The sequence below is a fragment of the Ranitomeya imitator genome, chromosome 1 (genome assembly GCF_032444005.1).
Source record: "Ranitomeya imitator isolate aRanImi1 chromosome 1, aRanImi1.pri, whole genome shotgun sequence".
Classification (NCBI taxonomy): domain Eukaryota; kingdom Metazoa; phylum Chordata; class Amphibia; order Anura; family Dendrobatidae; genus Ranitomeya; species Ranitomeya imitator.
In genome coordinates, this window is record NC_091282.1 from 1,239,156,302 (window position 1) to 1,239,228,390 (window position 72,089).

Below are 72,089 nucleotides of genomic sequence, written 5' to 3' on the forward strand. Positions count from 1 at the left end.
TGTCTTCTCCTCCCTCTTTATCTCTGGGTGGCTGAAGAGCCTTGTGCTAGCATGAGTGTTCAGGAATTAGTTTCTCATATAGACCAGCTTGCTGCTAGAGTACAGGGTATTTCTGATTACATTGTTCAGACTCCTGCTTTAGAACCGAAGATACCTACTCCTGATTTGTTTTTTGGTGACAGGCCCAAATTTTTGAGTTTTAAAAACAACTGTAAACTGTTTTTTGCATTGAAACCTCGATCCTCCGGTGATTCCATTCAACAAGTTAAAATCATCATTTCCCTGCTGCGTGGTGATCCACAGGATTGGGCATTTTCCCTGGAATCTGGGGATCCTGCTTTGCTTAATGTAGACTCCTTCTTTCAGGCGTTAGGATTACTGTATGATGAACCTAATTCGGTTGGTCAACCTGAGAAGACCTTGTTGGCCCTGTCTCAGGGTCAAGAGGCGGCAGAATTGTATTGTCAGAAATTCAGAAAATGGTCTGTATTGACTAAATGGAATAATGATGCTTTGGCGGCAATTTTCAGAAAGGGTCTTTCTGAATCCGTTAAAGATGTTATGGTTGGGTTTCCCACACCCTCCAATCTGAGTGATTCTACGTCTCTGGCCATTCAGATTGATCGGCGCTTGCGGGAGCGCAGAACTGTGCGCGCTATGGCGTTATCCTCAGAGCAAATTTCTGAGCCAATGCAGTGTGATAGGATTCTGTCTAGAACGGAACTACAAGGTTTCAGACGTCAGAATAGGTTGTGTTATTATTGTGGCGACGCTTCTCATGTCATTTCTGTCTGCCCTAAGCGGACCAAGAGGATCGCCAGTTCATTTACCATCAGTACTGTACAACCTAAATTTCTGTTATCTGTGTCCTTGATCTGTTCATTGTCATCATTTTCTGTCATGGCGTTTGTGGATTCAGGCGCCGCCTTGAACTTAATGGACTTTGAGTTTGCAGGCGTTGTGGTTTTCCTTTGCAGCCTTTGCAGAACCCTATTCTTTTAAGGGGCATTGATGCTACACCCTTGGCTAAAAATAAGCCCCAGTTTTGGACACAGGTGACCATGCGCATGGCGCCAGCCCATCAGGAAGATTGTCGATTTCTGGTGTTGCATAATTTGCATGATGCTATCGTGCTGGGTTTTCCATGGTTGCAAGTACATAATCCTGTTTTGGATTGGAAGTCCATGTCTGTGACTAGTTGGGGTTGTCAGGGGGTTCATAATGAAGTTCCTCTGATGTCTATCGCCCCTTCTCCCTCTTCTGAAATTCCGGAGTTTTTGTCTGATTTTCAGGATGTATTCGATGAGCCCAAGTCCAGTTTCCATCCACCACACAGGGACTGTGATTGTGCTATTGACTTGATTCCAGGCTGTAAGTTTCCTAAGGGCCGACTTTTCAACCTGTCTGTACCTGAACATACCGCCATGCGGAGCTATATTAAGGAGTCTTTGGAGAAAGGGCATATTCGGCCATCTTCTTCACCGTTGGGAGCGGGGTTCTTTTTTGTTGCTAAAAAAGATGGTTCCTTAAGACCCTGTATTGATTATCGCCTCTTGAATAAGATCACGGTCAAGTTTCAATATCCTTTACCTTTGCTTTCTGATTTGTTTGCTAGGATTAAGGGAGCTAGTTGGTTTACTAAGATTGACCTTCGGGGGGCTTATAATCTTGTTCGTATTAAACAGGGTGATGAATGGAAAACTGCATTTAACACGCCCGAAGGCCATCTTGAATACCTTGTGATGCCATTCGGACTCTCTAATGCTCCATCTGTTTTTCAGTCCTTCATGCATGATATCTTCCGGGATTATCTTGATAAATTCCTGATCGTATATTTGGACGATATTTTGATTTTTTCCGATGATTGGGAGTCTCATGTGCACCAGGTCAGGATGGTATGTCAGATCCTTCGTGACAATGCCTTGTTTGTGAAAGGGTCTAAGTGTCTTTTTGGGGTGCAGAAGGTTTCCTTTTTGGGCTTTATTTTTTCTCCCTCGTCTATAGAGATGGATCCTGTTAAGGTTCAGGCTATTCATGATTAGATTCAGCCCACATCCGTGAAGAGCCTTCAGAAATTTTTGGGTTTTGCTAATTTTTATCGCCGTTTCATTGCTAATTTTTCCAGCGTGGTTAAACCCTTGACTGATTTGACGAAGAAGGGCGCTGATGTGGCGAATTGGTCCTCTGCGGCTGTCTCTGCCTTTCAGGAACTTAAGCATCGTTTTACTTCTGCTCCTGTGTTGCGTCAACCGGATGTTTCTCTTCCGTTTCAGGTTGAGGTTGACGCTTCTGAGGTTGGGGCAGGGGCTGTTTTGTCTCAGAGGGATCCTGTTGGATCCTTAATGAAACCGTGTGCCTTCTTTTACCGTAAGTTTTCGCCTGCTGAACGCAATTATGATGTCGGCAATCGGGAGTTGTTGGCTATGAAGTGGGCGTTTGAGGAGTGGCGACATTGGCTTGAGGGAGCTAAGCACCGTATTGTGGTCTTGACCGATCATAAGAATCTGATTTACCTCGAGTCTGCCAAACGGTTGAATCCTAGATAGGCTCGATGGTCCTTGTTTTTTTCTCGTTTTGATTTTGTGGTCTCGTACCTTCCGGGTTCTAATAATATTAAGGCTGATTGTTATGGACCTGGTGGTTAGGAGCACTCGGAACGACCTGATGGGTAAACTCACACAGGACAAGCTCTGGGAAGTGGGAGCTCTGCTGACCGCAACCCCTAATCCTATCACACAACTAGAAATAGCCGTGGAGCGTACCTAACTCTACCTAGATGCCTCTTCACAGCCTAAGAGCTAACTAGCCCTAGAGATAGAAAATAAAGCCTACCTTGCCTCAGAGAAATTCCCCAAAGGAAAAGGCAGCCCCCCACATATATTGACTGTGAGTAAAGATGAAAGTCACAAACATAGAAATGAAACAGGTTTCAGCAAAGGGAGGCCAGGCTTACTAAACAGACCTAGGATAGGAAAGGTATCTTTGCGGTCAGCACAAAAAACTACAAAAGACCACACAGAGTATGCAAACAGACCTCCGCACCGACTCACGGTGCGGAGGTGCCACTCTGCATCCCAGAGCTTCCAGCTAGCAAGGCAAAATCATGATACCAAGCTGGACAAGGAAATAGTGAACAAATAATAACTAGCAGGGACTTAGCTTCTGCTGGAGTAGACAGGTCACCAGAAAGATCCAAGAGCGAACTGAACCAGTACAAGAACATTGTCAGCTGGCATGGAGTAACGATCAGAGTGGAGTTAAATAGAGCAGCCAGCCAAGACTAAACTAGGTCACCTGTGGAAGGAACCTCAGAACCAGCAGCTCCACTCACAGCCACCAGAGGGAGTCCATGGACAGAACTCACCGAAGTACCGTTCATGACCACAGGAGGGAGTTCGATAACAGAATTCACAACAGCTGATGCCCTCTGTAGGAGTTTTTTGCCTGATTCTCCTGAGGTCTTGGAACCAGTCGGTATTTTGAAGGAAGGGGTGGTCCCTTCTGCCGTTTCTCCTGATTTACGACGGGTTCTTCAGAAATTTCAGGCTGACAAACCTGATCGTTGTCCTGTGGGGAAGCTATTTGTTCCTGACAGATGGACTAGTAGAGTGTTTTCTGAGGTTCACTGTTCTGTGTTGGCTGGTCATCCTGGCATTTTTGGTACCAGAGACTTGGTTGGTAGGTCATTTTGGTGGCCTTCTTTATCGCGTGATGTGCGGTCTTTTGTGCAGTCCTGTGGGACTTGTGCGCGGACCAAACCTTGTTGCTCCCGTGCTAGTGGGTTGCTTTTGCCATTGCCGGTCCCTGAGAGGCACTGGATGCATATTTCTATGGATTTTATTTCCGATCTTCCTGTTTCCCAGAGGATGTCGGTTATCTGGGTTGTTTGTGACCGATTCTCTAAGATGGTTCATTTGGTGCCTTTGCCTAAATTGCCTTCTTCTTCTGATTTGGTTCCATTGTTTTTTCAGCATGTGGTCCGTTTGCATGGTATTCCTGAGAATAGTGTGTCCGACAGAGGTTCCCAGTTTGTTTCTAGGTTTTGGCGGGCCTTTTGTGCTAGGCTGGGCATTGATTTGTCTTTTTCTTCTGCATTTCATCCTCAGACAAATGGCCAGACCGAGCGTACTAATCAGACTTTGGAGACTTATTTGAGATGCTTTGTGTCTGCTGATCAGGATGATTGGGTGGCTTTTTTGCCATTGGCCGAGTTTGCCCTTAATAATTGGGCTAGTTCGGCTACTTTGGTTTCGCCTTTTTTTTGTAATTTTGGTTTTCATCCTCATTTTTCTTCTGGGCAGGTTGAGTCTTCTGACTTTCCTGGTGTGGATTCTGTGGTTGACAGGTTACATCAGATTTGGGCTCAGGTGGTGGACAATTTGGTGTTGTCTCAGGAGGAGGCTCAACGTTTTGCTAACCGACGTCGCTGTGTTGGTTCCCGACTTCGGGTTGGGGATCTGGTTTGGTTATCTTCCCGTCATGTTCCTATGAAGGTTTCTTCTCCTAAGTGTAAGCCTCGGTTTATTGGTCCTTATAGGATTTCTGAGATTATTAATTCAGTGTTTTTTCATCTGGCGCTTCCGGCCTCTTTTGCTATCCATAATGTCTTCCATAGATCTTTCTTGTGGAAATATGTGGAGCCCGTTGTTCCCTCTGTTGATCCTCCGGCCCCTGTGTTGGTCGATGGGGAGTTGGAATATGTGGTTGAGAAGATTTTGGATTCTCGTTTTTCGAGGTGGAAGCTTCAGTACCTTGTCAAATGGAAGGGTTATGGCCAGGAGGATAATTCTTGGGTTTCGGCCTCTGATGTCCATGCTGCTGACTTGGTTCGTGCCTTTCATCTTGCTCGTCCTGACCGGCCTGGGGGCTCTGGTGAGGGTTCGGTGACCCCTCCTCAAGGGGGGGGTACTGTTGTGAATTCTGCTCTTGGGCTCCCTCCGGTGGTTGTTGATGGTAATGCAGTTATTCCTGAGCTGCAGTCTTGGACAGGTGTTTCTGCTAATTGCAATTCTGACTGGGATATTTAGCTGTGCAGGACTCATTAGTCCTTGCCAATAGTCAATGTTCCTTTGGAAGTGTTGGTCCTCTGCCTGGCCTCTCCTGCTTGCTGCCAATTCAGCTAAGATAAGTGTTTGCTTCATTTTTTTAGATACACTGCTGTGTGTTTATTTTCTGTGCTTATCTTGTTTCTATTTTGTTCCTGCTAGACTGTGCCTGATGTTTTTCTCAGTCTAGTTGGACTCACTGGAGTCGCAGATATACTCTCCACATCTTTAGTTAGGTGGTGGAGTTTTTGTATTTTTCTGCTGTGGATATTTTGTAGTGTTTTATGCTGACCGCATAGTATCCTGTACTATCCTTTCCTATCTAGGTAGTAGTGGCCTCCTTTGCTTATCCCTGTTTTCTGTCTGCGTGTGTCTTTTCCTCTCCTACTCACAGTCATTATTTGTGGGGGGCTACCTATCCTTTGGGGGTCTACTCTGAGGCAAGAGAGTTTTTCCTATTTCCATCTTTAGGGATATTTAGTCCTTCGGCTGTGTCGAGGTGTCTAGGTCTGGTTAGGCACACCCCACGGCTACTTCTAGTTGCTGTGATAGGATCAGGGTTTGCGGTCAATAAAGTTACCACTGCTCCTGTGAAGGTCATTTCATGCTGCTCTAAGGCCACCTGATCATAACAATCCTGCTCCAGTGATGAAAAGTACTATGTACTATGTTGTCCTTGTAGCGAGGATTAAGCAGGGTGGCCGCACAGTAATCAGCACTGATAACAATCCAGGCAACTCAGCAGTCATTATGCAGCCAGAGCAGCATGTATTGTTTCATAAGTGCCAGGCTGCCAAGAGGCAATGACAAGCTATCCTCAGTGGGAGGTGTATCGTCTGAGTCCTCTGTATCCCCCCAGCCAGGCAATTGATGACCGTGAGCTGCTTTGAGTGCCACACTGCTGTGAATACGGTTCCTCTAAAGCTGTCCCCTGGCCAGACAGTTGTGTACCTGGCTGCCGTTAGTACAGGTACCTACCCTCTAAGCCATGTGTGGATGACTGGGCTAACAATGGTATGAATGGGCCCTATTCCTCCTCCTCTTCCTCCCATCCATCATCTCCTGAAGAGTTTTTTCAAGCAGGCATAGAAGTGGTATAGTAATGCTGATGATTGCATCATCAGCGCTGGCCATGTTGATGGAGTACTCTAAGCAGTGCGACATAGCTCACACGTCCTTAATGGAGGCCCACACATTTGTAGTGAAGTGGTGTTATTCCGCAGAGTGACCCACCCTTTTTGGAAGTGCATTTGAACAGCAAGGTTGATTGCTGTTGAGGGGAACTAGAAAAAAAAAATCTATAAATCTTCAGCATAGCGAGTGTGAGCGAGCTGAGTGTGACCAGAGCGTAAGTGTGGACGGCGGTAAGTGTGACTTGTGATTCAGTGAAGAGGTATTTGGAAAGCCTTTAACAAATACCTGTGTGAATTGGTGTGAGTTGCTGAATTGGGAGTAGCTATATTCATAAGGGGTTAACTTAGGGTGGGGGCTCATAGTTAAGGGTTTATAAGGGGCAGCTGTTTGGGGCTCAAGTCCTTTTTGGAAGTGCATTTGAACAGCAAGGTTGATTGCTGTTGAGGGGAACTAGAAAAAAAAAATCTATAAATCTTCAGCATAGCGAGTGTGAGCGAGCTGAGTGTGACCAGAGCGTAAGTGTGGACGGCGGTAAGTGTGACTTGTGATTCAGTGACTTTGGAGTCAGGGAGTTTCCAAGGGAGGAAGTACTGAATTGCTGTCTGATTTTTATTAATACTTTGTATTTATTTATTTATTTTTTTATTATTTAACTTTTCTGTCTGGTGCAATCCCCATTAGGAAATGTGCTCCACGATTGTTAATGCCATCCAGTGCACATCTTGCCACATGTATGCAGTCCTTGAGCAGCCGATCGAGGGTGCATACTGCTGTGCGAGATGTGTGCACGTTGTGCATTTGGAAACCCAGATTCTGACTCTAAATGTGCAGCTGGCAACACTGAGATCCATAGACAATATGGAGAGGAGTCTTCTGCTCACGGAGCAGACGCTCAATGGGACAGATGAGGCGGGGGATGGTGGGAAGGAGCTGCAGGATGGTGAAGTAGCAAGCTGGGTGACAGTTAGGAAGCGGGGTAGAGGGAAGAGTGCCAGGGAGGCAAGTCCTGATCTGGAACACCCCAATAAGTTTGCCAAGTTGGCAGATGAGGGGGGTGCCAGTACAGGGGTAGCACTGCTGCAGCCAGGCATGTCCTCTGAAAGCCGGAGGAGTGACTGCTCCAGTAAGGAGGGAAATAGGAGAGCAGGGCAGGCCAGACAGGTGCTGGTAGTGAGCGACTCAATTATTAGGGGAACAGATAGGGCAATCTGTCACAAAGACAGGGATCGTCGAACGGTGTGCTGCCTACCTGGCGCTCGAGTCCGACACATCGCTGCTCGGGTGGACAGATTACTGGGAGGGGCTGGTGAGGACCCGGCGGTCATGGTGCACATAGGCACAAATGACAAAGTTAGAGGTAGGTGGAAGGTCCTTAAAGATGATTTCAGGGAATTAGGCTGCAAGCTGAAAGCAAAGACCTCCAACGTGGTATTCTCCGAAATACTGCCTGTACCACGTGCCACGTCAGAGAGGCAACGGGAGATTAGGGAGGTTAATAAGTGGCTCAAGAATTGGTGTAGGAAGGAGGGGTTTGGGTTCCTGCAGAACTGGGCCGACTTCTCAGTTGGCTAAAGGCTCTACGCTAGGGATGGACTGCACCTCAATGGGGAAGGTGCAGCTGTGCTGGGGGAGAAAATGGCTAGAAGGTTGGAGGATTGTTTAAACTAGGGATTGGGGGGGAGGGTATTCAATTTATAGGAGGGGAAGATAGTGCAGACAGAGACCTGGGCACAAATAAGGAAGTTGGGGGTGGTGGTGGCATGGGGGGTGGGGTTAGAACAGTTAATAATTTAAGAAAGAGTAGAGGTACAGAGAGGAACATCAAGTGCATGTATACTAATGCCAAGAGCCTCGCCAACAAAATGGATGAATTAGAACTAATGTTGTTGGAGCATAATTATGACATGGTGGGGATATCTGAAACGTGGCTGGATGAGAGCCATGACTGGGCTGTTAACTTGCAGGGTTATAGTCTGTTCAGAAATGACCGTACAGATAAGCGAGGGGGAGGGGTGTGTCTGTATGTAAAATCGTCCTTAAAACCCATCCGACGTGATAATATAGGTGAATTTAATGAAAATGTAGAATCCCTGTGGGTGGAGATAAGGGGAGGGGGAAAAAATAATAAATTACTGATAGGGGTTTGTTATAAATCTCCAAAAATAATGGAAGCAATGGAGAATATCCTCGTAAAGCAAATAGATGAAGCTGCGACTCAAGGTGAAGTCATTATTATGGGGGACTTCAACTACCCTGAAATAGATTGGGGAACAGAAACCTGCAGTTCCAGCAAAGGTAATCGGTTTTTGACAACTATGAGAGACAATTACCTTTCACAGCTGGTTCAGGACCCAACAAGAAGGGAGGCACTGCTAGACCTAATATTAACCAACAGGCCAGACCACATAGCAAATATAAGGGTTGGGGGTTACTTGGGAAATAGCGATCACAAAATAATAAGTTTTCATGTATCCTTTAAAAAGATGTGTAATAGAGGGGTTACAAGGACACTAAACTTCAGGAGGGCAAATTTCCAACGGATGAGAGAGGATCTTGGTGCAATTAAATGGGACGATATCCTGAGACACAAAAATACACAAAGAAAATGGGAGACATTTATTAGCATCCTGGATAGGACCTGTGCACAGTACATACCGTATGGGAATAAACATACTAGAAATAGGAGGAAGCCAATATGGCTAAATAGAGCTGTAAGGGGCGCAATAAGTGACAAAAAGAAAGCATTTAGAGAATTAAAGGAAGTAGGTAGTGAGGAGGCATTAAATAAATACAAAAAATTAAATAAATTCTGTAAAAAGCAAATCAAGGCAGCAAAGATTGAGACAGAGAGACTCATTGCCAGAGAGAGTAAAAATAATCCCAAAATATTCTTTAACTACATAAATAATAAGAAACTAAAAAATGATAGTGTTGGCCCCCTTAAAAATAGTCTGGGTGAAATGGTGGATGAGGATGAGGAAAAAGCCAATATGCTAAATGACTTTTTTTCATCAGTATTTACACAAGAAAATCCCATGGCAGACAAAATGACTAGTGATAAAAATTCCCCATTAAATGTCACCTGCTTAACCCAGCAGGAAGTGCGGCGGCGTCTAAAAATCACTAAAATTGACAAATCTCCGGGCCCGGATTGAATACACACTCGAGTACTGCAGGAATTAAGTACAGTCATTGATAGACCATTATTTTTAATCTTTAAAGACTCCATAATAACAGGGTCTGTACCACAGGACTGGCGTATAGCAAATGTGGTGCCAATATTCAAAAAGGGAATAAAAACTGAACTCGGAAACTATAGGCCAGTAAGCTTAACCTCTACTGTGGGTAAAATCCTGGAGGGCATTCTAAGGGATGCTATACTGGAGTATCTGAAGAGGAATAACCTCATGACCCAGTATCAGCACGGGTTTACTAGGGACCGTTCATGTCAGACTAATTTGATCAGTTTCTATGAAGAAGTAAGTTCCGGACTGGACCAAAGGAACCCAGTGGATGTAGTGTATATGGACTTTTCAAAAGCTTTTGATACGGTGCCACACAAAAGGTTGATACATAAAATGAGAATAATGGGGATAGGGGAAAATATGTGTAAGTGGGTTGAGAGCTGGCTCAGGGATAGGAAACAAAGGGTGGTTATTAATGGAACACACTCAGACTGGGTAGCGGTTAGCAGTGGGGTACCACAGGGGTCAGTATTGGGCCCTCTTCTTTTTAACATATTTATTAATGACCTTGTAGGGGGCATTCAGAGTAGAATTTCAATATTTGCAGATGACACTAAACTCGTCAGGGTAATCAATACAGAGGAGGACAATTTTATATTACAGGATGATTTATGTAAACTAGAAGCTTGGGCTGATAAATGGCAAATGAGCTTTAATGGGGATAAATGTAAGGTCATGCACTTGGGTAGAAGTAATAAGATGTATAATTATGTGCTTAATTCTAAAACTCTGGGCAAAACCGTCAATGAAAAAGACCTGGGTGTATGGGTGGATGACAAACTCATATTTAGTGGCCAGTGTCAGGCAGCTGCTACAAAGGCAAATAAAATAATGGGATGCATTAAAAGAGGCATAGATGCTCATGAGGAGAACATAATTTTACCTCTATACAAGTCACTTGTTCGACCACACTTAGAATACTGTGCACAGTTCTGGTCTCCGGTGTATAAGAAAGACATAGCTGAACTGGAGCGGGTGCAGAGAAGAGCGACCAAGGTTATTAGAGGACTGGGGGATCTGCAATACCAAGATAGGTTATTACACTTGGGGCTATTTAGTTTGGAAAAACGAAGACTAAGGGGTGATCTTATGTTAATGTATAAATATATGAGGGGACAGTACAAAGACCTTTCTGATGATCTTTTTAATCATAGACCTGAAACAGGGACAAGGGGGCATCCTCTACGTTTGGAGGAAAAAAGGTTTAAGCATAATAACAGACGCGGATTCTTTACTGTAAGAGCAGTGAGACTATGGAACTCTCTGCCGTATGATGTTGTAATGAGTGATTCATTACTTAAATTTAAGAGGGGACTGGATGCCTTTCTGGAAAAGTATAATGGCACAGGGTATATACACTAGATTCCTTGATAGGGCGTTGATCCAGGGAACTAGTCTGATTGCCGTATGTGGAGTCGGGAAGGAATTTTTTTCCCCAAGGTGGAGCTTACTCTTTGCCACATGGGTTTTTTTTTGCCTTCCTCTGGATCAACATGTTAGGGCATGTTAGGTTAGGCTATGGGTTGAACTAGATGGACTTAAAGTCTTCCTTCAACCTTAATAACTATGTAACTATGTAACCCGTGAATGCTGCAGCTGAAACTTCACTATTTCATGATGCTGCTAGCACAGTCTATCTAGCATATGCAAGGTGGAGTTTCACTTTGTGGCTAAATCGCATTTGAGGTGATCAGTAGCAAGGCAGAAGTGACATTGCAGCTCAAAGAAGCAAGTAGCAGGGTGAAAATGCCAAAAGCGCGCACAGATTGCCCGCACTTTCAATATCAGATCTGACATATCAGGGTAAGTTTTAAGGAAGCACTGCACCACCAAATTCAGCACATGCACCAGGAAAGGGATATGGGTCAAATTGGCTATGCCCAGAGTTGCTACAAGATTTCATTTAATATCGCATACCAACAGGCTGGGCTTGAGGTTCCACGGCACCAACCACTCATTGGTTTGTTGCTTAATTGATCCCCATCCACAGCTCCTGAGCGGTGTGGGATCTTTCCCCCAAGCAGATTAGTTTTAGAACAGCCTCCTGTCATTTCCCCATGGCTATGCTGAAGTTGGTGTTGAAGGTGTTCAACTGACCGAATGACAAGGTGGTGGAAAAAGCAGAGGAGGAGGAGGAGGCAGCATGGGCCGAAAAACATCCAACAATCCTCGATGATGGTAGGACAAGCAGCACAACACCTTCCGCCTCGGGCTTATCAGTCACTACATTTACCCAGTGGGCGGTTGGGGAGATATGATATCAGTAGTGTATAATCGGGTCCTTTCGTCAAACTCAATCTGACAGGTGCCCCGCCCCTATCAAAGCGTATCAAAGTGTGTAACCCCTCCCCTCCTCCTGTCAGTCAGCTGTCCCTGAGGCTGGCTGATTTCCCCTTTTGATATCGTTTGATATACTTTAATTTGTTGCAGTTTGATATTATTCACGTATTTGTTTTATATTTTTATACGTAGCTCGAGTTTGATTCTGTTAGCTGTGTTTTATTCACAGTGTTTCCATATAGTTCAGAACTTATAACACACCAAGCTGTTTATTTGTGTCTCTACTGAACATTAACTAAATGGTGAACATTAACTAAATGTTTATTTTCACAAACAGAAGAGCCAGATTTTCTGTTTGGGTTATCTGCGGGTCAGAGGTTTATAACACCTAGGTCAATTGTTATTGTATTCACTTTCCCAATAAATGTTTATTTTCACAAACAGAAGAGACAGATTTTCTGTTTGTACATGTATTGTACCTGTAGGGTTATGTAGGGTTATCTGCGGGTCATTTGCCCAGGCATTGTGTATTATTTATGTTTTTATAACGCACCATGTTTGATATTTGCTTTCTCTTTTTTGTGTCTGTAGATGTCATCTGAGAAGTTATTTGTGTTTCTACTGAGCATTAACTAAATGCTTATTTTCAGTGGTTTATAACACCTAGGTCATTTGTTTTTTGTTCTGTAAGCTGTGTTTATTCACAGTGTACCAGATTTTCTCTTTTGTGCCTATATATATATATATATATATATAATATGCCCCAATGTTACAACACAAGCAAGTAAGAAGCGGTGTGTTTTACACAGCATCTCAAATTTTAAGTTAGCTAACAGCATGATGCTGACAAATGCATCTTTGCGGAATCTGATAACAACGTGAGTGTAATATTGCACTCAATACTGTGCAAAGGGTCTGAATACTTATGTCCGTGTGATATTTCAGTTTTTCTTTTTAATAAATTCGCAAAAAAAATCTACATTTCTGTTTTGTTCAGGCATGATGGAGTGCAGAGTGTACATTAATATATATATATCTCAGAATGCAGCTGAATAGTATTGCTAATTAGTCCATATAAAGAGATAGAGATGATAGAGATGTTAGAGATAGAGATGATAAGCCTCTATGATTGTTACTTTTGCACATGTATTACTGTTTTTCTTATTTTTTGTGTAAAATCTCGGTCAGGCAGGCACGAACACACAGATTTTCTGTTTGTAACTGTATTGTACCTGTAGGGTTATGTAGGGTTATCTGCGGGTCACGTTTATCTATTTTAGCGATGCCACATCCACATATATTATTCCAGCTTTCTTTAATTCTGCATTATTTTATCACATGATGAAAATAGCCATTTTATATTGAATTACTGCAGATCGCTGAGCGTTACCACCGGACTCGTTTCTCAATTAATTTCCCAGCTGGCTGCGCTATCTATAATTATGCTTATACCTTAGGCGTGTATTTACATGGCACTGTAGTTCGCACTTTTACAGACTATATGTGGATTACAGCCGGTATACAGTAACAGGCGGCATGACTGAGTGTAATATTGCACTCAATACTGTGCAAAGGGTCTGAATACTTATGTCCGTGTGATATTTCAGTTTTTCTTTTTAATAAATTCGCAAAAAATCTACATTTCTGTTTTGTTCAGGCATGATGGCGTGCAGAGTGTACATTAATATATATATCTCAGAATGCAGCTGAATAGTATTGCTAATTAGTCCATATAAATAGAAAATTATGTAGAAACCCAAAGTTTTGATAAGTGTATGAAAATACACCAATATTAACTATTTGTGCTATTTTAGGCGTAAATTTGGCCTATATGTATAGCAGTCAGGGGCGATGAACTATGTGTTACAAGCGTAGTGAATTGCAGATATATTCTACAGTGTATGTCATTTTGAGAAATGTGTGGCATAACCAATTACCTATCACGGCCACTAGATGGCAGAATATCATATTAATTATACATTGGGGTTTACTTTTGGAAACTTACAAATTCATTGGAAATTTTTAAGCCATTATTGCTTAGGCAAATACAGAATATAAAAAGTAAAAACATTAAATAGTACAAAAATGTTTTATTGTCAGAACTAATAGGAAATAAAGAACACATTTTAAGCTAACCGCACTCACTTTACACAATCAGAAAAAAGGAAACACACTTTAAGTTAGCTAACAGCATGATGCTGACAAATGCATCTTGCGGAATCTGATAATGCGCTGAACAAAGGGATGAGCCTGAAAATCTTGATCTTTTAAAGCTTTTTTACATTTCTATCGGTGTTACATTTCTATTGGTGTTACTTTTGCACATGTATTACTGGATTCTTTAAAAATATGACTATTATCTAGTTTACTTATGTTGCGGTATTTTATTTTCCTGGTGTTACTTTTGCACACGTATTACTGTTTTTCTTGTTTTTTGTGTAAAATCTCGGTCAGGCAGGCACGAACACACACACACACACACACACACACAACACACAGAACCCACACGCAACAAACACACATAACATACAAAACACACGTGTAAAATCTCGGTCAGGCAGGCACGAACACACACACACACAACGCAGAACCCACACACAACAAACAAACATAACATACAAAACACACACAACACATACAACACACACGACAAACATTGCACACGTATTACTGTTTTTTCTTGTTTTTTGTGTAAAATCTCGGTCAGGCAGGCACGAACACACAAACACACACACACAACGCAGAACCACACACAACAAACACATGACATACAAAACACACAACACATACAACACACACGACAAACATACACAACATACAGAACACATACATCACATGCGGCACACACACAACACACACACACAACAAGCACACACACACACACATGAAATAGACATTTAGGACTTATTTATGTTATTATGTTTTGCACTTTGTCTGTGCTGCCTATAATTTGACTCCTTTTTATTCAAAGACAGCTAACATATGCAGACTTTTAAAGCTTTTTTACATACCTATCGGTGTTACATTTCTATTGGTGTTACTTTTGCACATGTATTACTGGATTCTTTAAAAATATGAATATTATCTAGTTTACTTATGTTGCACTATTTTATTTTCCTGGTGTTACTTTTGCACATGTATTACTGTCGTCTTTAAAAAATATGAATATTATTTAGTTTACTTATGTTACCGTGTTTTATTTTCCGTGTGTTACTTATGCACATGTATTACTGGCGTCCTCAACAGTTATGATCCATATCTTTTCTATATAAATATGGGTAAATGAATACACCATTATAGAACCATTTCGAATCCATGTTTTGTTGAAAATAACTGGGCATGCATAAGAAACCGTGCAATATATCTTTATAGAAATAACACTTCTGCACCCACGGGTGCTTCTCAGCAACACCGGCAGCTGGTACTCATCAGGCACTGTGAAATAATGCAAAAATACATCTGTGTGCGGCTGTCGGGATCAACATTGTGCTATTATAAGTTTATGGTTCTGTAAAGAACACACAACACATACAGAACACACACACAACACACAACAAGCACATATTATGAAAAAATGACAATCATTGTATGTGATTTAAAAGACTTTAGTAGCTCACAAGTATCACAGAAAGATTTAGTTTAAAAACTGCTTAGTCATGGGGATTTAGATTTATCGGGGTGATTTAGTTTGAAAGAACACAGCTCCGCGATAATGGCGGGGGTTGGGCAGGCATTTAACAGTCTTTCATATGTATCACAGAAAGATTTTAGTTCCATCTGCGCGAGTTTGCTTTGAGCGTACTGCGCAGCCATGTCAGTAAACATTTTGACATGGTCACCATCCCACGAAGGACGACCTGTGTAAGGTGTATGTACAGCAACTTTCTGTTTTTTACCTACACGGCGACGGGCTACTGCGCGTTTCTTTAGAGGTAATACAGGGGCAAAAATGCTAGAAGAGCCTGCAAGAGCAGTATCTGCAGATTGCACAGTCTGACACACAGGTATATTGAGGGGGTCTATGGGTGACCACATACCCTCGGAGAGCTGTTCAATTTCTCGGTTTTCAGGAGTAACTTGTGGTATGGCGCCTGCGCGATTGGCGTCCCGAGTTATGCAGGGACTAGCGTTCTGCGATGCACGTCTCTCTCTTGAAACGTTCGTATATTTCTGATGTGGAATCTTGGGGCTTGGATTCCCGGGTTGTTTTGCTGCCGCGTAGCATTCATCACTATCCTCAACACAGATGGGCGAAAGAGATGTTGTTCTCACCGCCGTATTAGCTCTTTGTGGATGATTCTCTGCAGCTCCGTAATTACGCTGTTGCAAAACGCGTTGCTGGAGATTCGGCGTATCTAAAAGAAAAGATACAAGCGGCGGATAGCAGCGAAACGGGGCAAAATTGGAAAAGCTAAACGGCGACGCATAGCTATGATCCTGCGTAATATTTGAAAAGTTAACGGTGCCAGTTACCCATGAAATCATTGTAACAATATTTACATAAACCGTATAGAGCAGCCCAGATATATACTTACAAGTATGAAGCGGGAATTGCCCCACAACAGCTACTGGTTTAACGGTCGGCGCAATGCTCAAACGCGCCGAGATGGGAATATTCTCTTTTTCAAGCTGTATTTTCCGGGCAACTAGATTAGCGGATGTAAGTAAAAATATAACGATTAGCTAACACAGAATTGATTTTCTGCACAAAACTGCAGCGTTGAGTATATATATATATTTTTTTTTTTTTTTCAAAATGAATTTTCTGACAGCTAGTTAGCAGCTGTAAGTAAATATGAGTATAACACAAAAGTGAGAATCGACTGTATTTCAAGTGAACAGATACCTTTTCTATTCTTGAAGCACCTGCGTAACGAGCTGCCGCGTCTTTTAGGCGCATCGGGTTTCGATGAAATTGCAGGGTTCTTGACATCTATGATCTCCACGTCTGAACCCAGCGTATCGCATGGTTCGGGAACACACCAGTTTTCAGGCATATCGTCAGATGTCTCCGTGTCAGTATCTGTATGAGAAATTGCGCGTAGTTCGTGTTTACATACAAAGGATTAAAGCAACTGACATAGTATAATATAGTTTTACGGCATAAACATATTTGCGGTGTAAAATTAATATAGCAAGACTTATGCCGCTATATATTAATAATTCAGTATTATATTGGTGGCTACAGCTATTATTTGATTTATTAATCTAATCATATATTTATTATGACATAATTTGTGTAATACATTAGTTAATAGCTGCTATAGTTTTACGCAATAAACAGTATATATTAACATAGATAATATATATATATATATATATATACTGTATATATATATATATTTAGCTTTCTTACATGTGATACATGAAAGATAAATATCTTTGTACCGTGTTACAATGACATTTTTCCCTATCTAAAAGCAAAAAGGCGCGCCTAATTACCCATGATGAGGTGAAGAGCAGGTCCATTATCGGCTATCGACGCCACGGCTTCAATGCGCTCATAATTCTGCGTTATGAAATTATTGCGCCAATCGGGCGACATACACGGCTCTTAAATAAGAAAGAATGCATGAATATACAATTAATATAAATTACTTATAATATAATGACTCAATCAGAATGAGTCAATACTCTGTACATTATATGCGTATAATACTGAGTTAATACATGCATTAATTGCATGTATGCCTGTGTTCTGGGTGTTAACAGAAGGCGTGTGGTGGGGCGTAACTGGGTGTGTTTCTGGGTGTTAACAGCTGGCTTGTTTTCTGACACTCAGGATAAATACAGCTGGCTGTACCACTATAGTACAGCAGACATCCACCAGAAGCCAGACTAGACTAAAAGAAGAACTATTCTAAATGTAAGTATATAAGACAGTTGGCTTATTATTATTCGCAAATGCTTAATTATATTTAACTATGCATCTCTAAAACCATAATTAAGGATGTTATTTGTTTAATAAGTTAGTGTTATACTGCCAGCTAGAGGCATTGGCGGGGGCATAACCACCATTGCTATCTGACATGTGTTAGCAATTAGTCACGGGTGCCGTATAATGCGGATTCCCTGTAGGTGTGGTCACGGTGGGTGGTAATTTCTCTTTAAATACATGGATAGTTCCTCCAAGCTTGAGAAGCAGAATCTTAAACACCATTTTTCTGGGCCTCTGAACAGTTGCGCTACTCTCTGAAAAAGTAAGTGTTTACTGTTTTATTTGCGGCCTAATATTATCATTGCCTGTAACGCATATTTTTGTAACGTAGTTTTAAACTGTATTTATTGCCGGAGCAGTTATAGATAAAACTTTACCCCTATTTATTTAAGATGGAAGCCCAATACCCTCACGATCAATGCAGCCCTCTTCTTGCAAGCACACAATTAGGTATTATACGCGTATAATGTACAGAGTATTGACTCATTCTGATTGAGTCATTATATTATAAGTAATTTATATTAATTATATATTCATGCATTCTTTCTTATTTAAGAGCCGTGTATGTCGCCCGATTGGCGCAATAATTTCATAACGCAGAATTATGAGCGCATTGAAGCCGTGGCGCCGATAGCCGATAATGGACCTGCTCTTCACCTCATCATGGGTAATTAGGCGCGCCTTTTTGCTTTTAGATAGGGAAAAATGTCATTGTAACACGGTACAAAGATATTTATCTTTCATGTATCACATGTAAGAAAGCTAAATATATATATATATATATATATATATATTATCTATGTTAATATATACTGTTTATGGCGTAAAACTATAGCAGCTATTAACTAATGTATTACACAAATTATGTCATAATAAATATATGATTAGATTAATAAAACAAATAATAGCTGTAGCCACCAATATAATACTGAATTATTAATATATAGCGGCATAAGTCTTGCTATATTAATTTTACACCGCAAATATGTTTATGCCGTAAAACTATATTATACTATGTCAGTTGCTTTAATCCTTTGTATGTAAACACGAACTACGCGCAATTTCTCATACAGATACTGACACGAAGACATCTGACGATATGCCTGAAAACTGGTGTGTTCCCGAACCATGCGATACGCTGGGTTCAGACATGGAGATCATAGATGTCAAGAACCCTGCAATTTCATCGAAACCCGATGCGCCTAAAAGACGCGGCAGCTCGTTACGCAGGTGCTTCAAGAATAGAAAAGGTATCTGTTCACTTGAAATACAGTCGATTCTCACTTTTGTGTAATACTCATATTTACTTACAGCTGCTAACTAGCTGTCAGAAAATTCATTTTGAAAAAAAAAAAAAATATATATATATATATATATACAGTTAGGTCCATATATATTTGGACAGAGACAACATTTTTCTAATTTTGGTTATAGACATTACCACAATGAATTTTAAACACAACAATTCAGATGCTGTTGAAGTTCAGACTTTCAGCTTTCATTTGAGGGTATCCACATTAAAATTGGATGAAGGGTTTAGGAGTTTCAGCTCCTTAACATGTGCCACCCTCTTTTTAAAGGGACCAATAGTAATTGGACAGATTCAATAATTTTAAATAAAATGTTCATTTTTAGTACTTGGTTGAAAATCCTTTGTTGGCAATGACTGCCTGAAGTCTTGAACTCATGGACATCACCAGACGCTGTGTTTCCTCCTTTTTGATGCTCTGCCAGGCCTTCACTGCGGTGGTTTTCAGTTGCTGTTTGTTTGTGGGCCTTTCTGTCTGATGTTTAGTCTTTAACAAGTGAAATGCATGCTCAATTGGGTTGAGATCAGGTGACTGACTTGGCCATTCAAGAATATTCCACTTCTTTGCTTTAATAAACTCCTGGGTTGCTTTGGCTTTATGTTTTGGGTCATTGTCCATATGTAGTATGAAACGACGACCAATCAGTTTGGCTGCATTTGGCTGGATCTGAGCACACAGTATGGCTCTGAATACCTCAGAATTCATTCGGCTGCTTCTGTCCTGTGTCACATCATCAATAAACACTAGTGACCCAGTGCCACTGGCAGCCATGCATGCCCAAGCCATCACACTGCCTCCACCGTGTTTTACAGATGATGTGGTATGCTTTGGATCATGAGCTGTACCACGCCTTCGCCATATTTTTCTCTTTCCATCATTCTGGTAGAGGTTGATCTTGGTTTCATCTGTCCAAAGAATGTTCTTCCAGAACTGTGCTGGCTTTTTTAAAATTTTTTTTAGCAAAGTCCATTCTAGCCTTTTTATTCTTGATGCTTATGAGTTGCTTGCACCGTGCAGTGAATCCTCTGTAGTTACTTTCATGCAGTCTTCTCTTTATGGTAGATTTGGATATTGATACGCCTACCTCCTGGAGAGTGTTGGTCACTTGGTTGGCTGTTGTGAAGGGGTTTCTCTTCACCATGGAGATTATTCTGCGATCATCCACCACTGTTGTCTTCCGTGGGCGCCCAGGTCTTTTTGCATTGATGTGTTCACCAGTGCTTTCTTTCTTTCTCAGGATGTTCCAAACTGTAGATTTTGCCACTCCAAATATTGTAGAAATTTCTAGGATGGGTTTTTTCTGTTTTTGCAGCTTAAGGATGGCTTGTTTCACCTGCATGGAGAACTCCTTTGACCGCATGTTTACTTCACAGCAAAACCTTCCAAATGCAAGCACCACACCTCAAATCAACTCCAGGACTTTTGTCTGCTTAATTGAGAATGACATAATGAAGGGATTGCCAACACCTGTCCATGAAATAGCCTTGGAGTCAATTGTCCAATTACTTTTGGTCCCTTTAAAAACAGGGTGGCACATGTTACGGAGCTGAAACTCCTAAACCCTTCATCCAATTTTAATGTGGATACCCTTAAATGAAAGCTGAAAGTCTGAACTTCAACTGCATCTGAATTGTTTTGTTTAAAATTCATTGCGGTAATGTCTATAACCCAAATCAGAAAAATGTTGTCTCTGTCCAAATATATATGGATCTAACTGTATATATATATATATATATATATATATTCGTCTCAACGCTGCAGTTTTGTGCAGAAAATCAATTCTGTGTTAGCTAATCGTTATATTTTTGCTTACATCCGCTAATCTAGTTGCCCGGAAAATACAGCTTGAAAAAGAGAATATTCCCATCTCGGCGCGTTTGAGCATTGCGCTGACCGTTAAACCAGGAGCTGTTGTGGGGCAATTCCCGCTTCATACTTGTAAGTATATATCTGGGCTGCTCTATACAGGTTTATGTAAATATTGTTACAATGATTTCATGGGTAACTGGCACCATTAACTTTTCAAATATTACGCAGGATCATAGCTATGCGTCGCCGTTTAGCTTTTCCAATTTTGCCCCGTTTCGCTGCTATCCGCCGCTTGTATCTTTTCTTTTAGATACGCCGAATCTCCAGCAACGCGTTTTGCAATGGCGTAATTACGGAGCTGCAGAGAATCATCCACAAAGAGCTAATACGGCGGTGGGAACAACATCTCTTTCGCCATCTGTGTTGAGGATCGTGATGAATGCTACGCGTCAGCAAAACAACCCGGGAATCCAAGCCCCAAGATTCCACATCAGAAATATACGAACGTTTCAAGAGAGAGACGTGCATCGCAGAACGCTAGTCCCTGCATAACTCGGGATGCCAATAGCGCAGGCGCCATACCACAAGTTACTCCTGAAAACCGAGAAATTGAACAGCTCTCCGAGGGTATGTGGTCACCCATAGACCCCCTCAATATACCTGTGTGTCAGACTGTGCAATCTGCAGATACTGCTCTTGCAGGCTCTTCTAGCATTTTTGCCCCTGTATTACCTCTAAAGAAACGCGCAGTAGCCCGTCGCCGTGTAGGTAAAAAACAGAAAGTTGCTGTACATACACCTTACACAGGTCGTCCTTCGTGGGATGGTGACCATGTCAAAATGTTTACTGACATGGCTGCGCAGTACGCTCAAAGCAAACTCACGCAGATGGAACTAAAATCTTTCTGTGATACATATGAAAGACTGTTAAATGCCTGCCCAACCCCCGCCATTATTGCGGAGCTGTGTTCTTTCAAACTAAATCACCCCTGATAAATCTAAATCCCCATGACTAAGCAGTTTTTAAACTAAATCTTTCTGTGATACGTGTGAGCTACTAAAGTCTTTTAAATCACATACAATGATTGTAATTTTTTCATAATATGTGCTTGTTGTGTGTTGTGTGTGTGTTCTGTATGTGTTGTGTGTTCTTTACAGAACCATAAACTTATAATAGCACAATGTTGATCCCGACAGCCGCACACAGATGTATTTTTGCATTATTTCACAGTGCCTGATGAGTACCAGCTGCCGGTGTTGCTGAGAAGTGCCCGTGGATGCAGAAGTGTTATTTCTATAAAGATATATTGCACGGTTTCTTATGCATGCCCAGTTATTTTCAACAAAACATGGATTCGAAATGGTTCTATAATGGTGTATTCATTTACCCATATTTATATAGAAAAGATATGGATCATAACTGTTGAAGACGCCAGTAATACATGTGCATAAGTAACACACGGAAAATAAAATACTGTAACATAAGTAAACTAAATAATATTCATATTTTTTTAAAGACGACAGTAATACATGTGCAAAAGTAACACCAGGAAAATAAAATAGTGCAACATAAGTAGACTAGATAATATTCATATTTTTAAAGAATCCAGTAATACATGTGCAAAAGTAACACCAATAGAAATGTAACACCGATAGGTATGTAAAAAAGCTTTAAAAGTCCGCATATGTTAGCTGTCTTTGAATAAAAAGGAGTCAAATTATAGGCAGCACAGACAAAGTGCAAAACATAATAACATAAATAAGTCCTAAATGTCTATTTCATGTGTGTGTGTGTGTGCTTGTTGTGTGTGTGTGTTGTGTGTGTGCCGCATGTGATGTATGTGTTCTGTATGTTCTGTGTGTATGTTTGTCGTGTGTGTTGTATGTGTTGTGTGTTTTGTATGTTATGTGTTTGTTCTGTGTGGTTCTGCGTTGTGTGTGTGTGTTTGTGTGTTCGTGCCTGCCTGACCGAGATTTTACACAAAAAACAAGAAAAAACAGTAATACGTGTGCAATGTTTGTCGTGTGTGTTGTATGTGTTGTGTGTGTTTTGTATGTTATGTTTGTTTGTTGTGTGTGGGTTCTGCGTTGTGTGTGTGTGTGTTCGTGCCTGCCTGACCGAGATTTTACACGTGTGTTTTGTATGTTATGTGTGTTTGTTGCGTGTGGGTTCTGTGTGTTGTGTGTGTGTGTGTGTGTGTGTGTGTTCGTGCCTGCCTGACCGAGATTTTACACAAAAAACAAGAAAAACAGTAATACGTGTGCAAATGTAACACCAGGAAAATAAAATACCGCAACATAAGTAAACTAGATAATATTCATATTTTTAAAGAATCCAGTAATACATGTGCAAAAGTAACACCAATAAAAATGTAACACCGATAGAAATGTAAAAAAGCTTTAAAAGATCAAGATTTTCAGGCTCATCCCTTTGTTCAGCGCATTATCAGATTCCGCAAAGATGCATTTGTCAGCATCATGCTGTTAGCTAACTTAAAGTGTGTTTCCTTTTTTCTGATTGTGTAAAGTGAGTGCGGTTAGCTTAAAATGTGTTCTTTATTTCCAATTAGTTCTGACAATAAAACATTTTTGTACTATTTAATGTTTTTACTTTTTATATTCTGTATTTGCCTAAGCAATAATGGCTTAAAAATTTCCAATGAATTTGTAAGTTTCCAAAAGTAAACCCCAATGTATAATTAATATGATATTCTGCCATCTAGTGGCCGTGATAGGTAATTGGTTATGCCACACATTTCTCAAAATGACATACACTGTAGAATATATCTGCAATTCACTACGCTTGTAACACATATTTCATCGCCCCAACTCCTGTCTGCTATACATATAGGCCAAATTTACGCCTAAAATAGCACAAATAGTTAATATTGGTGTATTTTCATACACTGATCAAAACTTTGGGTTTCTACATAATTTTCTATTTATATGGACTAATTGTTAAGGACTGGCGGAACGCACCAAGTATAGATGGTAAGAAACTAGGTGCGTTCGCAGTCCGAGGTCCACCGTGCAGGTAAAAGACCCTGCAGCTAGCAAGACGGACAATATGGCGGTACACTAAAGGATACACGCGTGGGTTAAACCTCACCCAGCGTGAAGAAAGCGATCCTGTTAATTCACAGGACCGCAGTACCGCACTAGTGCGCGAGCAAGTGGTCAGCGGACTTAACCCCAGAAGGGATTGGAGCCCGATTAGACCCTTGCTGGCGTAACACCGCAACTGGGTGTGTAGAGAACCTAAAGAAATATAAGTGCACAAGAGTGCGAGCGATGCCGCACTAACGGACGCCACTAACCACCCAGACTCGGGTATGGAAAGCGCAAGGCAGGCGCACGGCGCCGTACTGGCAGGCACAGCTACAGGACGCTGAGATGTGTGTTTAGTGCTGTAGGCTAAGTCGGGCGCTAGGTAGCAGCCATACACCTTCCGCGAACAGACATTCACTAGGGTAGGGGTTTCCAAGGACGACTTGCACTCACAACATACACACATTAGCAATTGTTAGACAATACTAGCGCATGGCCGTGCGGTCATGCGCAGTTTATATAGCAGCAGCACAGGAAGTGGCCTCAGCACTTTTGCCCTTCTAGGACCTGCCAAGAGGACCAATGGAATGTGCTGCAGAGCCTGAGCACATGACCCTCGATCTCCAACGGGAGACCTTACGCTGGGCATGCTCAGTACATGCAGACAAGGACTTAGTCCCAGAGAAGTCCGCTCGCTGCTGACCAGCACTGACTTTAATGGCAGAGACTGGAGAAGCAGCACTAACTCTCAGAACAGAGTGAGAATGAGCAAGACGCTGGGACCGACGTCCTTGCTGAGCAGGCTCCACTGCGGCTGGACAAGAATGGGAGACCGCAGCGGAAGTGGCTCGAGATTCCCCCTGTGCAGAAGCGGGAACTCGACCCCTAACATTACCCCCCCTCCTAGGGCCCCCCCCTCCTTGGGCCTCGCTACGTTCGAAGGCAGCAATGAGCTGCGGAGCCCGAATGTGCTCCACAGGCTCCCAGGTTCTATCCTCTGGACCATGACCCATCCAATCCACCAAATAAAATTTTTTGCCACGTACCACCTTGCTTCCCACAATAGCATTCACCTCAAACTCATCCGTGGATGAACCCGATGTCCCAGCAGATAACTCAGAAAACCGAGACAAACGAACGGGCTTTAAGAGGGAAACGTGAAAGGTATCGGTGATACCAAGGCGTGGAGGAATGGCCAAACGGTAAACCACAGGGTTGACCTGTTCCAGAACTTTAAACGGGCCAATGTAGCGAGGAGCAAACTTAGTGGACTCAACTCGCAGCCTGATGTTACGGGCGGAGAGCCACACTAAGTCGCCGGGAGCAAAGACCGGAGCGGGACGCCGGTGTGTATCAGCCGAAACCCTCATTCTCTCCTTGGAGGCCCGAATGGCATCCTGTGTGCGGTCCCAGATGTCCCGTGCCTCCACCGCCCAGTCTGCCACCCTAGAATCGGTGGATGACACGGGCATGGGCACAGGAACACGCGGATGCTGGCCGTAATTAAGGAGAAAAGGAGTTTGGCCAGTGGAATCGGCTACGGCGTTGTTCAAGGCAAATTCCGCCCAAGGTAGCAAAGATGCCCAGTCATCCTGCCTAGCGGAGACGAAATGTCGCAAATATGTCACCAGAGTCTGGTTGGTTCTCTCCACCAACCCATTCGTCTCGGGATGATATGCAGAGGAGAGGTTTAACTCTATGCTGAGCAAACGGCAGAGCTCTCTCCAAAACCGAGACGCGAACTGGGGACCCCGATCGCTGACAATCTTATCAGGCATACCATGCAATCGGAAAACATGCTTCATGAACAACACCGCCAAGGCCCGTGCTGAGGGTAACCGAGGAAGCGGTACCAAATGTACCATCTTAGAGAAATGGTCGGTGACAACCCAAATAATGGAGCAGCCACGCGACTTGGGTAAGCCCACCACAAAGTCCATTCCGACCATCTCCCAGGGCCTGTCTGCCACCGGTAGAGGGTAAAGCAACCCAGCAGGCCGTTGCCGAGGAGACCGATTCTGGGCGCAAGAAACGCACGCCTGAATATAGTCCTTGACATCTCGGACCATATGCGGCCACCAATATGTTCTCGCCAAAAGCTCAGAAGTCCTCTTGGTCCCAAAATGCCCACCCACTCTGGAGGAGTGAGCCCAAGAGAGAACCCCCGGTCGCAAGTTAGCTGGCACAAAAGTCTTGCCCGGGGGCACAGACTCCAGCGAAACCGGAGCTACAGTTCTCAAGCTCTCAGGCGGGACAATAAGCCGAGGCTCCTCCTCCTCCTCCTCAGATGACACTACGGAGCGGGAGAGAGCGTCGGCACGAACGTTCTTCTCCCCGGAGAGAAAATGGAGGGTAAAATGGAACCGGGAGAAAAACAGGGACCATCTGGCCTGGCGAGAATTTAGCCGCTGGGCCGTCTGTATATACACCAAGTTCTTGTGGTCAGTGAAGACTTGGAAGGGAAAGCGAGCTCCCTCCAAGAGGTGTCTCCACTCTGAAAAAGCCAACTTCATGGCTAGCAACTCCCTGTCCCCGATGGAATAATTCCTCTCCGCTGGTGTGAAAGTTTTGGAGAAGAAGAAGCAAGGATGCTTCCGACCTTGAGCATCCTTTTGGAAAAGGACTGCTCCAGCACCAACGGATGAGGCATCCACCTCCAAGATGAATGGTTTATCTACATCGGGGCGATGTAGGATGGGAGCGCTAGCGAAGTGTGACTTAATCGAGAGAAAGGCCTTGGAGACCTCCTCTGACCACAACTTGGGATTTGCTCCCTTCTTGGTGAGGGCGACCAAGGGAGCTATCAAAGTTGAGAAGTGTGGAATGAACTGGCGATAGTAATTAATGAACCCCATAAAGCGCTGCACCGCTTTAAGAGAATGGGGTTCCTGCCAGTCCATTACTGCCTGTAGCTTGGCAGGATCCATAGCCAAACCCTGGGCAGAAATGATATAACCAAGGAAAGGCAAGGACTCCTGCTCAAATACACACTTCTCCAACTTAGCGTAGAGGGAGTTTGCCCGTAAGAGGTCGAAGACTTTGCGAACATCTCTCCGATGGGAGTCTATATCTGGAGAGTAGATGAGAATGTCATCCAGATAGACTACGACCGAGGTGGTGAGCATATCCCGAAAGATGTCGTTCACAAAGTCTTGGAAAACGGCTGGGGCATTACAGAGCCCAAAGGGCATCACTAGATATTCATAGTGCCCATCCCTGGTGTTAAAAGCCGTCTTCCATTCATCCCCCTCACGGATGCGAATCAGGTTGTAAGCACCCCGCAGATCTAGCTTTGTAAATACCTTTGCTCCCCGTAGCCTATCAAAGAGCTCAGATATCAGGGGTAATGGGTACTTGTTCTTAACGGTAATGGCGTTAAGACCCCTGTAGTCTATGCATGGACGTAAGTCTCCAGTCTTCTTCTGTACGAAGAAGAACCCAGCCCCTGCCGGTGACACTGACTTCCTAATGAATCCTCTTGCCAGATTCTCCTGAATATACTGGGACATTGCCTCCGTCTCCGGGAGAGATAATGGGTAGACTCGACCCCGGGGAGGCTCAGCACCAGGCAAGAGGTCAATAGGACAGTCATAGGGGCGGTGAGGCGGAAGAGTCTCCGCAGCTCTTTTGGAGAACACGTCTGCATGGGACCAATAGTGCTTGGGGAGAGAGGAAAGATCTGCGGGTACCTGTGTAGTAGCAACCTGAACGCACTCCCTCTGACATCTACCCTCACAGGATTTACTCCATCCCAAAATTCTCCCAGAGGACCACTCAATATGAGGAGAATGGTAGCGAAGCCATGGCATCCCCAACAGGACCTCATCAATTCCCTCAGGAATGACTAATAGGGAGATTATCTCCTGATGTGATGGAGACACAGATAGCGTGAAAGGAATGGTTTGGTGGGTAATCTGTGAAGGTAGTGTTGACCCATTTACCACTCGAACGGTCACTGGCTGGGCGAGCATCACCAAGGGTATTGCGTGACGCTGGGCAAAGGCGGAGGACATAAAGTTACCCTCTGCCCCAGAATCCAAGCATAGCTCGACCGTAAGAGTGGATGGGCCTATGGTAATTGTCCCCTTGAAGGACAACTTTGAGGCAAACGTCGCCGTGTCTAGTGTACCTCCTCCAACTGCCACTAGACGCTGACGTCTCCCCGACCGCTGAGGACTCTTGGAGGCAAGACATCCTGACTGCTGGCAAACATGACGGACCTTATGTGCACGAGCGGACTGAGACTTAGATCCCGCTCGTGTCACCTCCAAGGTCTCATGTGACTCAGATGCCTGGACTGGGGATTCCAAAGGTTTGGCGAAGGTAGGAGCCAGCCGAAACCTCTGCCTACACTGGGCTCGTTCCAACCTCCGCTCGTTAAAACGGAGGTCTATACGAGTAGAAATAGATATTAACTCCTCCAGTGTGGCAGGAATCTCCCTAGTGGCCAGAGCGTCCTTAACATGGTCAGCCAGGCCCCTCCAGAATATGGGGATAAGGGCTTTATCCGACCACTCCAGCTCGGAAGCTAAAGTACGGAATCGGACGGAAAAATGGCTGACCAAGGACTCACCCTGAGTTAATGCCAGTAGTTGGAGCGCTGTATCATGGGTGAGTTGAGGTCCTAGAAAGACCTTTTTCAGCGTGCCCAGAAACAACGGAGCACTCTGCACCACATGATCATCACGCTCCCACAGCGGCGTAGCCCACTCCAACGCCCTGTCCGACAACAGCGAGACAATAAATCCCACCTTAGCCCGCTCTGTAGGAAAACGTGCAGCCAGGAGCTCGAGGTGGATAGAGCACTGACTCACGAATCCCCTACAAGTTTTGCAATCTCCAGAAAATTTTTCTGGCAACGGGAGGCGGGATAATGTCGGAACAGGGGTGGCAGTGGACAAGGTTGCTGCCGCCACGCCAGCAGCCTTTACAGCAACTGCGGTAACATCCACAGCTGAGGTTGAGTTCTCGAGAACCTTCAACCTACCCTCCAACTGCTGGATATACCGCAAAGATTGCTGAATGTCCGCCATACTAGCCAGACCTTGGCGCTAGTATTATGTTAAGGACTGGCGGAACGCACCAAGTATAGATGGTAAGAAACTAGGTGCGTTCGCAGTCCGAGGTCCACCGTGCAGGTAAAAGACCCTGCAGCTAGCAAGACGGACAATATGGCGGTACACTAAAGGATACACGCGTGGGTTAAACCTCACCCAGCGTGAAGAAAGCGATCCTGTTAATTCACAGGACCGCAGTACCGCACTAGTGCGCGAGCAAGTGGTCAGCGGACTTAACCCCAGAAGGGATTGGAGCCCGATTAGACCCTTGCTGGCGTAACACCGCAACTGGGTGTGTAGAGAACCTAAAGAAATATAAGTGCACAAGAGTGCGAGCGATGCCGCACTAACGGACGCCACTAACCACCCAGACTCGGGTATGGAAAGCGCAAGGCAGGCGCACGGCGCCGTACTGGCAGGCACAGCTACAGGACGCTGAGATGTGTGTTTAGTGCTGTAGGCTAAGTCGGGCGCTAGGTAGCAGCCATACACCTTCCGCGAACAGACATTCACTAGGGTAGGGGTTTCCAAGGACGACTTGCACTCACAACATACACACATTAGCAATTGTTAGACAATACTAGCGCATGGCCGTGCGGTCATGCGCAGTTTATATAGCAGCAGCACAGGAAGTGGCCACAGCACTTTTGCCCTTCTAGGACCTGCCAAGAGGACCAATGGAATGTGCTGCAGAGCCTGAGCACATGACCCTCGATCTCCAACGGGAGACCTTACGCTGGGCATGCTCAGTACATGCAGACAAGGACTTAGTCCCAGAGAAGTCCGCTCGCTGCTGACCAGCACTGACTTTAATGGCAGAGACTGGAGAAGCAGCACTAACTCTCAGAACAGAGTGAGAATGAGCAAGACGCTGGGACCGACGTCCTTGCTGAGCAGGCTCCACTGCGGCTGGACAAGAATGGGAGACCGCAGCGGAAGTGGCTCGAGATTCCCCCTGTGCAGAAGCGGGAACTCGACCCCTAACACTAATTAGCAATACTATTCAGCTGCATTCTGAGATATATATATTAATGTACACTCTGCACGCCATCATGCCTGAACAAAACAGAAATGTAGATTTTTTGCGAATTTATTAAAAAGAAAAACTGAAATATCACACGGACATAAGTATTCAGACCCTTTGCACAGTATTGAGTGCAATATTACACTCAGTCATGCCGCCTGTTACTGTATACCGGCTGTAATCCACATATAGTCTGTAAAAGTGCGAATTACAGTGCCGTGTAAATACACGCCTAAGGTATAAGCATAATTATAGATAGCGCAGCCAGCTGGGAAATTAATTGAGAAATGAGTCCGGTGGTAACGCTCAGCGATCTGCAGTAATTCAATATAAAATGGCTATTTTCATCATGTGATAAAATAATGCAGAATTAAAGAAAGCTGGAATAATATATGTGGATGTGGCATAGCTAAAATAGAAAAACGTGACCCGCAGATAACCCTACATAACCCTACAGGTACAATAGAGGTACAAACAGAAAATCTGTGTGTTCGTGCCTGCCTGACCGAGATTTTACACAAAAAATAAGAAAAACAGTAATACATGTGCAAAAGTAACAATCGTAGAGGCTTATCATCTCTATCTCTATCATCTCTATCATCTCTATCTCTTTATATGGACTAATTAGCAATACTATTCAGCTGCATTCTGAGATATATATATTAATGTACACTCTGCACTCCATCATGCCTGAACAAAACAGAAATGTAGATTTTTTTTGCGAATTTATTAAAAAGAAAAACTGAAATATCACACGGACATAAGTATTCAGACCCTTTGCACAGTATTGAGTGCAATATTACACTCACGTTGTTATCAGATTCCGCAAAGATGCATTTGTCAGCATCATGCTGTTAGCTAACTTAAAATTTGAGATGCTGTTTTATTGTGAGAAATAAAATTTATATTCGTATAAAACACACCGCTTCTTACTTGCTTGTGTTGTAACATTGGGGCATATTATATATATATATATATATATATATATATAGGCACAAAAGAGAAAATCTGGTACACTGTGAATAAACACAGCTTACAGAACAAAAAACAAATGACCTAGGTGTTATAAACCACTGAAAATAAGCATTTAGTTAATGCTCAGTAGAAACACAAATAACTTCTCAGATGACATCTACAGACACAAAAAAGAGAAAGCAAATATCAAACATGGTGCGTTATAAAAACATAAATAATACACAATGCATGGGCAAATGACCCGCAGATAACCCTACTTAACCCTACAGGTACAATGCATGTACAAACAGAAAATCTGTCTCTTCTGTTTGTGAAAATAAACATTTATTGGGAAAGCGAATACAACAACAATTGACCTAGGTGTTATAAACCTCTGACCCGCAGATAACCCAAACAGAAAATCTGGCTCTTCTGTTTGTGAAAATAAACATTTAGTTAATGTTCACCATTTAGTTAATGTTCAGTAGAGACACAAATAAACAGCTTGGTGTGTTATAAGTTCTGAACTATATGGATACACTGTGAATAAAACACAGCTAACAGAATCAAACTCGAGCTACGTATAAAAATATAAAACAAATACGTTAATAATATCAAACTGCAAGAAATTAAAGTATATCAAATGATATCAAAAGGGGAAATCAGCCAGCCTCAGGGACAGCTGGCTGACAGGAGGAGGGGAGGGGTTACACACTTTGATACACTTTGATAGGGGCGGGGCACCTGTCAGATTGAGTTTGACGAAAGGAACCGATTATACACTACTGATATCCCTGCGTGTGCATACTGGTCCATGTATCGGTGAACCACTGATGGAGTTGAGCAGTGCACACCTGATTTTACCCCCAACATGTGTGAAGGGCAGGGATAGCTCGCCTGGAAAAGTAGTGGTGGCTGGGAACCTGTTATGAAAGGCAATTCAGTATCACAATGGACATGGAGGTCAGAGCACATACAGTGATCTGACAATAACCCAAAATAATAGAACGAGCTCTGAGACGTGGGCACTCTGCAGACCGCAATCCCTGATCCTCTCCAAACACAACTAGAGGCAGCCGTGGATTGCGCCTAACTCTACCTATGCAACTCGGCACAGCCTGAGGAACTAACTAGCCTGAAGATAGAAAAAATAAGCGTACCTTGCCTCAGAGAAATACCCCAAAGGAAAAGGCAGCCCCCCACATATAATGACTGTGAGTAAGATGAAAAGACAAACGTAGGGATGAAATAGATTCAGCAAAGTAAGGCCCGATATTCTAGACAGAACGAGGATAGGAAAGATAACTTTGCGGTCTACACAAAACCCTAAAGAAAACCACGCAAAGGGGCAAAAAGACCCTCCGTACCGAACTAACGGCACGGAGGTACACCCTTTGCGTCCCAGAGCTTCCAGCAAAACAAATAGACAAGCTGGACAGAAAAAATAGCAACAAATAGCAAAGAAGCACTTAGCTATGCAGAGCAGCAGGCCACAGGAATGATCCAGAGAAACACAAGTCCAACACTGGAACATTGACAGGAAGCATGAATCAAAGCATTAGGTGGGGTTAAGTAGAGAAGCACCTAACGACCTCACCAGATCACCTGAGGGAGGAAACTCAGAAGCAGCAGTACCACTTTCCTCCACAAACGGAAGCTCCCAGAGAGAATCAGCCGAAGTACCACTTGTGACCACAGGAGGGAGCTCTGCCACAGAATTCACAACAGTACCCCCCCCTTGAGGAGGGGTCACCGAACCCTCACCAGAGCCCCCAGGCCGACCAGGATGAGCCACATGAAAGGCACGAACAAGATCGGGAGCATGGACATCAGAGGCAAAAACCCAGGAATTATCCTCCTGAGCATAACCCTTCCATTTAACCAGATACTGGAGTTTCCGTCTTGAAACACGAGAATCCAAAATCTTCTCCACAATATACTCCAATTCCCCCTCCACCAAAACCGGGGCAGGAGGGTCAACAGATGGAACCATAGGTGCCACGTATCTCCGCAACAATGACCTATGGAAGACGTTATGTATGAAAAAAGAATCTGGGAGGGTCAGACGAAAAGACACAGAATTAATAACCTCAGAAATCCTATAAGGACCAATGAAACGAGGTTTAAACTTCGGAGAGGAAACCTTCATAGGAATATGACGAGAAGATAACCAAACCAGATCCCCAACACGAAGTCGGGGACCCACACGGCGTCTGCGATTAGCGAAACGTTGAGCCTTCTCCTGGGACAAGGTCAAATTGTCCACTACATGAGTCCAAATCTGCTGCAACCTGTCCACCACAGTATCCACACCAGGACAGTCCGAAGACTCAACCTGTCCTGAAGAGAAACGAGGATGGAACCCAGAATTGCAGAAAAACGGCGAAACCAAGGTAGCCGAGCTGGCCCGATTATTAAGGGCGAACTCAGCCAAAGGCAAAAAGGACACCCAGTCATCCTGATCAGCAGAAACAAAGCATCTCAGATAGGTTTCCAAGGTCTGATTGGTTCGTTCGGTCTGGCCATTAGTCTGAGGATGAAAAGCCGAGGAAAAAGACAAGTCAAAGCCCATCCTACCACAAAAGGCTCGCCAAAACCTCGAAACAAACTGGGAACCTCTGTCAGAAACGATATTCTCTGGAATGCCATGCAAACGAACCACATGCTGGAAGAACAATGGCACCAAATCAGAGGAGGAAGGCCACTTGGACAAGGGTACCAGATGGACCATCTTAGAAAAGCGATCACAGACCACCCAAATGACTGACATCTTTTGAGAGACGGGAAGATCTGAAATAAAATCCATAGAGATATGTGTCCAAGGTCTCTTCGGGACTGGCAAGGGCAAAAGCAACCCACTGGCACGAGAACAGCAGGGCTTAGCCCGAGCACAAATCCCACAGGACTGCACAAAAGAACGCACATCCCACGACAGAGACGGCAACCAAAAGGATCTAGCCACTAACTCTCTGGTACCAAAGATTCCAGGATGACCAGCCAACACCGAACAATGAACCTCAGAGATCACTTTATTTGTCCACCTATCCGGGACAAACAGTTTCTCCGCTGGACAACGATCAGGTTTATTAGCCTGAAATTTTTGCAGCACCCGCCGCAAATCAGGGGAGATGGCAGACACAATTACTCCTTCCTTGAGGATACCCGCCGGCTCAGATAAACCCGGAGAGTCAGGCACAAAACTCCTAGACAGAGCATCCGCCTTCACATTTTTAGAGCCCGGAAGGTACGAAATCACAAAGTCAAAATGGGCGAAAAACAGCGACCAACGAGCCTGTCTAGGATTCAAACGCTTAGCAGACTCGAGATAAGTCAGGTTCTTATGATCAGTCAATACCACCACGCGATGCTTAGCTCCTTCAAGCCAATGACGCCACTCCTCGAATGCCCACTTCATGGCCAGCAACTCTCGGTTGCCCACATCATAATTCCGCTCAGCAGGCGAAAACTTCCTGGAAAAAAAAGCGCATGGTTTCATCACTGAACAATCAGAACCTCTCTGCGACAAAACAGCCCCTGCTCCAATCTCAGAAGCATCAACCTCGACCTGGAACGGAAGAGAAACATCAGGTTGACACAACACAGGGGCAGAAGAAAAACGACGCTTCAACTCTTGAAAAGCTTCCACAGCAGCAGAAGACCAATTGACCAAATCAGCACCCTTCTTGGTCAAATCGGTCAATGGTTTGGCAATACTAGAAAAATTGCAGATGAAGCGACGATAAAAATTAGCAAAGCCCAGGAACTTTTGCAGACTTTTCAGAGATGTCGGCTGAGTCCAATCATGGATGGCTTGGACCTTAACAGGATCCATCTCGATAGTAGAAGGGGAAAAGATGAACCCCAAAAATGAAACCTTCTGCACACCAAAGAGACACTTTGATCCCTTCACAAACAAAGAGTTAGCACGCAGGACCTGAAAAACCGTTCTGACCTGTTTCACATGAGACTCCCAATCATCCGAGAAGATCAAAATGTCATCCAAGTACACAATCAGGAATTTATCCAGGTACTCTCGGAAGATGTCATGCATAAAGGACTGAAACACTGATGGAGCATTGGCAAGTCCGAATGGCATCACTAGATACTCAAAATGACCCTCGGGCGTATTAAATGCAGTTTTCCATTCATTGCCTCGCCTGATTCGCACCAGATTATACGCACCACGAAGATCAATCTTGGTGAACCAACTAGCCCCCTTAATCCGAGCAAACAAATCAGATAACAAAGGCAAGGGGTACTGAAATTTAACAGTGATCTTATTAAGAAGGCGATAATCTATACAAGGTCTCAGCGAACCATCCTTTTTGGCTACAAAAAAGAACCCTGCTCCTAATGGCGACGATGATGGGCGAATATGCCCCTTCTCCAGGGATTCCTTCACATAACTGCGCATAGCGGTGTGCTCAGGCACGGATAAATTAAACAGTCGACCTTTTAGGAATTTACCACCAGGAATCAAATTGATAGCACAATCACAATCCCTATGCGGAGGTAGGGCATCGGACTTGGGCTCATCAAATACATCCCGGTAATCAGACAAGAACTCTGGAACCTCAGAAGGGGTGGATGACGAAATTGACAAAAATGGAACATCACCATGTACCCCCTGACAACCCCAGCTGGACACCGACATGGATTTCCAATCCAATACTGGATTATGGGCTTGTAGCCATGGCAACCCCAACACGACCACATCATGCAGATTATGCAACACCAGAAAGCGAATATCCTCCTGATGTGCAGGAGCCATGCACATGGTCAGCTGGGTCCAGTATTGAGGCTTATTCTTGGCCAAAGGCGTAGCATCAATACCTCTCAATGGAATAGGACACTGCAAGGGCTCCAAGAAAAACCCACAACGCTTAGCATATTCCAAGTCCATCAAATTCAGAGCAGCGCCTGAATCCACAAACGCCATGACAGAATATGATGACAAAGAGCAGATCAAGGTAACGGACAGAAGAAATTTTGACTGTACCATACCAATGGTGGCAGACCTAGCGAACCGCTTAGTGCGCTTAGGACAATCAGAGATGGCATGAGTGGAATCACCACAGTAGAAACACAGCCCCTTCAAACGTCTGTGTTCTTGCCGTTCAACTCTGGTCAAAGTCCTATCGCACTGCATAGGCTCAGGTTTAAGCTCAGGTAATACCGCCAAATGGTGCACAGATTTACGCTCACGCAAGCATCGACCGATCTGAATGGCCAAAGACATAGACTCATTCAAACCAGCAGGCATAGGAAATCCCACCATGACATCCTTAAGGGCTTCAGAGAGACCCTTTCTGAACATAGCTGCCAGCGCAGATTCATTCCATTGAGTGAGCACTAACCATTTTCTAAATTTCTGGCAATATACCTCTATCTCATCCTGACCCTGACAAAGAGCCAGCAAATTCTTTTCTGCCTGATCCACTGAATTAGGCTCATCGTACAGCAATCCGAGTGCCAGGAAAAACGCATTGATATTACTCAATGCAGGATCTCCTGGCGCAAGAGAAAATGCCCAGTCCTGAGGGTCGCCGCGCAAAAAAGAAATAATAATCAAAACCTGTTGAACTGGATCACCAGAGGAACGAGGTTTCAAGGCCAGAAATAACTTACAATTATTTTTGAAACTCAGAAACTTAGTTCTATCTCCAAAAAACAAATCACTAATAGGAATTCTTGGTTCTAACATAGATTTCTGATCAATAGTGTCTTGAATCTTTTGTACTCTTGCCGAGAGCTGATCCACAAATGAAGACAGACTTCTAATGTCCATTGCTACACCTGTGTCCTGAACCACCCAAATCTCTAGAGGAAAAAAAAGACAAAACACAAAGCCAAGAAAAAAAAATGGTCTCAGAACTTCTTTTTTCCCTCTATTGAGAATCATTAGTACTTTTGGCTTCCTGTACTGTTATGAAAGGCAATTCAGTATCACAATGGACATGGAGGTCAGAGACATACAGTGATCTGACAATAACCCAAAATAATAGAACGAGCTCTGAGACGTGGGAACTCTGCAGACTGCAATCCCTGATCCTCTCCAAACACAACTAGAGGCAGCCGTGGATTGCGCCTAACTCTACCTATGCAACTCGGCACAGCCTGAGGAACTAACTAGCCTGAAGATAGAAAAAATAAGCCTACCTTGCCTCAGAGAAATACCCCAAAGCAAAAAAGGCAGCCCCCACATATAATGACTGTGAGTAAGATGAAAAGACAAACGTAGGGATGAAATAGATTCAGCAAAGTGAGGCCCGATATTCTAGACAGAACGAGGATAGGAAAGATAACTTTGCGGTCTACACAAAACCCTAAAGAAAACCACGCAAAGGGGCAAAAAGACCCTCCGTACCGAACTAACGGCACAGAGGTACACCCTTTGCGTCCCAGAGCTTCCAGCAAAACAAATAGACAAGCTGGACAGAAAAAATAGCAACAAATAGCAAAGAAGCACTTAGCTATGCAGAGCAGCAGGCCACAGGAATGATCCAGAGAAACACAAGTCCAACACTGGAACATTGACAGGAAGCATGAATCAAAGCATTAGGTGGGGTTAAGTAGAGAAGCACCTAACGACCTCACCAGATCACCTGAGGGAGGAAACTCAGAAGCAGCAGTACCAGTTTCCTCCACAAACGGAAGCTCCCAGAGAGAATCAGCCGAAGTACCACTTGTGACCACAGGAGGGAGCTCTGCCACAGAATTCACAACAGTACCCCCCCCTTGAGGAGGGGTCACCGAACCCTCACCAGAGCCCCCAGGCCGACCAGGATGAGCCACATGAAAGGCACGAACAAGATCGGGAGCATGGACATCAGAGGCAAAAACCCAGGAATTATCCTCCTGAGCATAACCCTTCCATTTAACCAGATACTGGAGTTTCCGTCTTGAAACACGAGAATTCAAAATCTTCTCCACAATATACTCCAATTCCCCCTCCACCAAAACCGGGGCAGGAGGGTCAACAGATGGAACCATAGGTGCCACGTATCTCCGCAACAATGACCTATGGAAGACGTTATGTATGAAAAAAGAATCTGGGAGGGTCAGACGAAAAGACACAGAATTAATAACCTCAGAAATCCTATAAGGACCAATGAAACGAGGTTTAAACTTCGGAGAGGAAACCTTCATAGGAATATGACGAGAAGATAACCAAACCAGATCCCCAACACGAAGTCGGGGACCCACACGGCGTCTGCGATTAGCGAAACGTTGAGCCTTCTCCTGGGACAAGGTCAAATTGTCCACTACATGAGTCCAAATCTGCTGCAACCTGTCCACCACAGTATCCACACCAGGACAGTCCGAAGACTCAACCTGTCCTGAAGAGAAACGAGGATGGAACCCAGAATTGCAGAAAAACGGCGAAACCAAGGTAGCCGAGCTGGCCCGATTATTAAGGGCGAACTCAGCCAAAGGCAAAAAGGACACCCAGTCATCCTGATCGGCAGAAACAAAGCATCTCAGATAGGTTTCCAAGGTCTGATTGGTTCGTTCGGTCTGGCCATTAGTCTGAGGATGAAAAGCCGAGGAAAAAGACAAGTCAAAGCCCATCCTACCACAAAAGGCTCGCCAAAACCTCGAAACAAACTGGGAACCTCTGTCAGAAATGATATTCTCTGGAATGCCATGCAAACGAACCACATGCTGGAAGAACAATGGCACCAAATCAGAGGAGGAAGGCAACTTGGACAAGGGTACCAGATGGACCATCTTAGAAAAGCGATCACAGACCACCCAAATGACTGACATCTTTTGAGAGACGGGAAGATCTGAAATAAAATCCATAGAGATATGTGTCCAAGGTCTCTTCGGGACTGGCAAGGGCAAAAGCAACCCACTGGCACGAGAACAGCAGGGCTTAGCCCGAGCACAAATCCCACAGGACTGCACAAAAGAACGCACATCCCACGACAGAGACGGCCACCAAAAGGATCTAGCCACTAACTCTCTGGTACCAAAGATTCCAGGATGACCAGCCAACACCGAACAATGAACCTCAGAGATCACTTTATTTGTCCACCTATCCGGGACAAACAGTTTCTCCGCTGGACAACGATCAGGTTTATTAGCCTGAAATTTTTGCAGCACCCGCCGCAAATCAGGGGAGATGGCAGACACAATTACTCCTTCCTTGAGGATACCCGCCGGCTCAGATAAACCCGGAGAGTCGGGCACAAAACTCCTAGACAGAGCATCCGCCTTCACATTTTTAGAGCCCGGAAGGTACGAAATCACAAAGTCAAAACGGGCGAAAAACAGCGACCAACGAGCCTGTCTAGGATTCAAACGCTTAGCAGACTCGAGATAAGTCAGGTTCTTATGATCAGTCAATACCACCACGCGATGCTTAGCTCCTTCAAGCCAATGACGCCACTCCTCGAATGCCCACTTCATGGCCAGCAACTCTCGGTTGCCCACATCATAATTCCGCTCAGCAGGCAAAAACTTCCTGGAAAAAAAGCGCATGGTTTCATCACTGAACAATCAGAACCTCTCTGCGACAAAACAGCCCCTGCTCCAATCTCAGAAGCATCAACCTCGACCTGGAACGGAAGAGAAACATCAGGTTGACACAACACAGGGGCAGAAGAAAAACGACGCTTCAACTCTTGAAAAGCTTCCACAGCAGCAGAAGACCAATTGACCAAATCAGCACCCTTCTTGGTCAAATCGGTCAATGGTTTGGCAATACTAGAAAAATTGCAGATGAAGCGACGATAAAAATTAGCAAAGCCCAGGAACTTTTGCAGACTTTTCAGAGATGTCGGCTGAGTCCAATTATGGATGGCTTGGACCTTAACAGGATCCATCTCGATAGTAGAAGGGGAAAAGATGAACCCCAAAAATGAAACCTTCTGCACACCAAAGAGACACTTTGATCCCTTCACAAACAAAGAGTTAGCACGCAGGACCTGAAAAACCGTTCTGACCTGTTTCACATGAGACTCCCAATCATCCGAGAAGATCAAAATGTCATCCAAGTACACAATCAGGAATTTATCCAGGTACTCTCGGAAGATGTCATGCATAAAGGACTGAAACACTGATGGAGCATTGGCAAGTCCGAATGGCATCACTAGATACTCAAAATGACCCTCGGGTGTATTAAATGCAGTTTTCCATTCATTGCCTTGCCTGATTCGCACCAGATTATACGCACCACGAAGATAAATCTTGGTGAACCAACTAGCCCCCTTAATCCGAGCAAACAAATCAGATAACAAAGGCAAGGGGTACTGAAATTTAACAGTGATCTTAAATACAAGGTCTCAGCGAACCATCCTTTTTGGCTACAAAAAAGAACCCTGCTCCTAATGGCGACGATGATGGGCGAATATGCCCCTTCTCCAGGGATTCCTTCACATAACTGCGCATAGCGGTGTGCTCAGGTACGGATAAATTAAACAGTCGACATTTTGGGAATTTACCACCAGGAATCAAATTGATAGCACAATCACAATCCCTATGCGGAGGTAGGGCATCGGACTTGGGCTCATCAAATACATCCCGGTAATCAGACAAGAACTCTGGAACCTCAGAAGGGGTGGATGACGAAATTGACAAAAATGGAACATCACCATGTACCCCCTGACAACCCCAGCTGGACACCGACATGGATTTCCAATCCAATACTGGATTATGGGCTTGTAGCCATGGCAACCCCAACACGACCACATCATGCAGATTATGCAACACCAGAAAGCGAATATCCTCCTGATGTGCAGGAGCCATGCACATGGTCAGCTGGGTCCAGTATTGAGGCTTATTCTTGGCCAAAGGCGTAGCATCAATACCTCTCAATGGAATAGGACACTGCAAGGGCTCCAAGAAAAACCCACAACGCTTAGCATATTCCAAGTCCATCAAATTCAGAGCAGCGCCTGAATCCACAAACGCCATGACAGAATATGATGACAAAGAGCAGATCAAGGTAACGGACAGAAGAAATTTTGACTGTACCATACCAATGGTGGCAGACCTAGCGAACCGCTTAGTGCGCTTAGGACAATCAGAGATGGCATGAGTGGAATCACCACAGTAGAAACACAGCCCCTTCAAACGTCTGTGTTCTTGCCGTTCAACTCTGGTCAAAGTCCTATCGCACTGCATAGGCTCAGGTTTAAGCTCAGGTAATACTGCCAAATGGTGCACAGATTTATGCTCACGCAAGCGTCGACCGATCTGAATAGCCAAAGACATAGACTCATTCAAACCAGCAGGCATAGGAAATCCCACCATGACATCCTTAAGGGCTTCAGAGAGACCCTTTCTGAACATAGCTGCCAGCGCAGATTCATTCCATTGAGTGAGCACTAACCATTTTCTAAATTTCTGGCAATATACCTCTATCTCATCCTGACCCTGACAAAGAGCCAGCAAATTCTTTTCTGCCTGATCCACTGAATTAGGCTCATCGTACAGCAATCCGAGTGCCAGGAAAAACGCATTGATATTGCTCAATGCAGGATCTCCTGGCGCAAGAGAAAATGCACAGTCCTGAGGGTCGCCGCGCAAAAAAGAAATAATAATCAAAACCTGTTGAACTGGATCACCAGAGGAACGAGGTTTCAAGGCCAGAAATAACTTACAATTATTTTTGAAACTCAGAAACTTAGTTCTATCTCCAAAAAACAAATCAGTAATAGGAATTCTTGGTTCTAACATAGATTTCTGATCAATAGTGTCTTGAATCTTTTGTACTCTTGCCGAGAGCTGATCCACAAATGAAGACAGACTTCTAATGTCCATCGCTACACCTGTGTACTGAACCATCCAAATGTCTAGAGGAAAAAAAAGACAAAACACAAAGCCAAGAAAAAAAAATGGTCTCAGAACTTCTTTTTTCCCTCTATTGAGAATCATTAGTACTTTTGGCTTCCTGTACTGTTATGAAAGGCAATTCAGTATCACAATGGACATGGAGGTCAGAGCACATACAGTGATCTGACAATAACCCAAAATAATAGAACGAGCTCTGAGACGTAGGAACTCTGCAGACTGCAATCCCTGATCCTCTCCAAACACAACTAGAGGCAGCCGTGGATTGCGCCTAACTCTACCTATGCAACTCGGCACAGCCTGAGGAACTAACTAGCCTGAAGATAGAAAAAATAAGCCTACCTTGCCTCAGAGAAATACCCCAAAGGAAAAGGCAGCCCCCACATATAATGACTGTGAGTAAGATGAAAAGACAAACGTAGGGATGAAATAGATTCAGCAAAGTGAGGCCCGATATTCTAGACAGAACGAGGATAGGAAAGATAACTTTGCGGTCTACACAAAACCCTAAAGAAAACCACGCAAAGGGGCAAAAAGACCCTCCGTACCGAACTAACGGCACGGAGGTACACCCTTTGCGTCCCAGAGCTTCCAGCAAAACAAATAGACAAGCTGGACAGAAAAAATAGCAACAAAGTCCAACACTGGAACATTGACAGGAAGCATGAATCAAAGCATTAGGTGGGGTTAAGTAGAGAAGCACCTAACGACCTCACCAGATCACCTGAGGGAGGAAACTCAGAAGCAGCAGTACCACTTTCCTCCACAAACGGAAGCTCCCAGAGAGAATCAGCCGAAGTACCACTTGTGACCACAGGAGGGAGCTCTGCCACAGAATTCACAACAGGAACCACGTACTGTGGGACAGACACCACCATCATTTTTATAAAACTGTCTCCACAAGCCTGAATGCCAGCATTTTAAAAGCCTGGAATTTTGAAATGCTGTCATTCAGGACCATGACTCGTGGGTGTACTTTCTTCCTCTCTCCAGTGTTCAGGGGATGGATAGCTGAAGGCTTCCATGGAGCAGTGTGGAGATGCTACCAAGTGGTGCTGTCACATCCTTGGTACTAAGCAGCACAAAATGACGAAGAACATCATGTTGCCTGCGTGCACCACAGGAAGATGTTTCATTTGGGCATGTAGCAGGGACAGAATAACCACATCTTTTCCCTGCAGTAGCTACACAACCACCAGCAGAAATTACACCACCACCTGCAGCACCATCGCCACATCCACATCCATTATTTGATGCTCTCCTCATTTTTTCCATCACAAAAAAGTGCACTGTAGATAAGAGAGTTTTTTTGGCAGAATACTCCAACAGAGATGCGTGCAGAGTACACACACAGGCTTTTTGGCAGAGTACTCACTCAGAGACAGGTGCAGAGTATACAAACAGAGCCTTTTTGACACAGTACTCAGACAGAGATGTGTATAGTACATACAGGTTTTTTGGCAGATTACTCAAGCAGAGCTACGTGCAGAGTAAATAAGGCTTTTTGGAAGAGTACTTGCACAGAGACACATGCAGACTACTCACACATAGACAGGTGCAGAGTACACACACAGACTTTTTGGCATAGTACTCACACAGAGACGCGTGCATAATACACGTTTTTTGGCAGTGTACTCTCACAGAGACGGATGCAGAGTACAAACAGGCTTTTTTTTACATACCACTCTGACAGATATGGATGCAGAGTATACACGCAGATGTTTGGCAGAGTAATCCTGCAGAGACACTTTCAGTACATACACATAATCTTTTTGCCTGAGTGCTCCAACAGACACAGGTGCAGAGTACACACAAAGGCTTTTTGGCTCAGTTCTCCCTCAGAAACATGTGCACAAAACGCACACAGGCAATTGGAAAAATACTGCAACAGAGACGCGTGCAGGGTACATAAACTGAGCCTAACACTGTCCCTCACTCGATCTGAGTTCTGTCTCTACGCTAATCAGAGCAGGATGGCGGTGACACCTGTGATCCAGCATTTATACAGGCCTGGTCACGTGATGCACTAGCCAATCACAGCCATGCTAATACTTGTCATGGCTGTGATGGATACGGAAGTGTCGACAGCCTAAAAGCTTGTTAATTGGCTGCACTGCATACTTTCAACAAACTTTATTCGGCACCGAACCCGAACAGTAAAATGTACCTCCGTAAAAAATGTTGTGCTCGCAGTTCGGCACCAGACAGTAGGTATCTGGTATGAACCTCGAACTGTACTGTTTGGGTTTGATCATCCATATTCATTTACTGCACAGTCAAAGGCACTTAAGGTGGCACTGATCCTTCTGAGATAATGGGCCCCGGTGCTGTCACACATGTCATTCATGTGGTTTGTCTGCCGCTGAATGATAGATGAAGGTAGATTTAATGCTTGAGATGATGGTATATACGATGATAGATAAAATGCTTTCACATTTGTTGTGTTTCTGTAAAAGCCATAATTACATAATTACTAATAACTGAAGGCTTATTACTGATAATTTTTGCGGCTGCTGCAGACTTTCTGCTCTTACACCTGAGTTGTTGTGTGTAATTTTATAGTTATTTTTACATTTTGGGATTTTGTGAACACACTGCTTTGGAGAAAATATTGACTTTGGTTGGAACATCATCAATCAGACGCAAGGAAGGTTACACATAATAACAGCACAAACAAGAACATGTAGAAAGATCATTATTATAAAGGGCAATTAGCAACAACATAGTGATAGCTAGATTTTATCTCACCTGGCGTGGTAAATTTAGCTCTAATGCCGAGCCAAGGCAGAGAGGCTTGTTGGACACCTTGGGGCGGCGAGAACTCTAGATTCTTGACATGTCTTCAGCTAGCTGTACCAGTAATTTCTCAGCATGTCAAGATATTGACTTTTCCTGACTTAAGGAAATAGAAAACATATGCCATGAGATAAAAGCCACAGGTTGTTTCAATGTCGAAACTGTACCATCTCCATAGTTAGTTGAGTAAATACTCTGAAATTTATTTTGAGAAACTGGCTCAATTTGGGAGTAACGGGCAGAGGGGATTTGACTTTTTTTGGTTCAAAACGAATCTGCAATGAAGTGGTTGAAGAAAAGATATGTGACCAGCTGCCTCTTGGTCCTATAATTGGCTTCTCTTCATCCTTATTCTCCTTTCTCCTTCTGGCTACTCCCAGGGCTTCTCTATTCTGGAGCCGCCACTGATATGGCCTCTCACAGTCAAGTGGGGCACAATGCAACTCATTAATGACATGGGTCAAACCTTACTTGACAACATGGGGCTTTGTCAAAGCTGGTACTACAAGAGAGATGACCTGAAAGTGCCCAGGAGAAGAATGAGCCAATTGAAGGTGCCAGAACAATAGGACTGAGGAGAACAGGTGAGCTTGTTTTCGTAAACCCCTTTCCAGCCCTCAGATTGAATCTTAAAAAAAATCAAATCTCAACAAAGTTTGGGAAATCAATTAGGTTAGATTTGATTTGCTCATCTTTATTAATGTGAGCCAATAAAGTCAGAAAACATTTGACACATCATAGCGATTAGTGAAGGTATGAGTGCAGATGCCGCCACAACCACCAAAATGGTTCGTCTGGACCAAAGAAACAAGTAAGGTTCTCCTTCGGACCAAAGAAACAAGTAAGGTTCTCCTTCGGACCAAAGAAACAAGTAAGGTTCTCCTTCCCCGGGGATCGGCCAAGTGGAGACAATCACAGCTGAAAGTTCACTGTGCCCAGTTTAGCGCTTCTGTCCTTAGTTTTAGTGGTCTGTGGGTGTTATGTGTCTGCCTATTGAAGAGTATATTGCGCCTATGTATATGAATTAAAGAATGTAGTATTTTTGCAAACTATTCAGATTAAAAAACTCTTCGTTTTGTGTGAGCAGATCCTTGTCTCTATTGCTACAGGCTACAAAACACTCAGTAAAGTAATATTGCAGTAATCTGACGCCATATTCCTTACTAACTTACAGACACATGGGTCTTACATAAGAGCCGTATACCCAAAATGATAGGACATTTGTGTAATCAATACTAATTGCAAAGTTGCTTAAGATACATTGGAAGCAGTAATAAAGCGTTGCAAACTGTACATACCCTTTATAACTATGCAATTTCCTCCGATTTTATGGCGAACGCTCCATAGAATAATGACTCTTATCTGACAGCTAATATTATTATTATTAATGACCTATTTTTCTCATTGGATAAAGCGGGATGTAATATACTTCTCATGCTTTGGGCATATACATGTGGTTTGTGCTTTTTGCACAACACAATATATTGCTGCAATTGAGGAAGTTTAAATTGCTGCCATTTCTGAAAGAGCGTGAGCAGCGTTAATAAACTGAAGTTATTGCCCCTATTCATGAAGACTAACAGCCTGGTCTGGAAGTCACTTCTCCTGTTTATCCAGATCGAGATCTTTTTCTTTTAAGCTGCTCTACTCATTGGAAGAAAATATGAAAAGTAAAAATGGAGCTTCTGCAACTAGGGAAAGAAATGAAAATACATGTAGAAAAGTAAGTGCACTCCATGAAAATGTTTTATTTTAACATGCTCTATATAAGCAGAAAAATATTAGGACACCCAACTTAATCATTTAATTCTGGTTACTTCTTCAGTCCCATTGCCCGTAGTGTAAAACACCCACCCATTGCCCCCAGGGCAATATTTGTAGCTAGGCAGATGAGGGCACATGCCTAAGGTGGCAGGGAAGAGGTGGCGGCGCATTATAGGAAATTAATCATTTATTTTCTTTTTTTGCTAATGTCTACAAAGATCTAGACTTGAGAAACATGAAGGTATATAGTGCAAATGCAAAGGATGTTAATGTATGGGTGCAGTATGTATACGAAGGAGTAGTAGGACTTCAGTTGGGGAGGGGTGGGGACTGCAGATGCCGCAAGATGGATGGTCACTAAGTGTATTAGACCTGTACAGAGGTTATCATAATAAATAAATAATAATAATTCTTTGAATCAGAACTAAGGACACTAATTTCGATACCCTGAAGAAGAAGAGCTTAGCGTCTTGGAGACGCGTTGGTTAGTCCTCCTTCCCCCTTTTTGAGCACCTCGGTGATCCATACTGATAGTGATGTCACTAGTAGGAGGAGCCTACCAGCCATCTTTTTTCCATTCCCCGTGGTTTCCAGGAAGTGCTACCGGCCGGAGCGCCCCTGGTCCCGCAGTGCGCTCCACCATCCGGCACAGTTAGTGCCACAAACCCGGAACATCACACTAACAAACCTCCAGGAGAACACTACTCACAGTGCCTCATCGATTGACACAGACAGGGCCGCAATCCCGTTACCTGCAGCCTGCAATCAGCACGACGCAGCACTTCACACACCTAGGTAAGCTGTTAGCCGCAGTTTTTTCTTTGGTGACATGATTGCAAGGTTATTATGTGGGCAGTTCGTCAGGTGATTGTATCGCTGCTGCTGTTCTCCTTGGGGGAGTAGTATTGTTATTCTGTTATTCTGCTTGGTGCACCTTATCCTTGGATTATCCAATTACCATTGTTTTTTCTCCTCAAGCGCGGTTTCTACCCCATTTGATTTTACATATTCCGCATACAGATGGGCACTACCCGGTTTGATTCCAGCAGCTGAGGAGCATTGTGTTTCAGGGTGAGCGCCAGTGTTTTTCTAACTTCTTATCCCTTTGCCCCAGTATAATACATACATCCACCGTGCCCCCGTTGCATAAAATCCACTCAATCACCCCAGGTAAATAACATCTGGACCCATTGTCCACAATGTATAATATCCAGCTCCCTTCCCTCCATTGTATAACATCCTGCCCAATTGCACACAGTGTATATTGTCCAGCTTCCTTACCCCCACTGCATAACATCTGGCCCCTCAACATCAGTGTATAACATCTGTCCCCGATGAATAACATCTGGTCCCAGAGTCCTTGTGTTTTGCAACTTTCCGAATAAAAGTAATTTGAGAGCTATTGTGTTTTTGCACAGCACACCATGTGGTCACGCATGGTATTGCAAATAGAAGTCATAAATAATAATTTTAATGTAGACCTAACATGATGCCTAACCTATATAATGAGTGTGATGGTGATATCGGAACTAAACTTATAACTTCTGTGTCTCTTCTCCTCCCTTTACAGCAGATGTAAATTTGGTCATAACTTGAAGTAGTGAAGTGAATCCTCCGTGAGGGAGAGTGAATGTTAGGTCATGATCCAGCTTGCTAAGGCAATTAATAAAATCTCACAGCGTGCATCAGCTATAAAAGAAAAAAAAATAGCACTGGAACAAATGCTGAGTGCTCAGGTATGATTATCATGTATCAGGCTGGTCAGATGACTCAGGCAAAAAAGGAAAAATCTTTCTAAAACTGTGATCCCGGCTGAGGGCACAGTAATGTTCCTTATTCCTGTAGTCTCATTATTATGTTACCATCATGTAAAATCTACAACAGAACATAAGAAGATGAGGGATGGGTGATGGCAGCTAGAGGTCATGGCGGTACGCTCTACATATTTTCTTCACCTGGTCCATAAAATGATTGTTTTAAGGTTATGTAGGATTAAATCACCTTGTCCTTAATTGTTTCTTTCAACTTTTATTACATTTTAGTTGCTGGTACTTGAGAATTTTTGCCCTATTAGTCATTACCTAGAAAGAAGAGGTCTATCACCATTCATTTTTGCAATAAAAAAGGGTAAAAAAAATGGGTATATATGCCTATAAAATATTATTTTAATTAAAACAATTGAAAACATACCAAAAAATAGACAAAATGTACACTCCCTGACAGAAGTTATGTCGCTTATCCATGTTATGTAAATAAAAGCTTATAACCTGACGTTAAATTCATCCATCGGGTGTATAAATTATTCTTTTAAAAGCTGAAACCCTCCGAAATGTGGTTTAGGTTAAGAAAGTAAATTGGCTTCAATGCCGAAATATTGATCAGTTAATGGACACAGAATGGTCAGATTTTGGCTAGACAAAAGTTTAGTCGCCCACAGAAAGTAATGTGATATTCAAACAATTAACTTAAAATACAAATATACATTGAATAACATTGGTGAATGAAGTTGTAAATGAAGTTGTGGTGCTATTAGTCATATTTATTATTTAATCAGAGAAATCCACGTTCTGCCAATTTTCCAGCGTCCATCTGTTTAGCAGCTGTGGGACTTTTCAAATGCCACACGGCTTTTTATTTGCCTTTTGTTTAGTGCTGGCCTCTGGGAACTGATTCGACCATGGAGGCCATTTTGAGACAGAATCCTACAAACTGTTCTATTTGACACAGGGACTTGAGGTGACCAGGCCTGTTGGAACTCTGCTGCAGTGGAAGAGGGGCTTGATTTGGATTTTCTAACCAACAAACGTTCCTCCTGAGCAGTTGTCTTGCGGGGTGTGCCAGACCTGGGCTTGTCAAACACATCTCCAGTCTCTTTTTTTAATTCTTTGAACTTAACGCTGAGACACATTAAAGGTGCCAGCCACCTCTGTAGTGGATCTGGTCTTCAGCCTATTGATAATCCAGGCTTTGGTCGCAGGGTGAATTTTTGGCATGTTGTCATAGCTCAAGTTGCAGTTCAAGTGAAGGTCTGGGGTGCTGGGTTTCTTTTTAGACACAAACACTAATTAACCGATCATTTACTGAGCACAGGTGTGGATGCAAACTAGGTTTGGGTGCATTATATGATCAGGCGACAAAACTTTTGTCTTGCCAATATCTGACCATTCTGTGTCCATTAACTGATCAATATTTCTGCATTGATGCCAATTTATTTTCTTAACCTAAACCACATATCGGAGGGTTTCAGCTTTGAAAAGAATAATTTATACAATCTATGGATTTTATTTACATAACATGGATAAGCGACATAACTTCTGTCAGGGAGTGTATATAACCAGATGCTGCCAAACGGTTTTAATGAGCATTTCTATACGCCAGCTAGTTTTATATAACTAATTCCTCTCCCTCCCCAACACATGCCTCCTGATGAAGTTTTAGCGAAACGTGCGTTGGGGTGGTAGGGACACCATCACTAATACTGTTACATACATTTAAGTTTATATTATTCTGTCTCTTATGTGCCCATCTCTTGCTAACAGTTAAGGAAGTTTACCTATGCACTTTTGCATTATTTAAGGGTCTACACAATTTATTAACTTTTTACTGTTTCATGTGGCAGCCTCTGGTTATATACATTTAGTCTATTTTTTGGTATGTTTTTAATTGTTTAAGTAAAAATAATATTTTATAGGCATATATACTCTCAGGGTTTTTTCTTACCCTTTTTTGTTGAGTTTTGCCCACCGTACACTTCTAAGGAGGCTTATAAGTCATGCAATGTTCCTCTGGGAAATTATCTTAAGTTTTAGGATTGATATTGACTTTTAGGATTGCTGCTTGTAATCGGGGACAATAGTGTTCAAGTCCTTTTCCTCAGTGAATAGGGAATTTGCATAAAAGATTTTAGAGGCATTTATGGGAAATCTTGACCCTTAATCCAGAAGGGTATTTATAAAGTCTGACCCGGATGTTGGGAGATGTCTTGGCTTCCAAAGTAAAACTGTAGAGGACATCTGGGGCACAGTTTTTGTGCTCACCTGATTACATTCACATACATATAAATGCAGAAATCATCCACTGCCTATGGTGTACGTGCATGGGTTTATGGGGCTTAAAATGTTTTAGAGTCTACTAAACATAAAGATTAATTATACCCAGTCTATATGCATATAAAGGATGAGAAGAAATAATATGTACTCTATTTTCACGTCCATTTAAAACATGTCTTGATCACACAGAAGAAATTATTACAAATCAAGTCTACAAGACAATGATATAAGAAGACCTGTGCTAAAACACGGCTGATGAAGAGTCTTAAAATTTTGGAAAAAAAGACATTTCTGCTTAATTTTTCTGATATAAACTTTTGCATCAAGTAATAAAATAAAATAAAAGTTCAAAAAATTAAAAGAAGGTAAAAAAGGAATGATAAAATGAAAAGAAGAAAAAATCTGAATGCCTCTGTTTTTGACGTATCTATTTGCCATGAGTAGTGTATTTGTTTTGTTGCCAGCAAATGTAATAGTGACTGGGGAAATATTAAAAAAAATTCTAATTAAAACTGAAAAAAGATTTTTAATTTGCCTTTGTTACAGAAAAACAATACATGGTCACAGAGGAGAACATTTGAGTATAACCGGATTGTTTTACATAAGGCACAAAAATATGTGATTATAGAAATGGAAGTGATTTTGCCATCTCTATTATCCAATTTTTATTATCATTGAAAAAAATATTTGCATTACAATTTATAGAGTAGTAAAAGAAAACAATAATCCAGCTGTAAAAGCCTTGATATATAGTACGGAACATACAATCTCTGGCTATTGCAATATGACTCCTTTTCGAGATTTTTCTTTAAATGCTGTACAATATTATTACGGATCGGTTGGCCCAAATAAAAGCAAACAAACAAAACTTGTATTTTTTTTTATTATGTCTTCTTTAAATGAGTTATCCAGGGAAAAGATATTAAAATCTTTAGGATAGATCATCAATATCATATTGGAGGAGGTCTAACATTTGGGGCTACCATCAATCAGCTGTTACACGTCCCCGGTTGCATAAACAGGGACAACAGTTCAGTTCCAATTCATTTCAAGAGTACGGAGATGTGGGGTTCTAGATCTGTATACTGTGTAACTCCAACCCTGACGAGACCTGGTAGGTAACAGATGATCAGTGGAAATGCCAGTGGTCACACCACATTAATCTGTCAGTAGAACCAAAGCTTTCAATACACATTGATTAATTGATGGCGGAACGATCATTCAGACAACAGCTGTTTCGTCCGCCCCTTACACAAGAATGGTCATATTGCCAATTAACGCTGTGTTCTCTATGAGAGACTCCTTCATCATTGGCTTATGTCTTCAACAAACAAAACAATCTAGAGTATTTTGGGCTCCATTTGTTTCCCCTAGGGCTGCTGCCTTCTGTTGTGCTCCACGTCGGTTTTTGCAAGTTGCTGGGGGAGGTTCAATTACATAATTTCCCTAGGCCTATTTATGGTCTGCTAAAACAAACACAGGTGTCTTAAGTAAGGGTACCTTCACACATAACGATTTCGTTAACGATATCGTTGCTTTTTGTGATGTAGCAATGATATCATTAAAGAAATCGTAATGCTTTACAGCGACCAACGATCAGGCCCCTGCTGGGAGATCATTGGTCGCTGGGAATGATCAGGACCTATTTTTTGGTCGCTGATCACCCGCTGTCATCGCTGAATCGGCGTGTGACGCCGATCCAGCGATGTGTTCACTGGTAACCAGGGTAAACATTGGGTTACTAAGCGCAGGGCCGCGATTAGTAACCCGATGTTTACCCTGGTTACCTTTGTCAAAGATAAAAAAAAAAACAGTACATACTTACATTCCGGTGTCTGTCCCTCGGCGTCAGCTTCCCTGCAATGTGTCAGCGCCGGCCGGCCGTAAAGCAGAGCACAGCGGTGACGTCACCGCTGCGCTTTGCTTTACGGCCGGCCGGCGCTGACACAGTGCAGGGAAGCTGACGCCGGGGGACAGACACCGGAATGTAAGCATGTACTGTTTTTTTTTTTTTAAAACTTTTACAATGGTAACCAGGGTAAACTTCGGGTTACTAAGCGCGGCCCTGCGCTTAGTAACCCGATGTTTACCTTGGTTACCTGGGGACTTCGGCATTGTTGGTCGCTGGAGAGCTGTCTGTGTGACAGCTCTCCAGTGACCACACAACGACCTAACAGCGACGCTGCAGCAATCGGCATCGTTGTCTTTATCGCTGCAGCGTCACTAAATGTGACGGTACCTTAAGGCTCAAATAATTTTCAGCCATGTACGCCTATTGGAGGCAGGCAGCAAGAAGCAGTCAATTACGTCTTGCTGCTGGCCACTAATAGGCGTATACATCCAAAAATTATGTCTGACACAGCACACAGTGACTCCGTCCATTTACCTTGCTGCTTTGCTGATCAATCCTCTGCTCCCTTAAATATATCCCTAGGTTGTAGTAAACTAATATACCATTGTTGGACTCTACTCACATTGAATATTCATTCCTGCTCTACACCTGTTGCTCCTTCTCTTCTCCAACATCACCTACCAATGGATAATCATGAGGCTTCAAATAATGTTAGATGGTTGGCCGATGTACTCCAAATTTAGCAAAATGTTTGTGGGGACTTTTAGACTAAGATATTGGTGACCTAAGGATGTCATCAATACTTTATTCCTGTAGAATGCCTTCAATTAATAACATCATGACAAAAAGCGAAAGAGAATTTATTAGTTTAATTACAGGACTCATTCTAAAGTGCAAGAATAGGACAAATCGGCATACCTGTTTTTGGCCAGCATTGTAGTGACATTTAGACTTGACGTCTCACATTTTTATTAAAATTTGCGAAAAATATTTAAATACCAACCTAATCTGCAAGAGAATTTGGATAAAATATCAAAGGATTGACCAATTTTGGATATTTTTTTTCTTGTAGAAAAGAACAGATTAATCCTCAGGACAGTTTTCTTCTTCTGCCAAAAAATGTCCTCTCCGCCCTTGTGTAAATTCATTTTTGTTTTACATTTTACATTTTATTATTTATGCAAGTTTACACATCAAATGTCCTATTGTTTCTCTGAATGTTTATTTTATTCTAAACTGAGATGATAAGACTATGATTACAGCCGCTCACGGTCTGGCAAATTAGTCAAAAATTTCATGCACCAGCGCCTTCAGTTCAAATTAAAAGAGCTGACGGTAGTCAACAATGAGGAAAGCAAAGAAATTCCAGTTTATTGCTAAAGTTTAAGAACATGGAGTGGGTGGGAAGGGAAATTAATGAACCAGCCTAAAAGCATGACTGATCATCAGTGAACAATCAAAGTTTGGTTCTGGAAATATAAAATAGTTAAAAAATATCCCAGTCAAAGGTCAAGAACCATTCAATTCTTGGCTTTATAGACCATGTGTCTATTGACCTGGAGAGGAAGCCCAATCATGGTCATTAGTTTCCTTCCATTTTGGTACAACGTCACAGGTAGCGGTGGACTTCCTTCTCTAAAAGAACCACCTTCCTTACAAACAAAAAAGGTAGGGAATTGGATATAGTCATAAAAGTGGACAAAACAAGCACCATGCTCTTGTGCTAAGTGGCAAAACAAGGTGCGATGGTGTGATATGTTATGTGGGTATCATTTTGTGTACATTTATATTTTACTGATTTTCATAGTGTTCTCTTGTTGCCCTGTATCATTCCGTGTATTCCCCATATTGTCTAGAGTCTCAATTACCTTTCAGGAAGGATATAATGGAACTAGAGAGAGTACAAAGGAGGGCAACAAAATTAATAAAGGGGATGGGAGAACTACAATACCCAGATAGATTAGCGAAATTAGGATTATTTAGTCTAGAAAAAAGACGACTGAGGGGCGATCTAATAACCATGTATAAGTATATAAGGGGACAATACAAATATCTCGCTGAGGATCTGTTTATACCAAGGAAGGTGACGGGCACAAGGGGGCATTCTTTGCGTCTGGAGGAGAGAAGGTTTTTCCACCAACATAGAAGAGGATTCTTTACTGTTAGGGCAGTGAGAATCTGGAATTGCTTGCCTGAGGAGGTGGTGATGGCGAACTCAGTCGAGGGGTTCAAGAGAGGCCTGGATGTCTTCCTGGAGCAGAACAATATTGTATCATACAATTATTAGGTTCTGTAGAAGGACGTAGATCTGGGTATTTATTATGATGGAATATAGGCTGAACTGGATGGACAAATGTCTTTTTTCGGCCTTACTAACTATGTTACTATGTTACTATGTTACCTTCCAAAAGGCTGATGATTGAATTAGCTCACTTACTGTCTGCAGCCTGACTGTATCAATGCCTCTTGATGACCCCCTGTGGTGCCTTAATCGCCGAGGCACCTGTCAGGTCTGGGAGGCCTGAAAACCACCCCAACATGTCGGACTACCCCTAGACATAAGGAGGGGACTGCGGAGGACAGGAGCTGAGAAGTCAGTTCCAGTGTGATGAGGATGGTGTGAACACAGCACGTCAGAGAGTAAGGGAAGTGTATGGATTTTTTTCCTCTGCTGGATTATTGGACTCTCATTTCCTTGGACATTTTATCATGTTAATGAACTGGATTCGTGTTGTGGACTATTGTATCCTCAGTGTGGTGGATTGTTTATAGACCTTTTAGTTTTGCCTGTAGTAAAGATCTTGGGATTGCTCACACCTCCCTCGCTCTGTTGATTGTGTGGTATCGGAAAAGGACCTCAAGGACTTTGAGCAGCAGTGTGCTGTGATGGAGGTGCCCCACTCTGGCTGGATGCGTTTGTTAGTGAGACTCCTGAATAGTAGCATGGCGGAGGCTTGCTGAACCATTGACTCACAGCGGAATTGGGATTATAACATTGTAAAGCAGACTATCCAGGATTACCATGCTACCACCCCAGACTCATATAAGGCCAAGTTCCGAGACCTCCCTTTCACCACGGGGGGATCTTTAGGATGTATGCACATAAGATGTCCCAGGCATGTCGGAGATGGCTGGAAGCAGAAAACGCCTTTACTGTGGAAGATGTTATACAGGCGTTCCTTATAGAACAATTTCTTGCCAAGTGCCTTGCAAAAGTATGGAAATGGGTCCGGGAGCGCATGCCATGTACCGTGCATAGAGCTGCAGCCCTGGCCGATGTAGCCCTTACTATCCGACCGCAATGGAGGAGGATTCTGGACAATGAACCATGGCCTGCTCCCGTACCCCATCCCCCTCCGATTATATCTGCCCTTCCAATCAGTCGCAAGCCAATGACAATCACGCCTCACAATCCGGGGCCCCAATAGTTCCGATCACAACCTGGGGGTATCACAGAGAGGAGATGTCATGGGTGTGGGCAACCTGGACATTTGCAGTCTGGCTGTCCCTCAAGGATTTGGAGGGAGCTCCACGCAGCCCCACCTCGTCCAGTGCATCTTGTTCACTCCATCCTGCCTGAGGAAGAGCTATCACCACCCCCACCAGAGTGGACCACCAACCATGGCACCATAGATACCCCTCCTGGAGTGTACGGATTCCGGCCTTTGTCCTTTAGCTACCCAGAGCAAAAGCAACGCCACCTGCAGGATGTCTTAGATGATGGATACAAAGTGTCAGGATTTAGAGACACGGGGGCATACCTGACTATCGTTGACTCTCGTGTGGTTTGACCCAAAGCAATTCACCAGGGTCCGGGATCTCCCATTGTTCTGGCAGGTGGGGGGTGCCCGCAAATATATACAGCGAGCTTCTGTGCATTTGGATTGTGGTTGTGTAGAAAAACTGTGTTGGATTGCCATTATGGGAGGACTTTCTGCAGATATTTTCCTTGGGAACGACATTGGGGAGTTACAGTGCTAATTTGTGGGAGCAGTCAACCGACTACAGGCTCTTCAAGCAATACATCATCTGGACCTCACCGGGGAGCAACCACCACGAACTGCATGAGAGTTGATAAGCAATAAGTTCACTGCTACTACATTGGGAGAGTCTTTGGATAGAGAGGAGTTTAGGAGAGAAATAAAGGATGACACTACCTTAGCAGCCCTTAGGCTAAGGGCAGAAAATGGACATATTGGAGATAATGGGGATGGCTTCACTCGAGAAAATGGACTGTATTACCGTGTAACAAAGGTCAGTGACAAGAGAAACCCTGACACAACGACCAGGCAACTCATTGTCCCTCAGAAGTACAGGGCACAGCTACTCCAAATGGCCCATGAGATCCCCTTGGCTGGGCATCAAGGGAGGAATTGAAAGGACTGAAAAGAGACTCACCCAAAGTTTTTACTGGCCTGGCATCTCGCAGTCGGTAGCCCATTATTGCTGCATCTGCGATGTGTGCCAGCGAATGCGGCATCCAGGAGCTCAACATAAGGTACCCCTGCAATCCCTGCCCGTAATAGAAGAACCATTTCAATGTGTAGCTGTCAACATCATAGGTCCTCTGGCCCACCCCAGCCGGTAGGGGAAAAAATATATCCTGACAGTGGTGGACTATGCCACTCGGTATCTTGAAGCTGTGGCCCTGCCCAGTATTACAGCAGTAAAGGTAGCCGAGGCCCTTGTTACCATCTTCACCCGGGTAGGGTTTCCTAGTGAAATATTATCGGATCATGGCACTTCGTTCATGTCAGATCTGGTCCAGTCGCTATGGCATACCTGTGGTGTTTGAGCCATTCGCACCACCCCATACCATCCGCAGACCAACTGTCAGGACTCTGAATGTTTTTTGTTACCTTCTGGGCATGCTTGCCCTTTTCCAAGATGGCGTCTTTGGTATCGTGTGCCCTTGGCTCGCTGCCTTATAACTCCATCCCATACTATAGTCTGTGCTTGAGTATTCTGCTGATGTCTCTTGCTCCTGTGACTTCCTGGCTGCTCCTGCAAACCTGTGTGAATTGTCCGTTCCATGCTGCTGTACCTACCCATGCAATAGCTAAACACTTACGCTGGTTGCTGCTCTGGTTCTGCCTCATTTAATTAGCTGCGAAGCTCTGGACTGTGCTCCTTAATCTAAGACTTCCACCCAGGTCTTCCTGGATAATTTAACCCCTCGTTTGAACTTGCTTATTCGTGCATGGACTAGACACGGACTTATTTGTTTCCAGCGTTCTCAAGTATAGACTGTGCTTTACAGACTGCTGATTGCATTTCTCTCTGAGTTTTCCTACAGACTTGCTAAGTTGTTAAAGTGTTATGGACTTGAGTTTTCTCTGCACTTGTTTGAAGCACCGTGTGTATTCAATATAGACTTTTCACCTACAAACTGTGTTCAGTATTGTCTTGTTCCATGCAAAGAGACTCCTGAGTTCCTCATTATAAGTGTTACACCAACGGATTATGTGAACGCTTTAAAAGAACCCTAAAAAGTATGCTGAGGGCTTTTGTTGATGTTGAAAAAGACAGGGAAAAATACCTGCCACATCTCCTCTTAGCCTATCGGGAGGTTCACCAAGAGTCCACAGGGTTCTCTCCCTTCGAACTACTTTTTAGCCGGAAGGTCCGTGGGCCTGTCACTCTTCTGAAAGAACATTTGGAGGGAGATATCTCAGACACAGGAATGCCCATCATTCCCTATGTTCTATAGTTCAGTGACCGTCTCGCCCAGTTAGGTTCATTGGCTAAAGAACATCAGTGAATGGCCCAGTCCAGACAAAAAACCTGGTATGTCCGTAATACCAGGACCCGAGAATTTATGGAAGGACAGCAAGTGCTCTTGATTACTGCTTCCCCTGTGAACAAGCTTCAAGCAGTGTGGGAAGGCCCTTATCAGGTTGTCAAGAAAATTAATGACACTAACTACGTTATTGCCCTGGACTCTCATGGTCGATGACAGAAAACCATCCACATTAACATGCTGAAAGACTACCACAACCGATCTCTGCCTGTTCTAGCTGTCTGCCACCCCCCTAGTGATACCGCCGCCGACGAGTATCTTTCCGATCTTCTCCAGGTCACCCAAGCTGGAGCATCACTGGAACAAGTGCCCCTGTGCTCCCATTTATCGGATATACAAAAGGACAATATTTTTGCCATTCTAAGGCCGAGGGCTGCTGCTTTCTCCTCAAAGCCAATGAAGACTACTCTCACCAGCCACCATGTGGAAACCCCCGGACAATGCCCCATCCAGCAGGCAGCCTACCGGCCTCAAGAGGCTGTTCAAGGCATGATAAAGAACGAACTGGAGGAGATGAAGTGACTTAAAGTTGGTACAACACGATTCTGCGTTGATTACAGATGATTAAATGATGCCACCAAGAGTGATGCTTCCCCCATGCCCAGGATTGTTGATCTATTGGATCGTCTGGCCAGTGCCCAATTTGTGACGTTAGACTTGAGCAAGGGGTACTGGCAGATATCCCTAACGGAGAACGCTCGGGAGCGCTCGGCTTTCATTACTCCATTTGGGCTTTTTGAGTTCCTAGGAATGCCCTTTGGGATGAAAAATGCCCCCGCTACATTCCAGAGACTGGTAGATCAACTGTTACAACAATGTCAGGACTTTGCCTATGCTTACTTGGATGACATTGCCATTTTTAGCACCACCTGAGAGCAACATCTTAAACACTTGGGCATAGTGCTAGACTGTATCCTTACTGCAGGACTGACCATTCACCCTGATAAATGCCAAATAGGGATGGCTGAGGTGCAGTACCTCAGGCATAGAGAAGGGGGTGGGACCCCAAGTCCTGAGCCTGCCAAGGTGGAAGCCATTAGCAACTGGTATAGACCCCAGACTAAAAAGCAGGTACTTGCATTTTTAGGAACTGCTGTTACTATCGAAAATTTGTTTTTAACTTCAGCACCTTGGCCAAGCCCCTAACCGACCTAACCCACAAGTACATGCCTAGGAATGTGACGTGGACAACTGCATGCGAGGATGCCTTTTCAGCGTTAAAGACCACCCTCTTCACTGCTCCTGTTTTGGCTGCCCCTGACTATAAGCGCAGGTTTCTCGTGCAGACGCCTCCACCTTTGGGATTGGGGCAGTACTAAGCCAAGTGAACGCCACCGGAGAAGAACATCCTGTTGCTTTTGCCAGTTGGAAACTACTTGATCCGGAAGTTGCCTATACCACTATTGAAAAGGAGTACCTTGCCATCGTATGGGAGCTAAAAAAATTGCAGCCATACTTATATGGCAGAGACTTTACAATTGTTACAGACCACAACCCCCTCACATGGCTGAACTGCATATCAGGGAACAAAGGAAGATTGCTGCAGTGGAGATTATCCTTACAACCCTACAGCTTCTCCATCCAATACAAGCAGGGTAGCCAACACCAGAACACCGATGAATTGTCTCGACAAGAAGAACCATAGGCTCCCCAGTCCGACCTAAGCCTGGCACTGCACAAGGAACTATCAACGATTGAGCTATGTGGACTAAAGTGAGCAGGCCAGAGGTCTCACTTATTATGAGGGGGAGAGGTTGTGATGGTGTGATATGTTATGTGGGTATCATTTTATGTATATTTATATTTTACTGATTTTGATAGTGTTCTCTTGTTGCCCTGTATCATTCCGTGTATTCCCCATATTGTCTAGAGTCTCAATTACCTTCCAAAAGGCTGATGATTGAATTAGCTCACTTACTGTCTGCAGCCTGACTGTATCTATGCCTCTTGATGCCCCCCCCCTGTAGTGCCTTGATCCCCGAGGCACCATTGTCAGGTCTGGCAGGCCTGAAAATCACCCCAACCTCTCTGACTACCCCTGGACATAAGGAGGGGGCTGGGGAGGATAAGAGCTGAGAAGTCAGTTCCTGTGTGGTGAGGATGGTGTGAACACAGCACGTCAGAGAGAGAGGGAAGCGTATGGATTTTTTATCCTCTGTCTGCTGGATTATTGGACTCTCATCTCCTTGGACATTTTATCTTGCTACTGAACTGCATTTGTGTTCTGAACTATTGTATCCTCAGTGTGGTGGATTGTTTATGGACCTTTTAGTTTTGCCTGTGATAAAGGTCTTGGGATTGTTCATACTTCCCTCGCTCTGTTGATTTTGCGGTATCGGAGAAGGACACCGTGAAACAAGGCACCACAAAAGTGGAGGACCTCTTTTAATCTTGATTATACAGTTCTCTCTTTTAAATTCATTGACATCAATAGTAATAATATAGAGAATTTTTCATCGAGAGTTAGACTTGGAAAGTGCCAACAATCTGTAATATTTTTATCTTTGATTTTTATATACTTTCTGAAATCATGTGAAAAAGAGCACTGGAGGCTGGATTCTCAACCCCGGACACAACGAGAGAGTATTCGCTGTGCATGCACCGGATACAACTTATGATGGCATACACGATGTGAGAGCTGTCAATCGTGCCCAAAGCAGGACCACCTAAGTCTGACTTCTCAACTCCCTTGACTATTATAGGAATGGTAATATTCCCTAATAGCTTTTTTTATACATAACTAGTGTTGAGCATTTCGATACCGCAAGTATCGGGTATCGGCCGATACTTGCGGTATCGGAATTCCGATACCGAGATCCGATACTTTTGTGGTATCGGGTATCGGTATCGGATCCATAGGGATGTGTAAAATAAAGAATTAAAATAAAAAATATTGATATATTCACCTCTCCGGCGGCCCCTGTCCATCACGCTGGTAACCGGCAGGCTTCTTTGTTTAAAATGCGCGCGTTTAGGACCTGCGAATGACGTCCCGGCTTCTGATTGGTCGGGTGCCGCCCATGTGACCGCCACGCGACCAATCAGAAGCCGCGACGTCATTCTCATTCACTAAACTCCTAATTCTAGGAATTTAGGACCTGCGAATGACGTCACGGCTTCTGATTGGTCGCGTGGCGGTCACATGGGCGGCACGCAACCAATCAGAATCCGGGACGTCATTCGCAGGTCCTAAACGCGCGCATTTTAAACAAAGAAGCCTGCCGATTACCAGCGTGATGTCCAGGGGTCGCCGGAGAGGTGAATATATCAATATTTTTTATTTTAATTCTTTATTTTACACATTAATATGGATCCCAGGGCCTGAAGGAGAGTTTCCTCTCCTTCAGACCCTGGGAACCATCAGGATACCTTCCGATACTTGGTGTCCCATTGACTTGTATTGGTATCGGATATCGGTATCGGCGATATCCGATATTTTTTGGGTATCGGCCGATACTATCCGATACCGATACTTTCAAGTTTCGGACGGTATCGCTCAACACTATACATAACACCTCAAACTGCCAGAAAGAACTGCTATGGTTAGTGATGAGCGAGTACACTCATTGCTCGGGTGGTCTCAGAGTATTTTGGGGTGCTCGGAGATTTAGTTTTCGTCACCGCAGCTGCATCATTTGTGACTGCTAGACAACCTTAGTGCATGTGGGGGTTGCCTGTTTGTTTGGGAATTCCCACATGTATTCTGCCTGTCTAGCAGTTGCAAATTATGTAGCTGAAGTGACAAAAACTAAATCTCCGTGCACGCCAAAATACTCGGAGACCACCCGAGCATGCTCAGGAAAACCTGAGCAATGAGTATACTTGCTCATGACTAGTTATGGTCATTGGGATCCATCTACCATCGGAGGATCAATAGGTCAGAAGGGGTTTATGGACAGTCTTAGCGTTGCCGACAGGATTTAAAGCCTATGTCCCAGTGTAGTAAAATGATGGTTTATTGTCACGTGTTTTGAAGTACAAAATTACTTCTTCAGGAAAACCACATGTGACCTATTGATGTCTGTTGGTCACTAGCTGAGCCATGGATCTGCTGCAGCTGATATTCCACTATATGCTGTCTATATGGATTAAACAGGTGAGTTTAATCTGGGCATAAAGCTCACTGCATTTCTTGGATAAGACCTTATTTTGCGCTGATCTCTCCTACACTTTTCCTTGGATACCATCGGAGGATAACAGTCTGACAGTGGTTTGGTTTCCCAATTCCTGATGACATTTTTGCATTAACATTCCTTATTCCTGCAAAAGTAAAGTTCTAGTTTCGCAGCATCAGACAAGGCTGCTAAAAGTTACTGTGGTAACTTTTTTTTTTACATTCATTTTTTATTTTACCCCAAAAATGCCCTGAAACTGGTGTAAGAGGTTAGATGGTTTATATTAAAAATTGAACAGATGTATATTTATGCTTGAGGAGGATTCTTGAGTTTGGAATCAGAACGCATTGCAGTTTTGTCCCAATAAAGCAATACATTTTATATACTCACCCTGCCCATGATGATTTAATCTTCCGAATAAACAAGAAACTCTGACACCCATTACAGTTGGTGTTGGTTGCATCGATGTCACTGATCTCTTCTCTAACCTCCTGATGTGAAACTAGGATTCACTCTGCAAGACTGACGGGTGGATGTGGAGAGGTATACCTGATGTATTATGATGTTTTACTCTCAGTGCACCTCCAACAGGTGAGAGGACATGCCCCTACATTTAGCTTGTTCTTATCACTTGCAATAATACAATATGGAGTGGATTTTCCTCTATTTTCACATTTCCTAATTGTCTATTGTTATTGTCTACCTCTAATTACGTTATTTTATTAGCAATGAATACATGATTTAGACAACAAAAGACTATTAATAAAAAGTGTCACCTACAACCTTACTAAGCGGTAATTAATCTCCTTTTCAAGGGAAGCATTGCATGACCCATAAGTCTCCTTACACTTGCATATTAGCCATGTCACTCTTCACAAGGAGGAGCTCTGAAAACGGGTGGCACCCTGAAACGTGTCTTCAAAATGAGTTTGTGGTTTGACTTTTATCCTAAGACTCTTGGCAAGGCTCATGTAAGGACCAATATTGAATTTTAGGATTGCTACTTCCAATAGGTCCACGTTTAGGGTATGTGCACACATTGCGCAATTCAGTTGCCACCTCTGAGTCCCATTTAGCGCCACAACTGCTTTGTGTAAGAGCAGGTCAAGGATATAATTAATTATATGTTTGCCTCTTTTTTTCCTCATGTGTTTTGTCCAAGGAAAATGCCGCATTTAGGAATGAGAATGGAAATAAATAACACGGCACTCTGGAATAATACTGCTGGTGGTGCTCAAGTCGGGCATCCAATCTATATAATTAGGCCAAAAAATTCCTTGGCACTCAATACTTGAAAATTTTTTATTTCTTCTTTATTGTACATCCAGACCAAGTAAATCAAATTATACATTTTTGGTCCATCATAGGACCTTCATCAGAATATCCTTAATGGAGAAAACTGGATATCATATAAAATTATGGGAATAAAGGCAGCTGTATGCGGTCTGAAGATGGTAATGCCAACTGGACCTGGTGGGGCTATTCACATAACAGGAGAGGAACAGCGCTACTTGAATAATCAAAGGACTTGCGACAGGAATGGTGCTGAGTGCCTCAGTAAGTCATATGGCAAGTCCGCCCTTCAGTAGGAACGCCCAGGAGGGGGAGAGCTAATGTGACCATGTGGGGATGTGACGTGGTAAGAGATAAACAGCACTCCAGTACTTGGCAGGAAATAAATACACAAAACACATTATTTTGGTTGTCCAAATGGCCACAGCTTTTATTCAAATCACAGGATTAAATAATCTCAGTAAGAGTCAGGTGGAGTGCTAGTATATTGGGATTCACAAGTACTGCGATATCCCCAGCTGTCTGACATACAGCACTAGGACAGACGGCCATAAAGGGGGCGGCACACACTGGCTTGCCATTCAAGCAGAGCCAGTAAATTTTCAGAGCACCAATAACCCTATTATCCTCACTCCTGTGCTTAACCACTGTGCCCGCCCCTGATTGATGTTACCATTACAACGTCCTTGAGGCTGGCCACCAAAGCCGAGCCTGCTAACTACCATGAAGTTTTACATCCTCTATTAGTTAAAATGAGTCCACATTAACTTGTCTGCAACTTCCACCTGACTCCTAAACCGCAAAGCCGTGATGGGTTATAAATTCCAAGTCTCATTTGACACTTTTTTTTTATAATTAAATAATTTTTGTAAAAACTAGAAGTCCCTGCAAAAGCATTAATGGGACTAAATTTGGCAAACCTCCGACTCACAAAGAGTCATCCTACAACGCTCAGGAGAGGAAAATCCCCCTGTGGAGGAAACCCCTAGGGAACCATGGCTGAAGGATTGCCCTTCCCTTGGGCTTAGGGTACCGTCTCACAGTGGCACTTTGGTCGCTACGACGGCACGATCCGTGACGCTCCAGCGTCGCTCTATTATCGCTCCAGCGTCGTAGACTGCGGTCACACTTCGCAATGCACGGCGCTGGAGCGATAATTTCATGACGTATTTGCGATGTTGAAGTCGTACGGGACAGTCGTACGGGCATGTCACACAGGAGATGCTCTCACAATTCAGAGCACATTTTGCATAATCTATGCGTGACGTTGTTCAAGAGGGGCGTGTTGTGCTGCTAGCTAACTACACCTGTAATGTGCTGATTGGCTGTTGGTTACTGTGCGCGCATTGGTTGGAAAAATTGTCACCTGAGCGCTATTGTTTATTGTATAAAGTTCAGGGAATTTAGTTCTGGTTAAAGCACGTGCTCCAGAGAGAAAAGAATACAGCACTCGAGAGCCGCGGTTTTATCGGCCGGGAACAATAGTACCACGTCTGTCGAATGAGCGCACAGTATTGTACCGCCCAATCAGCACACAGGAGGTGGAGAATTTGGCGCTCCTACGTATTTAGCTCCTCCACCCATTACATCGTATACAATATCGTGCACACCTTTGTTACACGATGCGATCATGCGGCCACAGCGGGACACTTGACGACGAAAGAAAGTTTCAAACGATCTGCTACGACGTACGATTCTCAGCGGGGTCCCTGATCGCAGTAGCGTGTCAGACACAGCGAGATCATAAGTATATCGCTGGAATGTCACGGATCGTGCCGTTGTAGCGACCAAAGTGCCACTGTGAGACGTTACCCTTAGAAGGTTACCGCAAATAATAACTCTTTATAGCCAATATACAATTGAACCTGGTACAAGATATACAATGACAAATTCAAAAATACAATAAATCATTTATAATTATACAAGCAATAATTAAAACATTTTAGGACAGAGATTATAAACAGGATGGGAGGGAGGGTAATGTTTCCTCCTGCCCATCCTGTGAGAGAAAGAGGGAGAGACAGAGTTGCCTCCCCTATATAAGCACCACCCTCCTCACAGTAATACACCAGGCACAAACATCTAAACTCCTTCCTCTTAAAGCAACAACTCTCTTGTTTAAAATTTACCGCAATACAAACAAAAGCTGCAGGAGTTCATGGTCCACCCATCCCCAAGTCATGTCCACCTCCGTCTAGTCTCCAGTAGTTTCTCTTACGAATGAGATTTCTGAAAACTCACGCACACATTGCTTATTGGTTGCTGTTTCACATCCACAACGTGTCAATTCTTTCAGTATTTTTGAAGCAATGTTTACCCGTTCTAATGGCAGGAAAAAAAGAGGCAAAATAAAAATGCATCAAACAGACATGCAAAAACGAAGCAAAAATGTGCATCAAAAATGTGCATTTTTATGCAGTGTTTTTCTTACCAAGAGTCACGTTTTGATGCAGAAATGTCTACAACAATTTATTAATGTGTGCATATACCCTAAGGTGTCCAAAGATCGTTCTGACATTTTCCTACCCTGTTGCCTGGTTGGAATGCAGAAGCTTCAGGTTCCTCCTCGGAGCCCACATCTAAATCTACCTGCTATGAGAAGTAGAAGCTGATGTCAGCACAGACTCTTTACACAGAGGGGAACACGTTGTCATTCTGTCTGCCATCTGTTATTTGGAATTTGTATCTAGATTATTTTAGGCAGATCCTAGGCATGTCCTGCGGAGCTTCTCTGTGTGGTGTGATCTATACACTTAATCAGTCTCATTGCAGCGCTAATTTCAGACATTTTTCTCTCATATATGGGTGCGAAACAACACAGAACACAACGTGCCTGTTAATATCCGCATTCTACATGAATCCAACTCAGAGGACTCTCGATATAAAGCATTAAAGTAAACTCCTTTTGGAAAACTTTTCACACCAGGGTACCCTGAACAAAACATTTTATACTTTTTCCTAATTCCTTTACATAAAATTCTCCATAGACATAGAACCTGACTCTGGTATCTCTTGATTTGTCCTGCTGTGATCCCTGACTTGTTCCTTGTCTGATTACTCCCCCTGTTTGCCCTTTTCCCATCGTTTCTCTGTTTATCTGCTTGAGTCTCCAGTTCTGACCTCCTGGCTTGGCTATTAACTCCGTTAATGTTTGGCCCTATTGTACCGTATTTTGCCCGTCCTGGTTTATTGATCTCTTGCTACATCCTGACTATCCATTCTATCTAAATGCTTTTGTATTGTCGTGCTATCTTGTGCTTTGACTTATCTTTTCTGACCACTCTCTCGCCACTTGGTGGCATTTGTTCTTCTGCCCTGTGTGTGCAGTCACACTTCCCTCTCAAGCTCCCCCTGGTCGAGGTTGCGCTGTACTGCACTGCAGCAGCTTGATATCCTGACCTTCCACTAGCTTTCCATATTGGATGAACATTTCCTGCTCTGACCTTCTAGCTGACCACCATATTGACAGACCTTTGTGTGTGACAATTTAACTGACATTGGTTTACTTTATGGCATCTTGCCTGATAACGCTATAAAAGAAGAGACCAGCAACATCATTGTGGAAGTGCTCATGCTCGAGGAAACGACTCTGGTCCTGACTTAGAGAAAGTGAAAAACCTCAGCACTAGTGTTGAGCGATACCGTCCGATACTTGAAAGTATCGGTATCGGATAGTATCGGCCGATACCCAAAAAATATCGGATATCGCCGATACCGATATCCGATACCAATACAAGTCAATGGGACACCAAGTATCGGAAGGTATCCTGATGGTTCCCAGGGTCTGAAGGAGAGGAAACTCTCCTTCAGGCCCTGGGATCCATATTAATGTGTAAAATAAAGAATTAAAATAAAAAATATTGATATATTCACCTGTCCGGCGGCCCCTGGACGTCACGCTGGTAACCGGCAGGCTTCTTTGTTTAAAATGCGCGCGTTTAGGACCTGAGGAATGACGTCCCGGCTTCTGATTGGTCGCGTGCCGCCCATGTGACCGCCACGCGACCAATCAGAAGCCGTGACATCATTCGCAGATCCTAAATTCCTAGAATTAGGAGTTTAGTGAATGAGAATGACGTCGCGGCTTGTGATTGGTCACGTGGCTGTCACATCAGCGGCACGCGACCAATCAGAAGCCGGGACGTCATTCGCAGGTCCTAAACGCGCTCATTTTAAACAAAGAAGCCTGCCGGTTACCAGCGTGATGTCCAGGGGCCGCCGGAGAGGTGAATATGTCAATATTTTTTGTTTTAATTCTTTATTTTACACATCCCTATGGATCCGATACCGATACCCGATATCACAAAAGTATCAGATCTCGGTATCGGAATTCCGATACCGCAAGTATCGGCCGATACCCGATACTTGCGGTATCGGAATGCTCAACACTACTCAGCACTAAAGAAGATAAAAGGTAGAAGTTCTTATTGCATTTGCTATATTTTGTTTTGATCCAACAAGGAATAAAAACAGATAACATCCAACATTTCAACCAACAATGTTCTTTGTCAAGGGTATATGCAACATGAAGAAATCCGAGGTTCGGGTAGTTGATGTGGTTGTGTGAAAGCCAGGGTCAAATCTCTCGCATTACTGCATGTACTACCTGAACCCCAGTGATCCTCATAAACAGATGTCTGTGATAGTGTTGATTGAGCACTGACATGCTTGAGTGCTCAATCGAATCGAATCGAGCATTTTGGTACTCGAATTGAATACGTCGGACTCTCGGCCATGCTCGACTTAAGTAGAGAGCGACATGGAAGTGAATGTGAAAATCAAGCATTTTTTCAGAGCTCTCTCTCTGTCCCCATAGTTCTACAGCTCACAAAGAGTGTGGCTGACAAAGGAGTCCCTGCGCTCAGATGATGCAAGTAAGCACTTTCGCATCAAGCGATACTTGCCACTGCTCAATTCTCGATTAAACACCCTGATGCTGAACACTCACACCCAGCACTGGTCCTTGAAAAAGAACATTGTTTGTCAAAAAGTTGGACACTATCACTTTTTCTAGAAAATGTTGTGCAAATGACCAGATCCCTGTATGTAAATCAAAGGGAGAATACAAGGTGTGTAAGAGTTTCTTACTTACTCATCAGTTTAGTCAGTCAACACACAAGGTTCAACACTTTCAGATAGACCAAGGGTCATCGATTGCCTACTGCAGCCACAAGATGGACAGCATGTAGTCTTTTGTGTCTCCTACAGGTGGCCATCATATCATGTACTGTACTAAGTGGCGAATTGAAGCTCTATATCAGAAAAAGAAAGCTTCAAATGCTATAAGATTTATTAAGAAATTAATCATCAGAGAAAATCAAGAGGATCAAAAAATGAAATGATGATAAAAATGGAGATACACTTCAAGTAATATTTGCCAGTTATCCTCTTTGTGCAATATAAAGATCATCACACATTATCTTCGGTATAATTCACCGATACTGGAAAAAACCCTCATGCAGAACATGGTTTTCAGGAATAGGTAGCCTGACCCATGATTACTATAATTGTCTGCCTTTCTTGTTAATTGCAGCTATTCTTCATTCTTCCTTCACGGTAATAATGCTGAGGACAAAGGTAGGAAAAATTGATTCATTTTCAGTGATCTGACAGCTTTAATATCCACTTCGTAATTAGTGCTGTTGTAATTTTTTTTTTTTCATAGTCACATTTTCTGATCCCTGCTATTTAAGATGTAATCCCTGGGTCTGTCACTTTGATGCTTGACCTTCACCTCTAATGAGGTCCTGGAAGGTCCTGCGCAAGCTCGTGAAAGCACAGGATGTCCTGATGTGCGCCATAACATTACACGTGCATACGAAGATGCAATGTGGACCAGACAAGTGACAGTAAGGAGCAAAGAGGAGGACTTTAAGATGAGTATGAGTATTTTGTTTTCATCTTTCAATGGCCTTTTTTAGTTCAGAAAAATAATGGTCAGCGGCCACCATTTTGCTGAATTCATGCAAAAAAAAAATTAATGTAAATCCACATTTTGGTGAATGTGGATTTTTGTAAAAGTCAAGTAGAATTTAATTGACTCTGCCATCTCTAACACTTACACATTCCACTTAAAGGAGCGTTTATGCTCACATTCTACATCCACGGACATTTATATGGAGTCGCCCCTCAACAGATATAACGGCTCCCACTCTTCCGAGAAGGATTTCTACAAGATTTTGGAGGCGTCTGTGGGAATTTTGAAGCATTTGTTAGATCAGACCCTGATGTGATGCAAGGAGCTGGGCTCACAATTTCTATTATAGATGTTGGATGGGGTTGAGGTTAGGGTGTGGCAGTTCATGGTTTTCCACCAAATTTCCCAAACCATATATGGACCTTGTGCTCTGGGCACAGTTACGGGGAACAAAAAAAATAGTCATCCCAGGGGGCGTGGCCTGACTTCTGATGGTGCAGGTTGCATAGTGTGGGAGCTTCATTCCCAGGACTCATAAAGCGGCACACAGCAGTGCACAGATGGTGCTTTCTCCTCCAGAACTCCCCACTCCTGCTCCTTACCGTTCGGTGAGTGTATGGGGAAATCTAAAGCCGGCGCAGGGGACCCTTCCAGGCGCATTGTGGACTTCTTTGCAGCCACCCCTCAGCAGCCTCAGAGGCCCAAGATGGCGCCGCTTTCTCCTAGATCCTCCAGAGCTGCACGCCGAGGCTCTCAGTCTTCTGCCTCAAGCACAGCAGCGGCTGATCTCTCAGAGGCTCCAGTTACAGCAGGGCTGCTCAGAGACATGCTTGGTGACCTCCGTACCTCCCTGCAGGAGGATATGCGCTCCATGATGGCAGAGCTCAGGGGGGAGGTGGAGGAGCTGGGAGGCCGCACGGATCATCTTGAAAATAAAATGTCCGAACTGGTAGCTTCTCACAATGATTTGTGGGAAGCTCATGATAACCTGCAGCTGCTTGTTACCAAAACTCATGCTAAAACCCTGGATTTGGAAGACAGATCCAGGAGAAATAATGTGAAACTAAGAGGCATTGCTGAATCAATTTGGGCTGATGATCTCAGAGCCTTTCTACAAGACTTTATCATATCTATTCTCCCACTTTATTCCAAAGATGACGTTGTGATCGACCGTATTCATCGGATCCCTAAACCCTCAGACCTTGACCCTGCGGTACCCAGAGATGTACTAGCTCGCATCCATTTTTTTGTTATGAAGGAGGAATTTCTGCAAGCACTAAGATTGAAGCCGTCGCTACCTGAACGATTTGCTACCATTGCTGTGTTCCCTGATCTGTCTCCAGGAACTCTAGCCCTCCGCAGGGCTTTTGCACCATACACCTCAATCCTGAGGGAAAAGGGTATATTATACCGCTGGGGTTTCCCCACCAAACTTTGCATTCGTAAAGACGGTTCATTTACCACGTGCCTATCCCCATCGCAAGCAGCCAAGACCCTGTCCCAATGGGGTTTTGACCCTCCTGCGCCCACTCCTGCCTCTGCTTCCACCAAACCTGGAGGATCTGGTCCCCGGAGACGCCTATTACCCCTGACTGGAAGGTCGCCTGAAGTGTCTATTTTAACCATTTCCTGGCTGGAAGAATTTATTTTTTCCTTTTTCCCACTCAGTTCTAGTTCTCTTTTTTTTTCTCTTCTTTTTGCTTGCTGAGTTTTTTGCTGAGGCTGGTTCCTGGCAGGACTCCGCTCAGCATATTGCCCCATTGGTGAACTGTTTTCTATTTTCACCTCAGACTCAGGATTTCCCTGGATGTTCCCTTGTTTAAATGTTTGGATTTTGTATGTTTGTTTTTCCCTTCTCCTCCTTCCCTCCCTCTCCCCTCTCCTTTCCCTCTTCCCCCCCCCCCTCGTCGCAGATGGAGTTTGCGAGGTATCCCACGACATGTTTATGCTTTTTTTGTGGGTAATGGGTTTGCATATCTTCTTCAGCAAATTGTGTAACATATTACAATGAGTGTTTCTTTATATTCTATTAATGTTAACGGCCTCAACTCCCCTGGTAAGAGATCGATTGTCTGGCGTCAGCTCGCTAAATCCAAACACGATATTATATGCTTACAGGAGACTCATTTACTAGAACGGGACAATATAAGAAAAAAAAGGCTGGGGTGGCAATTTTTTTTAGCAAGGCTAACTCTTTCCAGCTAATTAGTTCTACAGCCGACCCCGCGGGCAGATACATTATAATTTTATGTTTAATCAACAATACCCCTTACACCATTGCCTCTGTGTATGGCCCAAATTTTGGTCAGGTTAAATTTCTAAATAATTTATTTCAAATCTTAGGTAATTATCAGCATGGTCATAAATTAGTTGCCGGAGACTTCAACATTCCAGTATCCAAGAATCTGGACTGTTCATCGTCGGCCGTGGCCAGGGGTGATGCGGCCCAGCTGATTAGCTCCTACAATTTACACGATATCTAGAGATATCTCCTTTGTAATGAGAGAGACTACACATTTTGGTCCCCTCGTCACGGTTCTTACAGTAGAATTGATTATATTTTAGTAGATGATGTCGCTCTCCCCCACTGCATGTCTGCAAATATAGGTAATATCACTTGGTCTGATCATGCTCCTGTGTCAGTCTCCCTAGAAGACCCTCTTGCAATCAGACCCCCTTCACACTGGCGCCTTAATGACCACCTTCTCTCTGAGCAAGCGAACTTTACACTAATTGAAAACTCTTTGCAGGAATTCTTTGCCTTTAATGACTCGGCGGATGTGCGTGAGGACTCCCTCTGGTTCGCTCACAAGGCAGTGGCTCATGGCCTTTTCATTAAGATGGCTGCGACAGCTAAACG